Raw genomic sequence first — 72,089 nt, 5'->3', positions numbered from 1 at the left:
AACAACTAAAAAAGAAAAAAATCCATTGAAAGAAATATAAATGCTTTTAATATCTATAGGAATGAACCATGATTATTTATTTCTAAGTTTTATACATATTTGCATATAATGTGTTTCCGGTACATAGAAAAAAAAATTGTCTACTCAGTACTAATTCCATTTGGAAACTTAACCACTTTCTCAATTTTCAAAGACTTCTTAGCTGAAAAGCTTTAACACTGATGTGCTACATTGAATTTTATGTTCTTTATTCCCAAGTATTGTGATCATCTGCTAGGATTTCAGAGAGTGGGGGGCTCGTTATGATGCATGACAAGATATGCTGAAAGCAAATGACTCAGATGTTGAAAAATAAGATTAGCGCAAGCCTATTCCACTTTTAGTAAATTATGTATATTTTTTGCCCACTGGCATAACTACCTCTTTTTCATACCTGATTTGACACATACAGAGAGCATATTATTCATCGAGCTTCAGTATCTGTCATCTCCAATTATGTGAAATTGACTGGTGCGTTTGCAGCCAAGTTTCTAAGCATTTTCTTGATCTTTACATTCTTGTAATTCTAGCACAAATTATAGACAGAATTCCCCAAAAAAGAAATGGCAAGGTATTTAAATAGATACTGGAGATTCTTAAAAATATAAGCGCGGGCATGATTAAGCAATAGCTTTTTTTAAATATATTAAATAGGTATCTCCTTAGTCTATGGTAGGTTTTTTTTGTGTGTGTGTTTTTACTTATTAACATTATTAATAATGGTTTATACTTCCAAAGTATATTCCACTAGTACTGATTCCTGTAGTTAGAACAGTGCAGAATTTCTACTGAAGAGATATTATTTAACGGGTGAGGACAAATCATTGTCTTTGTCTACATCTGTGATAACTGTTGGCTTCAGAATATGTGACACTGATATTAAAAAATGCTAAGACTTGGCAAATTGGTTCATTATTATCCTCTGTGCTTTTCTGTGTGCTAGACATATTTTGTTTAGCGATCCTATTTAGAGATTTGTAATGTGGTCATAAAATTTGTTCTCAACTGGAGTTTAGACACCATTTACTATGTACAAATAATGAAATATATGTATTTTCCTTAAGTGTCTCATGTTATTAATTCAGCTCAATTAGTGATTATAATGCATTCCAAAGCACTACAAATATAGAAATCAATATTTCTGTAACGAGGTAAGACATGTTACGTTTAATGTGGCTCAATGAGATCTACTCAGACAACAATAAAGTCAGAAATCTCAAAGCTCATGCTGTAACATCATTGGTCTTCTTGTTCTAAATGTCTCCTCTATCACAGAGATGCTGAGAACACCTGACTACACAGGACTTTACAGACATAGATCTGGCTGTAGTCGTCCTTCCCACAAAGCTTAAATTAAATTAGACAAACACAAATTATTTATTGCCTTAACTAAGTACCAAGCACTGTATTAGGAACAGATCGGAATGGCAACATCAGAACAAAACAAACTCCAACAATGCCACAAGGGGTGAGTGGAACACTGGTAAAGAAAGAAATGCAGAAATAAACAATACAAGCCAAGACCAATTGTAATTGCCAAGTGGGAGACACGAGATGCTGTCGATTTTCAGTGGTGTGATAGTGGATATGCATTTGGGACAGTCAGAACATACATTCTGTATGATAGCTGTCCTTTGGAATTTGTTGAAATGTGCTTTCTAGCCCAGTAGATGGTCAATATTGATTAATATTGATTAATATTGATTAATATCAAGTGTGTGCTTGAAAAGAACATATATCCCCCCCAAGGTTGGAGAAAGCATTTGGTACATGTCTATTAGATGAAGGTTGGTAATTGTGTTCAAATATTGCACACCCTTCCCCCCTCAGTGCTTTCTCGTTTTCTTCTTGGCTGCTCTCTTGATCCGTCATTGAGAGGGCTGGATTCATTCATTTATCATTAAAGGTTTGTGGATTTTTGCTTTAAAGAGTTTGAATCCCTGGCATGAATGGAGTAAGACTGAAAATGGAGAGACACAGGAGGAAGGTTTGCGAGATTGAAGGGAGGCCTGAGTCAAGGCGTTACGGGGGACAATGTAATGGAGGGGATTCCTGAAGGAAGGGGGGTTGGAGCAGCTTGGCTTCTCTAGAGGAATTTAATCAATGAAAACACTTGATCAGTGCTGGTTTGGTTTTGGTTTTGGTTTTGGTTTTTTTTGGCTTGTTTGTTTTGTTTTGTTTTCGTTTGTTTTTTTCTTCTTCTTCTTTTGTGTGCTAGGGAAGAATTCTGCGAAAAGTACCAATCATTTAGAGAGACACTTGCTCAGACTCTTAACCCTCAGAAAAAATCTTGTATAGCTAACGATGCCATTTATATGTCTGAGACCTGAAAGCCTCTGTATATTAACATATTTCTAAGAAAAACAAAGTTTTTTTTCCAGGTAAGAATTAAATAGTGGAGTGCAGGTACTGAATTTATATGTTGTGATTGTAATGCTAGATTTAAGCTATGAAAAAGATTTCCAAAGATACATTGCTATTACCTACTTTACAACATATAGTTTGTGATTTGTGAGCCAGAGATCTGTGTGTGTTAATTCATATACAGAGCTGTACATATATTTAAATGGCATTCATGTGTATAGATTTTCTATATACACAGTAAAGGTAAGCCTCTCATCTACAGCAAATCCTAACCACTTGAAGTATACAATCATTTCCTTTTTCTGGAAAATGGTCCATTAGGAGAACCGGCCTATTACTGGGTATGTGTTTAATGATCCTTTAATATAGTTTGAAATAAAATACAGAGTTTAGAGACGTGGTCTTTGCCCTCAAGAGATTTGTAGGTTACAGAAAGTAAGCTTCATGCCAGCTTTCCATGTAGATATTTATACTAAATCGCTTAATAGGATTTTTATTCTCAAGTGATTACGTTTGTCCCATAGAAATTGGGCCGTATTTTGCTTTTTACTTTTTAAGGATTATTCACTGTTTGATATTCATGGTAGACAAGGAGATCCGCCTCCAATATTCACTCCAGAGAAGGACTGCTGCTGTTGCTTGTGATGCTGACCATAAATAGCCTCTTCAGGTCCTCCTCAGTCACAGAGAGCCTCTGCTTGACAGAACGCCTTTCCAGGGGTGGCCCATATCCAGGGACTGACCTCTGGGGGGTGCCAAAGCCCAGACATTTTGACTCATTGAGGGACAAGTCTGACAGACTTGTCTCCTGTTCTCCTGAGCTCTCCACGTGCTTGGCCAAGGCTTTGCTGGGCTTGCCAGGAAGTCTGACTTCTCTCCCTTAGCCCAACCTTCCTGCTGGTCCCTCCATTTCTCAGGTGTTGATGCCTGACAAACACCCTTCACACCAAACTCTGCTCACCTTCTGTGTCTAAAAATCACTATATGCAACAGTCTAAAAATCATGAGTGGAAAATGTTTATAAAATGGGAAAAGAAGTGTTTTCTTTTTGACATTCGGTTTTCTGTGTCTAATGTTATGAGGCTGTAAGTAATTGTCTAAAGTCTCTATCATGCTTCCAGATGTTGATTTCTTTGAAGCTACACGATTTAATGCAACCTCAATTGGCTTTTGCAACCCCAGGTTCAAATTTGAACGTGATATTTCAGCCCCTGGTGCTACTGTTGTAACCTCTTCTCCAGTGAATCAGAATAATGGGAGTTAGGTAGGTACATCCTCTATAACTGTCAAGTTGGCTCTGCTGGTATTATCTTCTTTGAAATTCTTGTAAGAAGAAGATCAAAGGTAGCTCAGATCTTCATCTTAAACCATAGATTATGAGTCAACCAGGGTTGGCCTCAGACAAATATCTGGTGTGTATTTAGTCATGCGGTCATATAGTGAGTCAGTGTTCTAATCGGGGGCAGAGTAAATCAGTTGAGGTTCCTTGCCCACCATGTCAAATTTACAAGTACTCTTTTCAGAGAGAGTATATATGCATTTTTGGGGCATATTTGGTTTTGTTTGTACATTATTATGCTTTTCTTCCCACAACCACAAGACAAAGATATTAATTGCAGTAAAAAATAAAGTTATAAGCCTCTGGCAAGCTAAAATTGAGAGCAAGACATCAAAGGGATGTCTGTCTCTGCACTTTTAGAGGTAAAAATGGATATTTCATAGCCAGAGAAGGAGAGAAACAGGGAGATGAAGTGATTCACCTCAGATTACGAACCAAGGAGGTGGCCAAACTTGGGCTTGAATCCAATTGTAGTGGCTAACGTTTAACCACATTATCCAGCATTCCACTCAGACTTCTTTGGTTGACTCGTATTGATGTAACCAAAAGGACATTCTTCAAAATTCAACATGCCACTGATACTTATCAAGAACCTACTATACGCCAGGTACTGTTTCAGGCATAGCATATAAGACAGTTAACCAGATGGGCAAGTTTTGGGGAGTTAACTTTCTAGCAAAGATTAATTTTCTTTTCTGCAAAAAAAACCACTTACAACATATCAATACAAATAAATAAGTGCTTAAACCCAAAGATGATGAAAAAGACAACCTTGGCTATTCTTCCTGAGATTTAATCCAGAATGATCTTTTTCTCTTGGCACTGGCTCCATCAGGTTAGCATAAGGACCGCCACTGAATACGGTTGCAAAAAAAAAAATTAATGATTATTTAGTTTTGAGAGAGAGAGAGAGAGATAAGGGGAGGGGAAGAGAGACAGGGAGACAGAGGATCCGAAGCATATAGGTACAGAGCCAAGAGCGGGGCTCAAACTCACCAAGCAAACCATAAGATCTTGACCTGAGTTGTAGTCAGACGGACTGAGTCACCCAGGTATCCCTATTAAATGAGATTTTGAGTTAGAAGAAGGGCAGTGGACTGGGCCATGTTTTTCTAAATTAAAGTAGCATTTGCATTGTAATACTTATAAGTAACTTCTTGAGCCATTTTATCTTTCTTTGCAGAAGACCTCACAGGTCAGTTGTCAGAGCAGCTAATGTTCTGTTCCAGTGCATAATGAATTCTCAATGGTGAGCAGTGTGTAATAAGGAGGCTCAAGGAATCATAGAGTCCGTGGAATATAGTGGGTAATGGGTCTTCAAAAAGTCACCTGTTGGCAGATTTTGCTATTCTGATTTTATAGTATCCTGTGCACCTCCTTCCTATCACGTATTATGATAAAAATTTAATCAGAGGCGTCTAGGTGGCTCAGTCAGTTGAGCATCTGACTTCTTTAGCTCAGGTTATGATCTTGTGCTGCATGAGTTTGAGCCCCGTGTCAGGCTCTATGCTGACTGCTCAGAGCCTGGAATCTGCTTTGGATTCTGTGTCTCCCTCTCTTTTTACCCCTGCCCCACTCATGCTCGCTCTCTCTCTCTCTCTCTCTCTCTCTCTCTCTCTCACACACACACACACACACACAAATAAATTTAAAAAATTTTTAAATTAATTGTATTCAATGACTTATTTCTAAATATTTTTCTTCGTGGAGAAGCAGCACAGTTACATGGTGAACAGCAAGGACTCAGAGCCAGTCTATTAGGGCTCATTTCCTGCTTGGGCTAATGACCAGCCGTGCAGCCTTGGACGCATCACTAACCCCCTGTGGGTCAGTTCTCAAGTGTAAAATAAGAACACCACCCTACTCATAAAGTTATTTGAGATTCAGATGAGTTAATATTTGTAAAGTACTTAAAACAGTGCTTAGTGTACAATAAATATCATATAACTGCTTGTAAAATGAATAAAAATAGAATCTTTCTTCTCTGCCGGTAAAAGGAAGAGGAAAGATATTTGCCTTAATGACTGCTAATATTCTCCTTTCCTCTAACTATGGTTGCATGTTGAGTGTTTCAAAAATGTATTATCTAATGAATGAATGAATGAATGAATGAAGTTTTTGAGGCCCAGAATGGTAAAAGGATCTTCTCAAGATCATGCATCTTAGTGCTGTCGGTTCTCCAGTGGTATCATAGGGCCAGTGGTACTGCTGATTCCCTGTTGTCTCCCTTGGCACAAGTATTTCATTTGCCATGACAGCAGCCCTCAACTTTAGGAATCGAATCTCTATCTCACAGATTAGGCAATTGGAAGAGGTTAAATAACTTATTCAAAGTCACGGAGATGGTTTGAACAGGGTCTCGGGTCAAAAGCGAGTCATTGTGATGGCAAGTTCACATCGGCACCGTGCTAAACAGCTGTACATTGAGAGAGGGTTTGGTGAAATCAGGGAGGGAAGACTGAAATCCACAGGAGAAAGCCACAGAGGCATAAGAACAAACAATATAACAGGACAGGTGCTATAAGGATTTGCTTTTCAAAAGACTTCTCATCTCCTGGATTCCTCTCTAAGCCAAATCAAACCCAACATTTTTAGCGATATTCCACTGAATATTGCTGTCTGTAAAATAGACTTAAGCACACTATTAGTGCTTTTAATGTTTGGGATGAACAAAAAAATGCACAGAAGGTATTTTCTCAGTGAGAAATTGAAGACAGAATAGCTTTCATTGGATGTTGCACAAATGTAATAAAATCAAGGAAGAAATCATTCCATCCATAGCCGTAAATCGTGGTGTGCGAAGCACAGTTCATAACTAGGTGCTCACATCTACGATTTAGGAAAAGAAGGTAGAATGGGGAAAAGAGCTCAGGCAATTGTTGCCAATGATGCAAAGCTACCCGAGGAATCCTACGCTAGGGCTAAGACTTCTCTGTGCCTGGAGAACGCAAGTAGGAAAATCTGCAGAAGGATAGAATTGACTCACACGAGCACATCTTGTCTATTCTCCCCGAATTGAGCCTGAGTCCTGTTAGATTCCATTTTACTGCGATGTCTTATAATTGGATTATTGCAGGGCATATGGAGCAATAAGTGTGACGCAACAGGATCCTAACAAATTGTTCCTGAAAAGCACAAGAAAGTTGCTCTTATTTCTAAGCATGATCCAGGGCACAGGGACACAAAAACATTTGAGAAGGGTCAATGTGACAGTTATGGCGGCCACCTGAGCTACATATCATCTCCTTGAATAGCTCGAATCTACTCTTTATTATTCCATAAGGTATCTCCAAGCAAATAATCTGTGTTGAGCTGATCACACCTGGAGGTTGAATGCATTCTCCTCTGTTTAAAAACATTGGGATTCTTTTCACAGGAGGACCGCTCCCTAAAACCTGAAACAAACCCAGAGGCTGTACCAGGGGCAAACCCCAAACCCTTGTCGCTTGCCTTATTTACAGCTGAATCCACTTCTTTGTCTTGTTTGTGATTCAAGTTGCTTTGCTTAGCTTCCGTCCTGAAGGGGTCAATTTAAGCTCAATGACTGTTGTGTCAAAACACATTTCAGATTATCCCTGTATAAAATCAACCCTTCACAGTGACTGGACTGCATGAAGCAAATTTCAAGTTTAGTTACGGCAACCAACCAAGGATTTTTTTCGGTTCCAGGAACCCTTATTTATTCATAAGGGCCTTGATAGATCTTTGAAATAAAAACATGGTTATATAGAGAAATGATAGGTGATATAGCAAAAGGCTTAAGACTGGGTCTGGCCTAGAGAATGGGATTTTGGTCTCAACTGTTTCACTAACTGCTCCTGAAAATTAATTGGAAGGCTGAGAAATTTGATTAAATGTCCATTCCTTCAGCCATAGAAAAGGGGAGTTTGAACTAGATGACCCTAAAGGATGTTTTCCAGGTTTTGTCTTTTATGAAAACACAGCAAGCGATGAAATTATGTGGTTAGAGCTGATAAATGTAAGATCCACTCCATTTGTGAATGACCTAGAACTTGCTGTAAAAACAGAGAAGATAAACAGACTGAGGGCAGAAAGGCAGTAGAAATGGCAGCTGTAATTGAGATATTTTAATAAGGAAACCATCCAGGATGAACCTTTATGGAGTTTCTTTTATCCAGAGAGCATTTTGTCGGAGTACTTAAAACTCTTGAACAACAGCCCGAGGAGGTAGGTGCTGGCCCATTTCACATATTCGTTAACGTGTCAAAGTTACTGGAAACGTGTTACTGGAAAAGACAGATTTAACCGAGGGTCTGTCAAGTCTCAAAGCAAACAAGGTGCCTACAAATCAGATACCGTATTCTGAATCAAACAAGCCAACAAAGTCAAACAGCAAAACAATAACAACAAAAATCCAGACCCTAACTCACATTTGATCAAACAGCAGGAACCCCTCTTTTCACGGTAAGAAGTGCACATACTTAAGCCTTTTGGAAACTCTTCTGAGCAAACAAAAGTACGTGCGAGCTCCCTGGGGCTGAATAGTGCGGCCACGGTGGAATGTTGTGGCAATATAAATTACAGAGAGGATGCATGGCTTTTCATCTCGTGCCCTCACCCGCAGATGTCTGTGGGATGAAAGCAGAAATCCCTGCCAGCCACCCGGGTCCTGTAGTTCTGACACCCTGTAATCCTCCTCTGGCCATAACCTCCCTCTTGATCCACGAAACCTCCTTCTCCGGCCACTTTATTGTACACATTTCAGTTGAAAAGCCTAAGTCACATCGCAATTAATTTTGCCTTGAGAATTTCACAACATCCTTTGAGATCACAACAACCCCGAGAATATTGTGCAATTGGGACTGGAATCTCTTGCCTAAGTTATAACTTTGTGAAAGAAAGCGGGTAAAAGTGGGGAAGCGATCTTGCTTAAAACGATCAAGTCGGGGTTACGCGTGCAGGAGGAAGTTTCAAAGTGGCCAGTAACCCTGGTAAAAATGCGCCTCGTCCGAGTTATCATGTTGAAGGTTCCTTTCTTCTTACAGTGTTTTTCCAGGCAGTGTGCTTGTGCTTGCCCTAAAAAAATATCACGCTATTTTGTGTGTGTTTTTTTTTCCTCTGGGACATGCCTTTTGTATGCTATCCTGACTCATCACTGTTCATTTAAAATAATATAAATAAGCAAATACATGACTCAATAAATGTGATGAGTAAGGAGAAAAGGGTGGTTGACTAGCCAACTCAGTCCCACATTTTAATTAAAAAGCGTGTCTCACACACCATCAATAAGTTTTCGAGTGACCTGTCGTGACCAGTTCTAACAGCAAAGCATGCCATTCACCCTTCCCTAATAAATTGGCAGATTATGCTAATATAAGAAAGGGAAGCTATCAATTTTGTGTGCCAGCCAAGCCGTGCCATTGATTTCATAATTTATGATACGCGCTTGGAAGAGGGAGATGGCTAAGGACAGGGTTTCACAAACAGAATAAAATGTTACAGGAAGGTAATCAATTAGATGTAGTTGACAAATAGGGGGGGAAAACATTGCAAAATATTATGCTTTCCTAATGGCCAAACACTCATATATTCAGTATCACGTTATATCTGTATTCACCTTTCAGCAGAGAGTCTGTGATAATAGCACATGCATGTCAATTATTAAGATTAGGTAATTGACATTTTCTCAGAAGTATTTGACTTAAAAAGCCATAAAGACTCAATTAATCGGGAGCCAAAATTTCTTCCTTTCAGAAATAAAGGAAACTGCATAAAATAAGGTAATATTGGGCGCCTGGGTGGCTCAGTCGGTTGCATGTCTGACTTCAGCTCAGTCATGATCTCGCGGTCAGTGAGTTCGAGCCCCACATCGGGCGCTGTGCTGACAGCTCAGAGCCTGGAGCCTGTTTCGAATTCTGTGTCTCCCTCTCTGCTCCTCCTCTGCTCACACTCTGTCTCTCTCTGTCTCTCAGAAATCAATAAACATTAATTTTTTTTTAAAAAAAAGTAATATTAACCCCACCAATAAAGTTTTAAAAATCACTCTATGGCTTCTTGTATTTTGTTCCTATACATGATCTTCTTTTACAGAAAAACCATTTTGGTTATTACACATTCTTATAAAAATGAGAATTTGCAATAGCAGTGGGAATGTAGGGGCTCATAGGGAAATCTGGGACACATTTATGGTCAGATAGGACAAGATGATAGTTTAATATACACAAATTGCACGTTGTATGTTACATGTATAGCCAAATTAGTCGCTTGTCATTAGTTAATAGATTCGATTTTGTCCTTAAATACACTTTCAAAAACACAGGAAAATCTTTTCATGTATATTTATGCTATATTATTTATAAGCATGAGCTGAAATCATCAATTTGTCTATATGTTTTGCTCATCAGTCTCAAAATAGAAATATATAGCTGGCCAAACAAAGCAAAGTAGACATTTAAACCTTATACTTGCATTTAACCATTTTTATCCTATGTAGCATTACTGCATGCCACACCCACACCCACACCCACACCCACACGTACACATAAGCATACCCATAACACATAAACACAAGTCAATATTTACCCAAAATACATCAGATCATCAGTTACTTCTGAACATTCCTGGAAATCTTTATTGCACTTATTTTTACATATTTGATAAATGCTTACATTTTGACATTAACAGATTTTTGTATGAAATTGTCATATAGTCTGTTACGATTCCAACATGGTGAAAAGATACATTTATTTATCACAAATGGTCTTACTTGGGTAATTACAAGAACGTTAAATGTGATTTGCTCGCAATTGTTAGTGAGCTTATACGATTTTATGGGCTATAAAATGATTTGATAATTAAGTTTTTCTTGTAAGTATAATGTCTAGATAATTGTTAAAATAGGCAAATAATTAGTTTCTTTCTATGTAAAATTTACATATACTTTAAACATTTTAAAATAAGACCATTTGGGAATTATTCCGATTATTTTAACAAATCTTTTCCTGAACATTTGTGAAACTTGGGGATTAAAGACCTTTCGGAAGTATGGTATCTAGTCATCTTTCAGGGAATTATTTTTCACTGTGATTTTAATCTCCCTGTAATCCCTCCAAAGATTAGTTTCGGATTTGAAATAATATTTGCTTTGCAGACACCAACCGATGGGATTCGGGTGGTGGGTGAGGACCAGGAGAGTTGCTCCATCCATTGTCAAGTTGATTTTCTCTCCCTTTTTTTTCCATAAGCAAAACAACAGCTTAAAATAAAATGCGAGTCACCAATACCTTATCTGTAACAATTACAAAGTCGATTCACATCCCCAAAAGCCACCTCTTATTGGCACCACTGGTTTCCTAGTGGGGTCACATTTGCAATTCTGGATCAAAGGACCTTTTATGGAAGAGTCATTCTTCAGTGTTTTACAAAAGCAGTTTTCCCGTTCAGAGTTAGTTCATCGAAATGCATCCAGTCCGCGTAACACCCTTTAATGCTCTCTTCTGTTTTGAAGCTTCAAACAACCCCCTTCAGGTGCACTAGAGCCTAAAATTGAGTTTCTTTCGCTCTCTCTCTCTTTTTTTTAACCTCTAGAAGAGTAAGTAATATTACTAATTGACTGAGATAGGATCCTTTATAAAATATGCGGCATTAACGTAGTTCTACAGAGGAAAAGGACAAAGAAGACGGAAAGGACAAGGGCACAGGAGAGCAATCACATTTGCTCAGGTCTGGCGTTGCGTTGAACTTTGGTGAAATGAGTCCAGGATCGAATTAAATCCAAACGTTTCCTGCTTTCTTCCGTCTTAATAGCTTCATATTTCCTCCATTTTGTATCTTCCAGCTTTTGCATTTCAAATTGTCATCTTTGAAAACACTGAACGTATTTATGGCCTGTCTGTTTCCTGCTATGTAGTCCGGCCTCTTGCATTGTAGCAGTTACTGGACAACAAAAGAGACTGTGAATTTATGTATAACAGAGACATTTAAATTAGGGGGGAAAGGGGACTAGATCATGCCAGCTTCAAAATAAATCTTCCCTCTTACACTGAAAGATATGACCATAGGTGTAAAGATTCGTCCACACCTTCATAACACGCTTACACATCGAACTGCACGGTAAGTAGTCCAAGTTTGTGCCACAGAGGCAATGAAAATACAGGACAAAATGGCAAAAGCAGAAGAGAAGAAAATATTATGAGTATGATGATTGCTGATGTTTCCACGGCTAAGAATCACACGGAGAGCTTTCCTTTATACCACACCCTTTCAATCTTTCATAATATGATGACACAGGTATTCTCGACCGCTACAGGTTACGTACGTTAAGCAGCTGGCCCAACATTTCACACCTAGTAAGTACTAGAGTCAGAACTAAGTCCACGCAATTGGATTCCCAGAAGAACAGTTTTCCTTCCTCCTTTGGGTCATCTCTGCAAATGTGGTACCTCAGGGCTGTTGCAAAAGATGTAGAAGGGAAGAAGCAAACGAGGAGGGAGAAGAGACGAGTTGGCACTTACTGACATTCGTGTGCAGCTTCTCTCTGGAATCCGATCCGACTGGCGTTCTCTGATTCAACCACTGTTGTTTTGACTACAGAGCTTCCCAGCAGGTTTCTGTACCAAGATGAGGGGGAAGAAAAAGTGGAATGAAGAAGAAGGAGAAGGAAGAGCAGAAGAGTGAGAAATGACCATTTTATCTAAATAAACACATCTACCTAAATCATCCATTAGTGGAAAGATGGATATAACCTTGTCTGTTTCTTTTACTGCTCCGTAGAGACACTTCCTTGGCCCTTCTCTCTCAAATTCAAATGTCAGTGTAATGGCTAACTGACTCGAACTGTCTTTGTTTCCCAGGGATGAGCCCGCCAAGCCATCAAATTACAATGAAAAAAGCTTGATGATGCGCCTTTGTGGTACTTTAAGCGGCGCCAATGGCTCTAGCAGATGAATTACAGAGAGTAGTCAGAGCAAGAAATCAATGGATTGGGTACATGATTCTCATGCTCTTTCTTTTTGAGAAATATTGTTTTGCCTTCCTGTGAGCTGCCTCCTTCACCTGGACTCATTTTGTTAATCCCCTTATTTCTTCTCAAACCTATCAAGAGGAGAGCAGGGACTGTCTATGACCTGGAGTTAAGTTTTTCTGCGACGAGAGTGGCAATGACTTTGGTCCTTGCCGCATCAGTGGTGGAATTCTCGAGGGCTTTTGGATGACTCCTGTGGTACATGGAGAAGGGCTCTTTCTGCCAAAAGTTAAACCCTAATCCAAGACAGGTCAAATGGCTAGAGACCAGATTCCGCAGAACAAGCTCCTCTATCCGGGCTGTAAAATATTCCTCCTCATCAGTCAGACGTTGGCTCGGAGCGGATGCTCGGACCTCAGAAGCACTTTTTCCTGCCTAATTTTGTCATAATAGTGTATGTGTTCAAATACTTGGTGAAACTATATCCAAATAAATACTTTCTTTTACAAGTCAATGATCACATTTTACATTACTTCTGAAGATTACTCACTAAGGATAATACTGAGTCAATTGCTAAGTTATCATAAAGAAAAATTATACAAATGGCAACGGAAGCATAGGTTTCTCTGAGGAATAAAACATGTCCGTCTAGAAATGAGACAAGGCTTTTCATCTTTAGAATGCCCTTTCCTTTATTGACAGAGCATTTTCTCAGCTACTAAGTTTACTCCACACGGTCTCTCTCTCAACACTACTACTTTTGTTATTAACAGGAACATACAAACTTGTATTTGAATCTTAATCTGCACTTTGGAATGGAATTAGATCTATAGCAGACCTTATGAGAACTACATGTTTTGAGAATAACTAAACAAGTAAAATGATGTGTTTACATCACTAATTGTCTTCATGGCTATCTCCACCTGTATCCGAGCTTTGCCGGTGCTGAGAAAAATGCAGTCGATATTTCTTGTTTGCGACTGAGTGGCGCTTCTTCGCTCTTACCGCTTCTCTATCCCATCTTGTGGCTCGTGACAGAATTTTCCCTGAGCCCTGAAGTTACTTAACTTCAAAGATCCAGTGGAAATCTCACCACTTCCTGAAATATCCAGGAAACCCCTCTGAGTCCTAGTAGCCCCTTCATTGTGGAAAAGGCAGGGGGTGAATGGCATTCAGATGAAATTTAAAGAAACCTGCTAAGTCCCACAGACCTCGTCACAGATGTTGGATGGGGGCCGTGTGCTGAATCCATCAGCCCTCACATTCTTCTTTCCCTTCTTAAAAAGGATGTTCCAGATGGTATGGATTAATGTGCATTTGCAATACTTTTGGCACAGGGTAGTGGCGAGATAAGACAACGTGAAGTAAACAGAGACGGAAAAGAAAGTTACCAATGGAACAAACCTGGGAGCATTTAGGTTCCTAAGTAAGAATTTCGGAGAATTAGATCCAAAAACGAAAACAAACAAACAAACAAAAAACCTAATTAATCGAGTGATGGTATTGTCCCCCAGCTAAAAACCAAAGTGAAATCACATAAGGCTCAGGTTTCTGCTTTCCATTGTGTAGGTGTTTAATAAATTTAATTTGGGAAATCTTGCAAGTACATATTTCTTCTGCTGTTGGTCTGAATCACTTCTGATTCTGCCCTGTTATTCATCATTTTATTTCAAAAATGTGCATGATGTTGGGGCGCCTGGGTGGCTTGGTCGGTTAAGCGTCCGACTTCGGCTCAGGTCATGATCTCACGGTCCGTGGGTTCGAGCACCGTGTCGGGCTCTGTGCTGACAGCTCAGAGCCTGGAGCCTGTTTCAGATTCTGTGTCTCCCTCTCTCTCTGCTCCTCCCCTGTTCATGCTCTGTTGCTCTCTCTCTCAAAAATAAAGAAAGATTATGTATGTGTAGCCAACAGCCCAGGAAGACACAGATACTGTCTCCTGAAGCAAGCTCCGAGGTTTTCTGTAACATAACCCACTACCTGTGGAGGCATCACATGGCTCTCTTTGTATCACCCTACACAAATTGGAGCTTCAGGAACTGGCAGAAGAAAATTCTGACCCTTTCGCTATTGCTATCGCTGTGAGTGATAAACTTGGCTCTTTTTTTCTGGGCAAGTTGTCTCATGTTTTCCGCCAGCACCCAAGAAACTGGGAAGGTTAACTTGTTAGCTTGCAAGTAGGATGCAATCATAGTCCTTGACAAAGTTTCCATTCTTTTTCCTTATGAAAAACTCTCTTTGATCCATTTTGGTGCACATGTTAAAAGGATAATTCAGTGTTTCCCAATTTTTCTCTGAAAACAAAGCTTCGCTAAAGCTGTATCTATGTTAAATAATAGACTATTGGGTCTCTCCCAGAAAATTGGGTTCTGATGTCTGAACTGGAACATGGATATCTGTTTTTTGGCTTTGTTTTGTTTAGAATAGTTTTAAAATTTTTTTAATGGTTACTTATTTTTGAGAGACAGAGCGACAGAGCATGAGCAGGGAAGGAGCAGAAAGAGAGAGGGAGACACAGAACCCAAAGCAGACTCTAGGCTCCTAGCTGTCAGCACAGAGCTGGACGCTGGGCTCGAACTCATGGACCGCGAGATCATGACTTGAGCCGAAGTCGGACGCTTAACTGACTGAGCCACCCAGACACCCCTGTATTTTTTTTAAACAGTGCTTCAGGTGTGGAGTTTGGTGAGTTGTTTATAGATTTTGGATACTAGCCCTTTGTCTGATATGTCATTTGCAAATATCTTTTCCCATTTGGTCGTTTGCCTTTTAGTTTTGTTGATTGTTTCCTTTGCTGTGCAGAAGCTTTTTATCTTCATGAGGTCCCAGGAGTTCATTTTTGCTTTTAATTCCCTTGCCTTTGGAGATGTGTCAACTAAGAAATTGCTTTGGCTGAGGTCAGAGAGGTTTTTTTTTCCTGCTTTCTCCTCTAGGGCTTTGATGGTGTCCTGTCTCACATTCAGGTCCTTCAACCATCTTGAGTTTATTTTTGTGAATGGTGTAAGAAAGTGGTCTAGTTTCATTATTCTGCATGTTGCTGTCCAGTTCTCCCAGCACCATTTGTTAAAGAGACTGTCTTTTTTCTATTGGATATTCTTTCCTGCTTTGTCAAAGATTAGTTGGCCATACTTTTGTGGATCCAATTCTGGAGTCTCTATTTTATTCCATTGGTCTATGTGTCTGTTTTTGTGCCAATATCATGCTGTCCTGATGATTATAGCTTTGTAATAGAGGATAAAGTCTGGGATTGTGGTGCTTCCCGCTTTGGTCTTCTTCTTCAATATTACATTGGCTATTCGGGGTCTTCTGTGGTTCCATACCAATTTTAGGATTGCTTATTCTAGCTTCACGAAGAATCCTGGTGCAATTTTGATTCGGATTGCATTGAATGTGTAGATTGCTTTGGGTAGTATTGACATTTTAACAATATTTATTCTTCCAATCCATGAGCATGGAATGTTTTCCCTTTTCTTTGTATCTTCTTCAATTTCCTTCATAAGCTTTCTATAGTTCTCAGCATACAGATCTTTTACATCTTTGGTTAGGTTTATTCCCAGGTATTTTATGATTCTTGGTGCGATTGTGAATGGGATCAGTTTCTTTATTTCTCTTTCTGTTGCTTCATTATTAGTGTATAAGAATGCAGCTGATTTCTGTACATTAATTTTGAATCCTGAGACTTTGCTGAATTCACATATCAATTCCACCAGACTTTTGGTGGAGTCTATCAGGTTTTCCATGTATAAAACTCCGCACCCAAAAAAAACCAAATAATCCATTGAAGAAATGGGCAGAAGACATGAATAGACACTTCTCTAAAGAGGACATCCAGATGGCCAACAGGCACATGAAAAGATGCTCAGTGTCACTCCTCATCAGGGAACTACAAATCAAAACCACACTCAGATATCACCTCACGCCGGTCAGAGTGGCTAAAATGAACAAATCAGGAGATTATAGATGCTGGAGAGGATGTGGAGAAACGGGAACCCTCTTGCACTGTTGGTGGGAATGCAAACTGGTGCAGCCCCTCTGGACAACAGTGTGGGGGTTCCTCAAAAAATTAAAAATAGATCTATCGTATGACCCAGCAATAGCACTGCTAGGAATTTACCCAAGGGATACAGGAGTGCCGATGCATAGGGGCACTTGTACCCTAATGTTTATAGTAGCACTTTCAACAATAGCCAAATTATGGAAAAAGCCTAAAGGTCCATCAATTGAGGAATAGATAAAGAAGTTGTGGTTTATGTATACAATAGAAAACTACTTGGCAATGAGAAAGAATGAAATATGGCCTTTTGTAGCAACATGGATGGAACTGGAGAGTGTTATGCTAAGTGAAATAGGTCATACAGAGAAAGACAGGTACCATATGTTTTCACTCTTATGTGGATCCTGAGAAACTTAACAGAAGACCATGGGGGAGGGGAAGGAAAAAAAAAAGAGGTTAGAGAGGGAGGGAGCCAAACCATAAGACTCTTAACAACTGAGAATAAACAGAGTTGCTGGGGAGGGGTGGGAGGGAGGGCAAAGTGGGTGATGGGCCCTGAGGAAGGCACCTGTTGTGATGAACACTGGGTGTTGTATGGAAACCAATTGGACAATAAATTTCATATTAAAATAAATAAATAAATAAATAAATAAATAAATAAAAGTAAACAGTGCTTCAATAATTATTATTTATGGGAAGGTGATATATCTAAAACATGTTATCACCAATCCATGAAAATAGTAAACACTCAGTAAATGACGTCTCTTGTTGGGGTTTTCAAAGTCTTTAACCCATACTAGTACTTTTCTTCACCTCCTATCTGAAAAAGTCAAAAAGAAATAAAAAGTATCCAAAATATCACTTTCTTTACAGACAAAGATCAGATTAGAGGACATAGCTTTGGTCTATTGCTTAGGAAAGTCTGCCAGTCAAACTTGAAAAGTAGACAGATTTCTATATTTGGTTTCAGGCACGGCTGCAAAAAGACAGAGCTCTTCCCAAGTTGAAAAATCCCACTTAGATGAGACTACAGACTTTGAGAGTTTTGGAAGTTTTATCATGAACTTTGACACGGAAATGGAGAATGGTAGAAAAAACTTAGATGAGTGTTTAGAAGTCTCTAAAGTAAGAAATGGAATAATCTGATCACATAGCCAATATTTCTTTATCTTTCACTCTGATAAGTACTTAGGTTTTAAGATCTGCTCTCCAAATGATCTTATGACTCAGAGAGGTAAAGGGATTTTCTAACAATCACATAGTAAATCAATGTCATGACTGAAATTCAAACTTTCAACTATAAAGCTCTACTGCATTGTGCAATAACACTAAGGAGCAATGAGGGGTGGCTAGGCTGGGGGAGGAAGAGCCAGGGAAAACAGGTAGAAAGTTGCTGCAGTAATGGAGCTAAGAAAGAACAGAGTATATTGTGACATTCAGTCAACAGAGTCAAAACAAGACAATTTGATTCTACAGAGAATTTGATTTTCATCCTTTTTCATTTTGATTTATTGAGACCTCAGCATATCCTGGCCCTATAGTAGCCACTGGAGGAAAAATACAATAAAACCTACATCTTGTATTGAAAGGCTTTATAATTTAGTGAGGGATACAATGCAATATAAGGCCACAATAAATGTGGTCGTTGTCACTCCAGAGTTGCACATTACATATACGATGCGGACTCCTAAGGGCAATCAATTATTCAGACAGGGAACAGAAGAAGTGGGGATCAGGAAAGTTTTTTTCAGAAGTAAATATCAGGGATTAGTGAGTCACTAGGTACACAAAATCCTATTCTAACACAGAATTGATATATTTTAAACTTTAATACATATGATACATTACAATTATATAAAATAAAAAGTGATAAAGTGAAATGGAATTCATATAAATCACCAACAACACCTTCTAACCCAGCAGTATCTATCATTAACATTTGGTTTGGGTTTTACCAAAAGATTTTTCTATGTAATAACATATCTTAAGTGGGAATCATTAAAGGAAAATAGCATAGCCATATCTTTGGGTTCTTACCTGTGGTTTGATGATACACTTTCCTAGCAGTGGACCACAGCAAACTGGATAAGCCTTCTCAGGGACTCTGAGTTTTCTACGAGCCATCAGTCATCACCAGATGGATAAAATCCCTAGGAGTTTTCATTCATTAATTTATTCAACCAACATTGAGCCTTTCAAATGTCCAGGTGTTAAGCTGGCTGCTCAGAGAACTAGACTCAATTCCATTAAGGGATAATCCAGTAAAGTAAAAGATAATCAGTCTAGTGAGGGATAATCCAGTAAATTCTAGTATCTGGAGGTGTGCATTCCAGTAGATATTAGAATTCTTACCAAGGGATCACTGTAAAAGGTTTACCATGGGTTCAAACTTCCCAGAACTGAATATTTAAAATAGAAAAAGTATGTGAGTGCACTCTCCTAGCAGTACAGTCTATAGTTTGTACTGTCTCTTTCTGTAATGATCTGTCCGTCACTCTTCCCATGGCTAGCTTCTTTTTAAAGTCCCAGCTCCAATGCTTCGCCTCCTCAGAAAAGTTAGCATGTGGCTTAAAGGAGAACCTGTTAACCAAATAAATCACTCTATCATGCCATTCTATTTATTTCTATCAGAGGATTAATTATAATGTAAATGCATTAACTGTTTCATTATTTATTACTTGTCTACATCACTGGAATATAAATTATTGAGGGTATATATGATTCATCTTTTTCACAACTGCCCAGTGCTTAGAACCTCACATGTAATAATCGCTTATCACATAGTTTATTAAATAAAGTAGTCACAGTCTCAATGTTTGTGCCAAAATGTAAGACGGTAGTTACATCGCTTAGAATTTATTCAGCTGCAAGAAAATTGAAACCCATAAGCCACGTAGCTCAGTTGCAAACTGTGTTATATCACACTAACAAGTTCAGAGGTAAGGAAAGACCAGAGTAACTTGGCAGTTCGATGACATCATTAAGAAGAAAGACAGGTCCCTTTGATCTTTCAGCTCCACAGGCCAGCTCATCCTATGTTTGCAAGATTCCACAGCATATCCATGCAGGAAAACATGAAGAGGAAGAAATGGGATTGTCTTATACCCTGTGATTCCTGTAGTCCAAGAGCAAACTTTTCTGGATGACACTTAGAAAACTTCCTCTCAAAGCTCAGTGTTCAAAATTTTGTTGCACATCCGTAATTAGCCAATCACAAGGGTAACGGAAGCCTGATGATTGGTTCACACCAATGGTTTCCAAACTTTCTGACTGAGACTCACAAGAGAAAATGTGTTTTTACATCACAGTATGTAAGTACACACAATTACTAAGAAGAAAAATGATGAAATTTTTCTTACCCTTAATCTACATGAAACGTTTTCATATTTCCTATTCTGTGGTATCTGGAAAAGAAAGGTAACGTGACACATTAATTTTATTTTATCATCTGTGGGTTGAGTATTTGCAGCACACAGTTGGAATAATACCGTGGTAGACCAATTGAGATCTACTTTTAAAGCCAGACTTTAAATCGAATGAAGGAAAAGTGGATCCCAAACTAAATGGTGACTAGGGGAAAAAAGGAAAAGGGCCTAGACACAGGCAAATAGCGCCTGCTAAATATTTACTGAGTTATTTTTTAATATGCACAGTTCATTGCAATTTTTATGTTACATTGTTATAAATAGTATATGATATAATTATATCAGTCTAGTGAGGGATAATCCAGTAATTAATTAATTAATATCAACTGTAAGAAAGACTCTAACTACATACAGCGAGACAATATGTCAAGAATCAGATTAGTACTGAGAGCCATATCAAAAGGGAAAGTATGTAAGGATTTGTTTTATATTTATTTGTTTAGAAAAGGTCACTTATAAATGATAAAAAGTACAACTTGTATATCAGATCAACCTAAAACACCAGGTAAGCGGGAACTTTTCCAATTCCTGGAAGGTTATCATAAACCATCCCAACTTTTTCAGGATTTCTCTGAAATCCCTCCAGTTGGAAGTGCCCTCCACTGACGTTCGCTGTCCAAGGTATTCTCATCATAATGCTACACAGAATGGCCACCTCCCTTGCAACTCTGCAATATACAAACTCAAGTTTTATTGTCTGCTTCTCTGAACTAGAAGCTGTGTCCTTCTATACACTCTCTCAGTCTTGTCTTGACGTTTACTTCCTGAATATGTATCTCTATTTTCTTCTAATGGCATATTTTTTTTAAATCCTATGATTTTAAACTGACAGTAGACATTTAAATTCGATTATAGTATTGTCTCATCTATCTGTCATGGAATAGAATCAAAATGTGCTACAAAATTGGATTTTCTAGATAACTGAATGTGATGACTTTAAACCCCAACACTTTATTTAATTTTTATCAGTTCGGTGAAAAATATCCTAAGCTGTCTTATAAAACAACCTGTCCTAAGAGAATCACTGAGGATTTAAACTTCTGTTGCTGATTCAAGATGATTACTAGGACCAAAATTCATTCTCTATAACACAATACAGAGAAGACCTTAGATGTGTTTTACCTATAAGAAGGGAGGAAAAAAAGATAACTAAAATAAGAGATAACTCAGTCCAAACCTGTGAGGCTTGGAGAGGGAGGAAACAAAAGGAAGGACAAAGAAGCTACGGGGAAACTTAGAGGATTGGCCCTGTCTCCAAGGAGAACTAGGACTTTCTAATCTTCAAATTGTGCCTCATCTCCATCAACAGACATGTATGTTGTGTGCAAGGTACAGTGAGTACATAATTACACTATATATAATAATACTGTAACATAGTATCTTTCCATGTTCTTGAAGCCTTCACTATAAAATGGATAAGCTGAGGCATAACACGTCTAAATGATAATGTCCTAGAGCCAATGACAGATTTGGCATTCAAACAAGTATCCTGTATCCCAAACTACTTTTTGTGTCCTTGTATATTCCCTTGAAACAGCCCTAAGAATAGTCTGGAAATCATAGAGAACACCCTCTCTGCCCATGTGATAATTGGAAGAGGGGAAAACCGGGCTCACCTTGAGAGCAATGTGGCTCTGCACCAGCCAGTCAGGGTCACATAGCAGGATTATTTTTGCTATTCCTCTGGCTTTCCTCCCTGGCCATGGCCCAGAGTGCTCTGGGCTCTCTCATTGCTCTGCCTGCACAGCCCGTTGGTGTTAATACCCAAAGCCATAGCTGAACTGTACAATCTTCCATGATCAACCTAAGGCTTTATAGGCATCAATTTTTTTGTTTCTGTTTTTGTCTTTTTTTTTTTTCTACCATTTATATAAGGTTACAGAAGGCATTCTTGTGTTACCTTCTGCTTTGGAGGTCAGTTTGGTGAGCGATGTAACAATCTCTATCAGAGCTCAGGAAAGTAACTGGCTAAAAAGTCAGAAATGGACCGCCCATTTTCTAGAAGGAAAATCTAGAAAGGATTTATTTTAGGAAAGCTGGCCCTGGGGAGGTAAAGGGTCTTGGCATTCTTTCTTCTGAGAAGAAAGAGGATAATGCAAAACTCAAATTTCTGTAGAATGAAGGGAATAAACACTAGTAAACGCAGATGAATATTACAACAGTTCATATTTAGGATAATATGAAACACTATGATAATATGAATAAGAATATAAGATTCATAAGCTGATGGTGCCAAAGCTCCACCATATTACATGAAGATGGAGACATTTTCAAAGCAGGAATTGCAAATCTTCAAATTACAACATTTCTCTGTATTATTATGCACCTTCTATAGAAATGTATCTTGTATAATTGAAACGAAAATTGAGCTGAGATCAGAAAATGTGAATTTTAATACTGGATTTGCCACTAGACAGCTATGTGGCCTTTGGCAAGTCATTTATCTGTCTTGGTCCTTCAGTGGCTTTGCTACAAAATGGGAAAAAGAATTCTCACAGAGTGATCCAGGAGGTCCCTTCTGGCTCTGGAGTTCTCTGATCTGTATGTAACCCTTCAAGGCTTCACCACTCTGCACGGATAAATGAGAGCATATTTACACTAAGACTGTAGTCATATGGCTACTAGTCCTTGCCTGTAGGTTTATAGACCTCAGGCCCCATATTATTTTCTCCTAGGTCAGCCCCAGCTGTTTCTGGGTAAGACAGTATAGCAAACACAAGTACGGCTCTATATGGATCTTCTCAAGTCCCTCTCACCATTTCTGTATGCACACCCCCCACTGCTCCCCTGGCTTCTGAGGGCTTTGCTTCTAAGGAGTACCATCCACAATTCTCCTTCAGTGGACTCTCCTTAGCCCAACCAAGCTGCCCTGCCTGCTTACCAAGCACCAGGAGGCCCCGAGACAATGGCTGATTTGACAGACAAGTGAGCGTGTCTCTGACCTCCAGTCCTTGGCCTCAAGGCAGTTTCCTGCCTCTTTAGACCTCCTCAGGTCCAAGGAGTGGTCTGTGAAGGTCATTGCCTGAGATCTCACCTTGCCTGCCCTGGCCCTCCCACTCTCTGGGTGTTTGGCAAATGCTTAAGAGACAGCCTGATCCTGCTCCTCTGAGCTGGCCCTCTTTTGGACACCCACATCCTACCAACTATTTGAGAGATGCACCTTGCCAGGCCGTGGCTGGAGGTGACCTCACTGGGCACATTCTTCCCCTCTAGGGTTCCATCTCCTGGGGCATCCTCTAACTGCAAACGTACAAAATGCCAAGAGGCCCCTGTCTCCTCTCTAGTCCTCTGGGTACCACCTGCACCCCAGTGGGTTTTCAGAGGCATGAAGATGTGTTTCTCACATCTATACCTATTCCCCGGAGCTGAGCTGCGGGCACCCTGCGCTTCGTAAAACCTAACGGGCCATCCAGGCCTTCCTCTTCACTCTGATTCTTGCAGTGGTCAGCCTCAGTCACGGACACCATGCAGAGAAAAGAAACATCAGCCTGGTTTCTCCATGTGCCCACTTCTCCTCCGCATGTCCAATTTCACAGGTTGATTCTTAGCAAACCATTGGCACAGTACTCAACCTGAATTCGCATTGCTAGCATCTGGAATTGTGCATGAGACAGAGAGACATGTGACCTCCAAATCACATTAGTCTTTCCCATCTCCAAGCTAATCAGTGTGATAAAACTGGTCCTCCCTACATAAGCAAGGGGCAGAATTGCTTATTATAAAACAGCTATTTAAAAGACTTCCACTAATAGAAAATGATTAGCAAATAATTTGTTCTCAGAGGTTTTAACTAAAAGTCCCATCCAGGTGTGCCTTTTCCTTTTTGTTAGCTTTGTCAAGAAACTTGAAGCAGTAATATTGGTTAATTTTCATATTTTTTATCGGATAATCACCAGCAAATGTTTTGTTTAATCACTCCAGGAGACAGGAGGCTTTAATCTGGTAGTGAAATCATACCAACAGTTCTGTTTATACTGGGATTCTTCAGGTGAATTTGGACATAGGAGAAGATGTCCAAGGCAGGGGAGTAAAATGTAGATTAAGAACAGTCTCCTTGGGGCACCTGGGTGGCTCAGTTGGTTAAGCGTCCAACTTTGGCTCAGGTCATTCATGGGATCAAACCCTGGCTTGGGCTCTATGCTGACAGCTCAAAGCCTGGAGCCTGCCTCAGATTCTGTATCTCCCTCTCTCTCTCTGCCCCTCTCCCACTCATGTCCTGTCTCTCTCTCTCTCAAAGATAAAATAAACCTTAAAAAAAAGACGAGTCTCATTAACACGTAATATGCACAAGAGACATGTCTTAAATCACCATACTTGACCCTCCTTTTAAACAGGCCACCCTACATAGGGATAAAAGAATTATCATAGTTGCCTCTTGGTCCTCTGTGCAATACATCCATCACATAAAATTGGCTTCCTTATTTAAGTCAATAACATCTTATCAGTTGCTTCCTCTCATCCATCGTTTTGTCTTCCTGCCTCTAAAGTAATTACACATGTCTGTCAAAGTTTATTAACCAGGCAGTGGCATAGAAAATGCAATTTTTATTTCTAGTATTTCTATTGACTTCTGAGTGAACTTGATTAGACACTTCATCACCAGAAACCAATCACATTTTTTTTTTAATTTTATATTTTATTCTCCATCCAGTCTGGGAACTTGTTTGGGGTATTCTGAGAAAAGAAGGTTTCCAAGAGAGAGAGACATGGTTTCTGTGTTAATCAAGTTTATAATCTAAGAAAGCAACAGAGAGGCAGACAGAACTAGCCTTGTTCAAACACACGTTTAAAAACACATTCTTCATCTGGCTTTTATAAAATCTCCCTTTGGTAATAAGTTTTAAGGAAGACTTTTAAGGAGGTGGAAAAAAAAAGGTTGACAGGAGCAAGATTAAATCAAAATGTCCCAAATAATATGACCAAAGTAACTTTCCAGAAATAGTTTGTAAACTTTTGAGGGGTCGTGAATCCCAGAAAGATACGCGTGGGTGTAAGCACTGAAATTTTGTGGAAAATGTTAAGGAATTCAAAACCTCTTGAAGCTCCTTTCTGAACTCCAAGTAAAGAGCTTCCATTTTCAGGTTTTTCAGAAATAGTTTATGAAATGTCCCATCCTGCAAAAATAGAGCCATATTTACCCAAGCTGCGTGACCCTTCCCTTCCCTTTCTCTACCCCCGCCCCCCACCATCTTGATCCCACCCCTTTTTGGATCTTCTGTGAGTCCGTTCGAAAGCCTAAACCACCCACATTCCCCTACTTAAGAAGAATTCTGTAGTGAGGAAATAAAGACCAGAACTTCACAAGGCTTTTCCTCCCCCCCTCCCTCCCTCCCGATGATACGACAGCACCAGACTTAGTGAGGGTCCCAGCTCAAACCCATGGCATTTCATCCTCTCTCTTTGCCTTCGCCAGTGGCTGCACCTAGCTGGGGTAGCCTGGGTATCGCTCTGAAATAGAGACGCTTTTGATTTTGGCCTGAAGATTTTACTGAAGATGTGGACGGTCTCCATATGGAGCGCGTCTCATCTCAGTCTTTTGAACTCTGCTCCTGTATCGCTGCATTATTTAGAGTAACGCTAGCTGCTGTAACAAAAATTGCAAACCCCAGCATTTTAGGGGCTTAACCCATTAAAAGTTCATTTCGTGTCCAGAACAGATGCTGTGTTTATAATAATTGAGAACAAGTGTTTCTGGCCTCTGAGCCAGTCAGCACTGCACTCTATACTCATTAGGGAATTCAGCCTGGCAGGTACGGAGAGACGGGACGGAGGGCACATCTGTGTCCACCCCACGGCCTGCAAGAGCCACGCACGTTCCCGCACACGTCTCGGTGGTGAGAACTGGCCGCGGGTCCCCACATCTATGTGCGGGAGGGGAGGTGGCTCTGGAAAATGTAGGCTCAGGTTTGGCAGCTGCTTCCAGAAACAATCTTCCACTAGAGGGAGTGGCCGTGGATTTGCGTGGTGCACCAGCCATCTCTGCTTTAGCACCTGTGATAAACAGAGTTTTTTGCCCTACCCTCCTTGAGAATTACTGATGTGCACTATCTGGGTGTGTTTTAGTAACACGTCGCCATGAAGAAAAATGTCCCCAAACTTGGTGGTTAAAACACCAAACTCAAACTCTCTTCTTCTTCTTCTTCTTCTTCTTCTCCTTCTCCTTCTCCTTCTCCTTCTCCTTCTCCTCCTCCTCCTCCTCCTCCTCCTTCTTCTTCTTCTGGTTTTAATTCTTTCAATGTTTATTTATCTTTGAGACAGACAGAGACAGACAGGCACAATGTGAGCCGGGAAGGGGCAGAGAGAGAGGGAATCACAGAATCTGAAGCAGGCTCCAGGCTTTGAGCTGTCAGCACAAAGCCTGATGTGGGGCTTGAACTCACGAACCATACTGAAGTCGCCCCCCAATGCCAAGCACTTCTAGCTCACAGTTTCTCTGGGGCAGGACCCAGGTGTGGCTGAACGGGGGCAGGAGTCCTCAAGAGCCTAAGGCTTCCTATCGAAGGTGTGAACAGAGAAGGGGAAATGAGGCCAAGTGTGTTTCCTTTTTGTCCCTTCATCGGTAGTCTCTAGCATGTAGAAACACATAAACGTGGGGTGCCTGGGCGACCCGGTCGGTTGAGCGTCTGATTTCCACTCAGGTCATGATCTCACGGCTCATGAGTTCAAGCCCGGCCTCGGGCTCTGGTGCTGACAGCTCAGAGCCTGGAACCTGCTTTGTATTCTGTCTCCCTCTCTCCCTCCCCCTAACCCACTCACACTCTGTCTCTGTCTCTCTCAAAAAAATAAATAAACATTAAAAAAAACCACATAAATGAACATCTCCATGCTTGCTTTGGTAGCAAGAGTATAAGAAGATGGCTCTATATCTAATTTCTGTCCCAAGCCAGAGCAGTAAAAGAACACATGGTAGGAGTTAGCAGGTGGTCCGGGCGGCCAGTCGCACGGTTTGTGCGGAACAGATCCACTACCACTCTCTGTGTCCAGCACATTTTCATCTTGCCGAACTGAAACTCGTACCCATCACTGATTTTTATAACAGGCCCTCAGCGCTTACTGTCACATTTTTCTCTCTCCTTAGAAACCTTGTTTTAAATTATTTTTTATTAAGGCTTTATGTTCACAACAGTTTTAGGTCCACAGGAAAAGTGAGGGGAAGGAACAGAGATTTCCCACGTGCCTCCTGTCCCCCCACATGTATAGTCTCCCCCGTCAACTTCCTCTCCAAAGTGTTCAATGGGATACCGTTGGTGAGCCTACAGTGATACAACATAATCACCCAAAGGCCATAGTTCATAATACCGTTCACGATTGGTTTTGTACATTATATGAGTCTGGACCAATGTATGAGTGTTTATCTACTGTTATGGTATCATACTGGGTACTTTTACACCCTTGAAAATCCTCTGAGCTTTCCCTATTCCTTTCTCCCTTCCCCCAGTCCCAGGCAATGCCTGATCACTTTACTGTCTCTATAGTTTTACCTTTTCTAGAATGTCACGTAAATGGAATCATACAGAACGTAGCCTTTCCAGATTGGTCTCTTTCATTAGTAAAATGCATGTAAGTTTCTTTCATGTCTTTTCCTGGCTTGATAGCTCATTTTTCTTAGCACTGAACAATATTCTGCTGAGTGCATGTAGCACTGTTTATTTACCTGCTCACCTACTGAAGGATCACTTGGCTGCTTCCAAGATTTGTCAATTACGAAAAAAAAGGCGGCTATAAACAAGCATTCTCATGCAGGTTTTTGTGTGGACATAGGTTTTCATTGCACTTGGGTAAATACCAAAGGGCATAACTGCTGAATCATATGGTAAGAGTATGCTTAGTTTTTTTAAGAAACCCTCCAACTGTCTTCCAAAGTGGACTTGCCATTTTGGGTTCCCACCAGCAATGAATGAGAGAGTCTCATTTTCCACACCCTCAGTAGCATTGGTATTAATAGTGTTTCTTTGTTTTTTTTTTTAATGTTTATTTATTGTTGCAGGAGCACAGCCGGGGAAAAAGGCAGAGAAAGAGGTCCAGAGGATCCGAAGTGAGCTCCTTCTGACAGCAACGAGCCAGATGTGCGGCTCGAACTCACGAACTATGAGGTGAGTTAAAGTCTAATCTGAGCTAACCTGAGCTAATCTAATCTAATCTAGTCTAACCTGAGCTAAATTCTAATGATCAGCCAACTGAGCCACCTGGTATTGTCAGTGCTAGATTTTGGCCATTCTAATGGGTTTGTAGTGGTGTCTCATCTTTGTTTTAGTTTTTATTTCCCTGATGACATATGATGTAGAGTATTTTTTCATATGCTTATTTTCCATCTATATATCTTCTTTGGTGAGATGTCATTTAAGGTCTTTGGTCCATTAAAAAATGTTTATTTATTTATTTTGAAACAAAGCACAAGCAGGGGAGGGGCAGAGAGAGAGAGACAGGTGAGAGAGAGAGGGGCAGAGAGAGAGAGAGAGAGAGCACAAGCAGGGGAGGGGCAGAGAGAGAGAGACAGGAGAGAGAAGAGCCCAAGGAGGCTCCATGCTATCAAGGCAGAGCCCCATGCAGGGCTTAATCTCACAAACTGTGAGATTATGACCTGAGCCAAAATCAAGAGTCAGATGCTTAACCAACTGGCTTCCCTATTCCATTTTTTTAAATCAGGTTTTAAATTTTCTTGGTGAGGTTTAAGAATTTTGTAGATTTTGGATAACAGTCCTTTATCAGACATGTTTTTGCAAATATTTTGCCCAAGTCTGTGGCTTGACTTCTCGTTCTCTTGAGATTATCTTTCCCAGAGCAGGGTTTTTCATTTATCAATTATCCAGTTTGTCAATTATTTCTTTCATGGACCATGCCTTTGTTGTCATATCCAAAAAGGAATCGCCATACCCAAGGTTATATGTGTTACCCTATGTTATTTTCTAGGCGTTTTATGGTTTTACTTTTTAAATTTGGGTCCATGATCCATTTTGACTTAGTTTTTTGTAAAGAGTGTAAGGTGTATGTCTAGAGTCACTTTTATTTTATTTATTTTATTTTATTTTATTATTTAAATTTTTTGCATGTGAATGTCCAATTGTTCTACTAACACTTGTGGCTTGGAAATGGTTTTCACTTTGATTCTTTTCTTAGCTTATACCCTTTGCCTTCCTGTCTGAAAAACAGTGATCCATTCTCCAATATAACCCAGAGATGAGGGTTTTATTCAAGAAGCTAAGGTGAGTTAGTTCCTTGGCCCCTCACAATTCCTTCAACCTGTGGCTAGGTTTATTATTATTATAATCACAATTCCTTAAACCTGTGGCTAGGTTTATTATTATTTCAATGACACCTGCCAATGACACCTGCCGGTTTAACTTGCCTTAGCCTGTGGGACTTTATTAAGCCCCCCCGAGAATAAAAACTAGTAAGAACCTATGTGTTTAGCTGGGCCACACTGTAGTGATCTCCTTTGTGGCTGATCTAGGTCTTTCTTTTCATCCTGACTATAAATGGACTCTGGGAACTCATGTATCAGGCTTCTAGAAGTCAAGCATGATTTTCCAGAACTAGGTTTCTGCCTGTTGCTCTGGTTCTCAGCTCCAGTTCCCTGCCTTCCCTTCACAGATTTTATAGGAGCTACAGGGATGTGCACTTAGCCCTGGGCTCCAGGCCTGTGTTCCTCTTGTTCGCTGTCAGAGGCCTCTTTTACCCTCTCTACTGCCTCGTGCCTGGACCTTCCATGACCGTCTAACTTGTCCAAATGGGGCTGACTTATCTCTGGGTCCTCATCCTTCCCTTTTGTCTATCCTGCTGAAACCCAACCCTATGTTCCGTTCATTTCTTTAAGTGGCTTTCACGTTCTTCTCAGACAATGAGGCTATTTTGAACTTACAGTACTCAAGACTACTGAATGCCTCCAGAAGGAAGAGAAACAAAGAATCCATTCCTCAGGTCCCCAAAGCAGTCGGTTTTGCCCAATTTGGATGCGTGTGTCTAAATCCTAATTCTACACATCCAACAGAGATTTTTACTTCTCAAACAACATCTTTTCTGCTCTTTTCGAATAATAGGGTGTATCTGGGTGCAGAGCTGCTCAGGAGTACTGCATCGTCCTGGGTTTTGGTAGCTAGGAATAGCCATGTCGCTAAGTTCTCAAGAATGGAGTATGAGCAGAAGAATAATGTGCAACCCTTGTCTCGCTCGCTTGGAAAATACTCTGGAATCGTTCCTCACTATTCTAGCTGCTGGTGGGAGATGAGAAAGAGAAAGCCTTGGGAACTACATGTTGATGATGTCAGGCCTTCGTTACTCTCAAGGGCACGACTTCCTGAAACAGAAAGTTTCTCATGGTCTGTGCCATTAGGAGACATAGAGTAAACGTCTCTTTTGCTGAACCGTTGTCTTCTGGGTCTGCTTCTCAGCCTTCCCTCTAACTAATACAACATCATTAATAGAAGTCTTGTATTTGATCATTTTTTAAAAAGATCCAAAATTGTCTCATTCTTTTGTAGGTTTAAGTAGCTGACAAAAGATCAAAAGCACTTAAATGGCAAATAATTAAAATACTGCATATTCTACAAATCAGTCACACTTCTATCTTGCTACTTGATTCACTTTGGCCCTTTCTTAAGAGGGGAGGTCGGGGAGAGGGAAGACCTTAGATGACATCTATGCTTCATGAGTCAGGCAAATAATGGGTTACAGTCAATTTGATTTTTGTAGATGTAATAATGATTGATTACCTCTCAATTGACAAGACTGATGATATGCTGAAATGAGAACCAAATAATTCGTTAAAGGAATCTCATTGACCTCACTGTAGACTCATGGGAAGATATTGCATATGCAGTGTTCAAAGGAAGTGCTTGCGTTTCTCGGAGAAGCAGATATTGGACAAAATAGAAGAATCAGGGATAAGAGGAAGTCAATGCCTAAGGCATATGTAATCTGGGGCCATTATCACTTTAAAGGATTAATGATTTTTATGAAAATTGTGTTGAGGGAAAAAACAGAAGGAGATTCTATATTAATGATTTCCAAACTATTTACGGCCGCAGGCTGCCCCGGAAAGTTGATGAGACTATGGACACCTTTCCTGAGAACATCCACAGTTATCCTTCATTTTGCATACGACGTGAGATGATTCACAAACACGCACCAGCTCAGACACATTCACAGATTAGAGATTAAGAACATGCTTTCGTGGGGAAAATTCAAAGAAAAAATACTTTTCTTCCATTCAATAATAACTATGTCAAGCCAGTATTTATTGCTTATTCATTTGCCAATAAAGCCCGGGCCCAATATTGAGAGAGCTAAAAGAATACATCGTTTTTTGGCATCGCATAGCTGATAGTCCAGGGGAGAAAATAAGCCTTGACAACTGATATTTTACAATGCAATGTGATGGAATGGGTGTAGGAATAACATGCAGGGAAAACATAAGAGGATCAAATCTCCAGCTGTAGGAGCTAGAGCAAAGGTCTGTCGCTGCTGCTCCTGCTGTTGTGGTCGTTGTTTTGCCTGGGTAATATTTGATAGAGACCCAAATAAACAGAAAGTGACCAGTCCTATGGAAGGAGTATTTGTAAGTCTGCATTCATACATGACGATCCTGATACTCATTACGGATTACGTTTTACGTGTCAAATATTATTTTAATACACATTCAATTCTCGCAACGGCCAACAGCCACGAGGTACATGTAGTTCTCATTCCCATGGCAGGCTCAATTTCAGTGCCTTGTTCTCATTACCAAGCTAGCGGGGACAGATGTAGTCAAGTGTCTGCCACACTGTTGGCCACTGTGCTCTGTTAACAGTGAAACCATCGAATTGTCTTAGGTCTTTACTTGAAACACTGTACTGGAGGACAGTAGAGGATGTTTAGTTGGATGCCAACTAATCATAAAGGTTCAAGTAAGAAAGTTTGCGGGCAGGGCATTTTCAGGCACAATGAGCCAAGGGAATAAATATGACTTCGCAGATTTTATAGGTGAGGCACAGGGTTTAAATCAGTGGTGCAGAGCCACACAGCCACAGGAAGAATGGTGACGTGTGAACGCCAGCCTTCTGACACCTGTAATACAACATGTCTGCTGCCTCCCACTGGTCTCCTACACCTGGGGAACAGATGCCATCTGAGGTTCAGAACTAGTGCAAGAACAGCAATGGCCACACCAAATGCAGACCCAGAATTCGGATCCAGGTCTGCATTGTGCAGCTCAAACCCAGACACAAGCCACTTGACCAAAGAAGGCAGCAAACTTCCCATTCCTATCCTCCCCCAGAAAACAGAAGTGGGATGAAGAGGTGGGGAAGAGGTACGGCATAAGAAATGCGCATCCTAGCTGATTGACTAAAATGGGGTGTTGAATATTGGATGATTCAGAGCCAAGTTACAAGTTCTCAATCTGCAAAATCGGTTCCTGGCATCCAGTAATAAAATGGCAAATTAAAAAGTACGCACAAAACTTTTCTGCACAAACTGACATTTTCCGGCAGGTCTCCATAATATGTACACCAACATTGGAAGGATATTGTCAAGTTCTATAAAAATAATGGTGTAACTATAAATTTTAGAAATGGTACCAGATATAGGAGACACAATCCTTTCCCTTGAATTTGCTCTCTCAGACCTACTGGGATGTTCCTGCCAGAGTCAATGAACAGTGGAAGAAGTTCTCATGAAAATGACACAGATTTCTGTTTGTCAAACCAACCACCTCATGACAAATACTTGTAGATTTCCATTCGCTTAACTCACAGTTTTGGTGTCAGGCCAAACACACTATGCCCACACTGTTAAATGTACATTAACACTTTCAATGAAGAAACAAACATTAGTTGCTTCATCCTCTCCCATTGACAGACCGTCATCATTCATGCTGCACAGAAGCATGCATCTCAGAAGCTCATGGCACATGGCACATTTCCCCCTCGATTCAGGTTTCTTGTTTATTACCACATGCACATTTCCCTGGGATATTTTTAGTACGACGTGTTATCCTAGACTGATCATATGTTCACAGATTGTGGGGAGCCTGTGAAAGACTTTCCACTGTACTTGCTACCTGGTACTCAGGCAGAGTAAACTGTAATGTGGAGACAGATGGTATGACCGAGTGGGAGAGAGACTCTGTCTGCAAAATCAGGAGAGCTTTGCTCTAGCAGGGGACGAAAGAGGAACGAACGAGTCCACCCCAGCGTGAAAACAAGATGAAAATATAAAAGAATGTCCGTGTTGAAGGTCATTACGTTTCATTTTGCCAAGATCTCAGCACCAAGTGAGCCTGTGAACATTCCAAGGAAGCCGATAACTCTGGGTGCTCCACATGGTGAATGGGGCCTGGCTGTTCAAGCCACGGGGGTTTAATATAGGGTTCCACGCGTGATACGTTGCATGAGATAATTTGACACAGTCACTCAAGGACATGTGGCCTAATACTCCCTGTTCTGCGTTAGACAATAAAAAGAAGTAATGTTTTTGGCTGGGGGTTGTTTGTCAAACTGTAAACGAGACCTCACTAGTTTTATATACCGTGTGCTGTTCATTTTCATCCGCTCGCTAAAACCAAGATCAAATTGGTTTTCTTCTTTCAAATGAGAAAAAATCAAACCTGTTTTTCCTCACAGTCTCATCTTACTGTGGTTTAAGTACCTTCTATGGAGTAAGAGGAGACTAGCCAAATTGGATTTTGTTTACCTTTCCCACAGAAACTGCGGCAGGGCACTTTTCCCCAAGATGCTTACTTATTTTTACAGTCTTAATGCACCTGCTTGTGCTCATAAAGAAGCATACCGATTGGATTGTTAAAACACAAGACATCTATCTGATACAAACCGGCCCAATTCCAAGGAAGTGTCTGACATATTCATGCATTTTCCATTCCCCCAGTTACAGACCCAGGTCACTAATTTGATGAAATACGGGTCACTGACCTGTCAAGAGGTGCAAAACAAATCAAGGACGAGCAAGAACTGTTTGTTTTGGTTATGGGGCATTTTAAATGAATGCTTATTGCTGAAACAATTTACACTGAATTAAGTGTTGTTTCTTACACTCTCCAAAGACATATATTACATTATGCTTGGCAACAAGAGGCTCCAACAATTCCAGATTGAGCCGGTGGGCTGATGCTTCTAGAGCAGGAATGGCTGAAAGCAGCTCCAGGGGCTTCTGGAGCACGTCAACCTGGTCATTCTGGAAGCAGCTCTACTTGTTGCTGGTTCTACCGGTGCCAACTTCACCCATGAACCCCAAGGATCTTACCTCCCAGCTCATATACAGTAGAGGTGAAATCAATGCATGCCTTCTGATGCAACAGGATCCCAAACACTGTGAAATTATCACATTAAGCTGAATCGAATTTGTAGGTACAGGGTGACATTAACTTGTGCTATCCTGTTCAGTCAAATAGAATATCAGAGGGTTTTAATTTTTGATTTTGTATTACTTTAAGTTTATTTAGTAATTAATTAATTGAATTTTTTTACTTTTATTTCAATCCAAGTTAGTTGACATATAGTTGAATAATGATTTCAGGAGTAGAACCCAGTGATTCATCACTTAGATATAATACCCAGTGGTCATCCCAACAAGAACCCTCCTTAATGCCCATCCCCCATTTAGCCCATCCCTCACCCACCTCCCCTCCAGCACCCCTCAGTTTGTTCTGTGTATTTAAGAGTCTCTTATGGTCTGCCTCCCTCTCTGCTTTTATCTTATTTTTCCTTCCCTTCCGCTATGTTCATCTGTTGTGTTTCTTAAATTCCACATATGAGTGAAATCTTATGATATTTGTCTTTTCTCTGACTAAATTATTTTGCTTAGCATAATGCGTTCTCGTTCCATCCACATTGCTACAAATGGCAAGATTTCATTCTTTTTGATCACCAATATTCCACTGTTTATATGTGTGTATATATATATACAGTATATATACATATGTACATATATATACAGTATATATACATATGTACATATATATACAAATATATATAAATACATACATATATAAAGAAGATATACATATGCATATATGTATATCTTCTTTATATATCTTCTTTATATAGGCATACATATATATACATATATATCTTCTTTATATATTATACATATATATATTCTATACATATCATATCTTCTTTATCCATTCATCAGCCGACGGACATCTGGGCTCTTTCCATAATTTGGCTACTGTTGATAGTGCTTAGAATAGCACTGTTATTTGTTAGAACCATCCTGGTTGGTTGAATGGATTGGTTATTTGGGAATTATCTAAAGACGCATTGTTGAGGATTAGAAGAGCCCAGACAAAGAGGCAAGCCCCCATGTACCTAATTGAGTTTCTCCTTGCATAGCTCTCTAGTGCTGGATATATTTCCAATGCACCCAATAGCTTCATCAGTAAGTAATGACTTGTTCTATTTTGCAGAGGTGTTATGATGGTGTGTGTTTGAAAAGCACTTTGCTACTTCTTAAACCAATTAATTTTAAAAGAATACTTATTAAACTGCTTGGTTATAAAGATAAATACCCATTGTAGAATATACAGGGACAGAAAAACATAAAGCAAATAATCAAACTCGTCCTGAATCTTATTGTCTCAAAGTACCAGATATTAAATAACTAATCTTTAAATTCTTAAAATATTTCTTTCCAGTACATTTTGTTGCCCTACATGTATAAGTGTTTTACTTTAGGAAATTAAGATTCCATTTCTCATATTGAGCATTTCCTTATATCTATGAACATTTCTCAAAAGCCTGATTTTTTTAAATGTCAGAATGATACCTGACGTTAGTTGATGTACAGCTTCTGAAGTAACCATTCCTCTATTTAAAATGGTTACATTCCTTCTTCTTTTCCAAAATCAGGAAAATTTCGTAAGTATTGGGGCATGTGAATTGCTATCCAATAAAAAATGAGAAGATTTAAACATATGCTCCACAAAAGGGAATATATAATTGTAGACTGAGGACGCGAATAAGCACTGAATAGCATTAAACATCAAGAAAATTCAGGGACACCTGGGTGGCTCAGTCAGTAAAGTGTCTGACCCGACTTCAGCTCAAGTCATGATCTCACGGTTTGTGGGTTCGAGACCCACTTTGGGCTCTGTGCTGATGGCACATAGTCTGCTTGGGATTCTGTCTTCCTCTCTCTCTGCTCCTCCCCCACTTGCTCTCTATCTCTAAATAAATAAATAAATAAATAAGTAAAATAAACTTAGAAAAAAAATTCAAACTTAAGTGACAATGCAATGCCACCATATATCCACTAAAATATTTAAAACCAAGATAGATACTGTTGAATGTCGGTAAGGATGTGGAGTAATTAAAGCCTTCATATACTGTGGAGAGCAGTGTAAAATGCTGCAATTTAGAAAATCTTCACCTACTTTCTTAGAAAAGTGGAAAAATACCTCGCCTGTCACCCACTGATTAAAAAAAAGATGGGCCTCCCCCCAAAAACCTTGCTCAAAATGGTTCATTGCAGCCTTATTCATAATAATTCATAAAAGGAAACAGCTTACATGTTCAGCCGTAGGAGAATGGATAAATCACCCACGTTATATTTTAACGGTGGGAATTCTGTTCAGCAATAAAAAGAACAAACTACTGACATATATGTTAACATGGATGGATCTCAAAAACTGTACGCTGAGTGAAAGAAGTCTGACAAAAAAAGGACATACTCTAAGATTCCATTTATGCAAAGTTCTAAATCAGGCAAAACTAATTTATGGTGAGCTGGAGGGTGAGTCTTTAGTGGAAAGAAACATTAGCAAACTCTCTGGAGTGACGGTCATGCTCCGTTTATTAATAGGAGCTTAGTTTCCTCGGGACACGAAATGATCACTTACTGTGGGTGCATTTCATGGTATGTAAATATCACCCGAAAAGAAGAAACCAGAACTGTAAACAAGCATTGAACCCTAGCTAATGATATGCACACTAATGATATGTGTACAATGACATGTGAGTCTGCCACTTAGTCTGAAATTCACTTTAAAAGTCAGAACGTGCAAACACGTGTGTAATAAAACATGAGTCTAGTAACATGCTCACGGTAGAATTCAGTTAGTGGACCTATGGGTATTCGTTCTGAAATTCTTTCAGTGCTTCTGTGTGTTTACAAGCTTTCACTACAAAATGCTGCGGGAGAAGGAGGCAGTCCCAGAATGGGACAGAGGATTCATCCCTCTCTTGTGTTTCCGTGGACCCTTTAACAGATTGGAATCAAAGACATGAACCAAATGTGAAGGACCGTTTTTAGATATTCAAAACTTCGTGATTCTCTGAAGATGTATAGTATTTTGCTGCTTTAAGGAATAAACTGTATTTTTAGAGTGGTTTTAGGCTCATAGCAAAATTGAACCAAAAGTGAGGAAAAGTCCCATTTACTGCCTGCCGTCAAGCAAGCATAACCTCCCGCAATATCAACAAGCATCTCAAACCAGAGCGGTACCCTTGTTACAACTGGTGAACCTCATCATGATCGCCAGGATCCATAGTTTACATTATTACGGTTCGCCATTGGTGTTATACATCCTATGACCTTTGGCAAATGTCTAATAACACGGATCCACCATTGCAATGTTGTACAGAACAGATTCACTGCCCTACAAATCCTCTGTGCTCTTATGCAAACCTCCCACACCCACCCCTGACGAGCATTGATTTTTTTCATGAATCCACAGCCTTGCCTCTTCAAGAATGTCGTAGACATGGAATTATATAATGTATAGCCTTTTCAGATTGGCTTTTTTTCACTTAGGAACAGCACTTCAGTTTCCCCTGTGTCTTTTCACAGCTTGAGAGTTCATTTCTTTTTAGCGCTTAATAATACTCTATTGTTTGGATACACCATTGTTTATTTATCCACTCCCTTCCTGAAGGTTTCAAGGAATTCCGGTCTGTGAATAGTTGTGAGTGCCAGCTATTATTTCTGGTAATATGTACTTGAAGAAGCCCAAAGGGTAAGCCCTTGTCTTTCTAGTCTATATATGGAGAGGGGAGGGGATGTGTCCCAGGGCAGAAAGACCCAGGTCCCACAGAATTATGTTACCTGTTCTATGTCTTCTAGGCAGAGATTCACTTTTTTTTTAAAGTTTATTTATTTATTTTGAGAGAGATAGACAGAGAGAGAATCCCAATCAGGCTCCACACTGTCAGCACAGAACCTGTCCCAGGGCTCGAACCCATGAACTGTGAGATGATTGAAAGGGCGGGCCTACGCCGGCCGACTCCATCTTGTTCTGTGTTCTCCACCTTGAGTGACTATGTCCCCGACATGACCCCTTTTCCGGGAAAATCACAGACACCTCAGACCGTGCCTCCTCCCCTTGAGTAACCTCCCGCTAACCCGTTCAAACTTCCCGATCAAAACACGCCCGGCGACCTGCGTAACAGGACTCCGACCCTTCCCCAGCCAATCGGCCGAGGCCACGACCCTTCCCCAGCCAATCGGCTGAGGCCACAGCCATTACCTCACCAACTGCCCCTAGACCCCTATAAAACCTTTGTGCTTTTGAAACTCTCTCTCTCTCCCTGGTATCTCACCGCTGCGTCGGTGCAGGTAGGGGATTGAGCTCGAGCTAGCTCGAATAAAGGCTCTTTGCTTTTGCATCGGACTTGGCTCCCTAGTGGTCTTTGGGGATCACGAATTCTGGGCATAACATTTGGGGGCTCGTCCGGGATCCCCAAGACCCCCGAGGGACCCCCGACCCGGAGAGCCTGACTGGCCACGGTTAGTGTCTGTCTGTTTGTTCTGTCTTTTCTGTGTGAGCTCACTTCTGGAGTTCTGGTAGTGCCCGACGCGGTCTAAGTGGACGCACTGGAGGACCACGGGCCGGGAGTTTCGGAAGACGTTCCGACTCTCCCTTCTGGAGGGACGTGGAATCCCCTCAAAGGTCTGAGACGAGGCGGGTCACTCCCGCTGGTCGGCGTGAGGCCGTCGTCTTTGGAGGGACGTGGAATCCCCTCATCGGTTTTGGAGGGACGTGGAATCCCCTCATCGGTTTTGGAGGGACGTGGAATCCCCTCAAATGTCTAAGCTAGCTTTCAGTTTTGCTTCCATGGAGTTGGAAGATTTTCTAGGGGCCCTCTGTTTGTCTGTTTTTGTGTTTCTCTGTTTTGTTCTGTGGACTTATTGGACGGACGTTATGGGACAGACTCAGACTACTCCTCTAAGTATTATGATTGATCACTTTAAGGATGTGAGGGGAAGAGCTAACAACCTCAGTGTGGAAGTCCGAAAGGGTCCGTGGCAGTTTTTTTGTTCTAGCAAGTGGCCAACTTTCAATGTCGGATGGCCACCAGAGGGGACCTTCGACCTCCCTACCATCCACCGAGTCAGGAGTATCATCTCTCAGCCTAAGATGGGCCATCTTGCTCAGCTCCCTTACATTATCACTTGGCAGGACCTTGTGGAAGACCCACCCTCTTGGCTTAAGCCCTTCCTAGCCCCGCTCCCTCCGGAGTCAAAACCCATTCTTGCTTTGCAGGGGACAAAGAAGAAGAAAAGTCTTATCCAGCCTTCAGCACCCCTCTACCCTGTCTTACAGGGGGGTACTGAAGAAGAATTAATTTTTCCTCCCTCGTATAACCCCTCTAGGATGCTGGAAGAACACCATCCTCCCCCTCCGGGGGAGGCAGACGCTGTTCCGAGAGCAGGAGGCGGAAACGCTCCAGTGGGAAGCCCGCCCTTCACCAGACAAAGGGCTCAGAGGGAGCAATCCGCCTCCGCCGCCGACTCCACTATTCTGCCCCTGCGAGCAACCGGACCCCCAGACGTGGAGGGGAATCAGCCCCATCACTATTGGCCTTTCGCCACTAGTGACCTCTACAATTGGAAAGCTCAGAATCCTAAGTTTTCCGAGAAACCGGCAGGGCTTATTGATTTATTAGACTCTGTTCTTTTTACCCATCAGCCCACGTGGGACGATTGCCAGCAGCTTTTGCAGGTCCTGTTCACGACTGAAGAAAGAGAAAGAATCGTCAACGAGGCCCGAAAACTAGTTCCGGGTGCAGACGGGAGTCCCACCACCAACCAGGCTCAGATAGATGCCTCCTTCCCCTTAACTCGGCCCCAGTGGGATTTCAACACGGCAGAAGGTAAGGAGAGGCTCCGGGTCTACCGCCAGACTCTAATGAGGGGTCTCCGAATGGCTGCTAGAAAGCCAACCAATTTGGCCAAGGTAGGAAATGTACAACAGGGAAAAGATGAATCTCCGGCTGCCTTTTTAGAACGGATCATGGAGGCATTCCGTACCTATACCCCCATGGATCCAGAGGCTCCGGAAAGCAAGGCAGCTGTTATCATGGCCTTTGTAAACCAATCGGCCATAGACATTAGGAGAAAATTACAGAAAATAGATAGACTAGGAGAAAAAAGTCTGCAGGACTTACTGGTGGTAGCCGAAAAGGCATATAATAACCGGGAGCTTCCTGAGGACAAGCAGGCTCGCGCCATGGCGGCTGCCAGCAGTAAGCAGACTCGAGACCTGGCCAGAATACTACTAGCTACCACTGCTGACTCCCCTGAGGAACGAGACCGCCGTCTCCGGCAGCTGGCAGACGACGCAAGAAAAGGTAAAAGAACCACCAAGGGGGGGAAGCAGAGGCTGCAGAAGGATCAGTGCGCATACTGCAAGGAGATAGGGCATTGGGCCCGAGATTGTCTGAAAAGGGCCGGCGGGAAAGGAAGCAAGACTGACCGAGTAAAAGTCCTAGAGCTAGATGAACTAAGTGATTAGGGGAGTCGGGGTTCGGACCCTCTCCCCGAACCCAGGGTAACTCTTAAAGTGGAGGGGACCCCTGTTGACTTCCTTGTCGACACCGGAGCACAACATTCGGTCCTCCGCACCCCACAAGGAAAACTAGCCAGCAAGAAGTCCTGGGTACAAGGGGCAACTGGTATGAGCCAGTATTCATGGACTACCCAAAGAACAGTAGATTTGGGAACGGGCCGGGTATCCCACTCCTTTATGGTAATACCAGAATGTCCCTACCCGCTGTTAGGACGGGACTTACTGACCAAGATTGGAGCTCAGATAACTTTCAGACAAGGGGGGCCTCAGGTCACCGATGGCAAGGGCCACCCCATCCAGGTACTGACCATGAAACTGGAGGATGAATACCTCCTCCACCAGGAGGCGCTCCCGAGAGAGGATAATATAGACAGATGGCTACAAGAATTCCCCTCGGTTTGGGCAGAGACTGGTGGGGGGATGGGACTAGCCGCTCATAGGACCCCAGTCCTGGTAGAGCTCAAGCCAGGAGAGAGTCCGGTAAGGATCAAACAATACCCCATGTCACAGGAGGCCCGGAAGGGGATCCAGCCACACATCCGGAGACTACGAAGCCTAGGGGTACTAGTTCCTTGCCAGTCTGCCTGGAACACCCCCTTACTGCCGGTCAAAAAGCCTCACACAAATGACTACCGACCGGTACAAGACCTCCGGGAAGTAAATAAGAGGGTCGCGGACATACACCCAACTGTTCCCAACCCATATACTCTCTTGAGCTCCTTGGCGCCCTCCAGGGTCTGGTATACTGTACTAGATTTAAAGGACGCCTTCTTCAGTCTGCCGCTGGCACCCCAGAGCCAACCCCTGTTCGCCTTCGAGTGGCATGATCCGGAGGAGGGCTACAGTGGGCAACTCACCTGGACACGGCTACCTCAGGGATTCAAAAATTCACCCACTATCTTCGACGAGGCACTACACGAGGACCTGGGTGAGTACAGAAGGGAGCACCCTGGCCTCACCCTCCTACAGTACGTAGATGACATCCTGATTGCTGCCGACACGGCCAAAGACTGTGAGCGAGGGACCCAGGACCTGCTGGCTACCCTGGGGGCTTTAGGGTACCGGGCATCCACGAAGAAGGCTCAGATATGCAGGGAGAGGGTAAGTTACCTGGGATATATCCTGGAGGGTGGACAGCGGCGGTTATCAGATGCCAGAAAAGAAACTGTCCTAAAGATCCCTACTCCCACCTCCCGAAGAGAAGTGAGGGAATTCCTAGGATCAGCCGGCTACTGCCGCCTCTGGGTTCCAGGTTTTGCTGAGATCGCCAGGCCCCTATATGAAGCTACCAAAGAGGGGAAAACATTTAAATGGACTGAAAAAGAAGAAATTGCCTTTAATCGGTTAAAAAAAGCCCTCCTAAGTGCCCCAGCCCTGGGCCTACCAGACATTACGAAACCCTTCCACCTCTTTGTAGACGAACATAAGGGAATAGCAAAAGGGGTTCTAACTCAAGCCTTAGGCTCCTGGGACCGCCCAGTGGCTTACCTGTCTAAGAAACTAGACCCAGTGGCTGCCGGCTGGCCGCCATGCCTAAGAATTATTGCGGCGACAGCACTCCTAGTCAAGGATGCAGACAAACTGACCCTAGGACAGGAGATCTGGATCACGACCCCACACGCCATTGAAGGGGTCCTGAAACAGCCTCCTGATAGATGGATGAGCAATACACGTATGACTCATTACCAGAGCCTCCTACTCAACCCTCCACGAGTGCGGTTCCACCCCAGTGCAGCCCTCAATCCTGCAACCCTGCTGCCCGACCCTGACCTAGGTGCTCCACTACATGACTGTGCGGGAATCCTGGAACAAGTACATGGATTCCGGATGGACCTGACCGACCGGCCCCTCCCCGATGCCGAGGCTACTTGGTTCACTGATGGCAGCAGCTTTGTGCGAGACGGACACAGGTATGCGGGTGCAGCGGTGGTCACCGAAACGGACACCGTATGGGCGGAGGCTCTACCCTCCGGAACGTCAGCCCAGCGAGTGGAGCTCATAGCCCTCACCAAGGCGCTGATGCTGGGAGCTGGAAAACGGCTTAACATCTACACAGACAGCCGTTATGCATTTGCCACAGCTCATATTCATGGGGCAATTTATCAGGAGAGGGGGTTACTGACGGCAGAAGGACGGACTATAAAAAATAAGCAGGAGATACTTAACCTGCTTACGGCCTTATGGCTTCCTGCCAAGCTAGCCATTATCCACTGCCAAGGGCACCAAAAAGCTGATAACCCAGTAGCTAGAGGTAATCAAAAGGCTGACCAGGCAGCCAAGGCAGTAGCCCTTACTCCAGTCCCCACCATGACCATACAACTACCAGACCCGGGAGACCCAGTTTTACCAGACCAGCCCAAATACTCCCAGGAGGAGTTACAGCGGATCAAGAAACTCCCCATGGCCCAGGAGATAAAGGGATGGTGGTATACACCTAACAAGGAGCTCGTGCTGCCAGACCGGCTCCGAGTCTCAATATTAGAGCACATGCATCGGTCTACTCACATGGGGGCCCGAAAATTAAAAGACTTAATCCGACATGCCGGAATCAAGATTCACCAACAGGACACCAAAATAGAGCAAGTTGTATCTGCCTGCAAGACCTGCCAACTCACCAACACGAGAGCCACATCAAATAAAAAAGGAACCAGGCTCAGAGGCACCAGACCAGGAGCCCAATGGGAAGTCGACTTCACTGAAGTCAAACCAGGAAAGTATGGTTATAAATATCTTTTAGTATTTACAGACACCTTCTCTGGCTGGGTGGAGGCATACCCAACCAAGCATGAAACGGCTCAGACGGTGGCTAAGAAGCTACTAGAAGACATCTTACCCAGGTATGGTTTTCCTGCCATGGTAGGATCAGACAATGGACCAGCTTTTATCTCTCAGGTAACACAGGCAGTAGCCAAGGCGGTGGGGGCAAACTGGAAATTACATTGTGCTTATAGGCCCCAGAGCTCAGGACAGGTAGAAAGAATGAATAGAACCCTAAAAGAGACCCTTACCAAATTAACCATGGAGACTGGCGGGGACTGGGTGACTCTCCTACCGTACGCCCTTTACCGGGTTAGAAACACTCCTTACACTCTGGGTTTTACTCCCTACGAGATCATGTTTGGCAGGCCACCCCCTGTTATTCCCAGCCTTCGAGCTGAACTTCTTGCAGAGTTTAAAGATCAAGAACTTTTTCTTTCCTTGAGAGGGCTCCAGAGGGCGCACGAGGACATTTGGCCGCGCCTCCGTGCCATCTACGAGGCTGGCCCGACCCCGACACCTCATCAGTACAAGCCGGGAGACTGGGTCTATGTCAAGAGGCACCACCGAGAGACTCTCGAGCCGCGCTGGAAGGGACCCTACATTGTAGTGCTGACAACCCCCACCGCTCTCAAAGTAGGCGGCATCGCGACCTGGGTCCATCACACCCACGTTCGGCCAGTGGGACTTCGTCACGCGATGGGCCATCAGTTGGGACCAACACAACCCGCTCAAGCTCAAGCTCAAGCTACAGCACATTCGACCCACCTAATATTGGTAACTCTGTTAACTCTGCTTGTCATTGCTCATGCTACCGGGAGTCCCCACACCCCCCAAAACATCACCTGGCAGATCATAGATACCAGCTCAGGGACAATACTTAATTAGACCTCCCAGAGCCACCCCAGGGACACATGCTTCCCAGAACTTAGCGTAAACCTCCAAACTCTGTTCCCCTTGTCACCATAAATGCAGCCGGTCCCATGATTGGGTCCGTAAGTTACATGACAAGGGGGGAATGAAAGGGCGGGCCTACGCCGGCCGACTCCATCTTGTTCTGTGTCCTCCACCTTGAGTGACTATGTCCCCGACATGACCCCTTTTCCGGGAAAATCACAGAAACCTCCGACCGCGCCTCCTCCCCTTGAGTAACCTCCCGCTCACCCGTTCAAACTTCCCGATCAAAACACGCCCGGCGACCTGCGTAACAGGACTCCGACCCTTCCCCAGCCAATCGGCTGAGGCCACAGCCATTACCTCACCAGCTGCCCCTAGACCCCTATAAAACCTTTGTGCTTTTGAAACTCGCGCTCTCTCCCTGGTATCTCACCGCTGCGTCGGTGCAGGTAGGGGATTGAGCTCGAGCTAGCTCGAATAAAGGTTCTTTTGCTTTTGCATCGGACTCGGCTCCCTGGTGGTCTTTGGGGATCACGAATTCTGGGCATAACAATGATGACCTGAGCCGAAATCAAAAGTCGGACGCTTAACCAACTGAGCCACCCACACGCCCCTCAGAGATTCACTTTTAAGCTATTTTAAATAAGAAAAAAGAAAGTTTGGGAAGAGGCCTCCTATTTAGTTTATAAATCCGGTCTGGGGGTTCTGAGGAAGAGGACCAAAGAAGTGAATGTCCAAGGGCAGCAGCAAGCCAGACCCTCCAACGGCAATCCCGCTGCTCAGCAGCAAGAGGGGCCCCCGCCTGTGCCGACATCTCTCAGGGCAAAGGGCCAGACGAAGATCCTGATAAGGAAATGCATACAAAAGTCAAAGCAGAACTGAAAGGCTTTCCTCCAACTTATTCTCCCTGACCTGCCTTCCAGCGCCCTGTGCCCTGACCGCAAAAGGAGCGAAAGGATCGAGACCCTGCCCCCACAGGCATTAGTTCTTGGTGATTTGCACTCTCTACATGTTTGTGTGGTTTGTTTTCTTAATTTGTGTTCGTTTCCCTCACTCAGGCCTCTTCCGGGAGTCTCTGTAGTTTCTCTAGGATTGATTGTTTCAGGAGAATACAGCCAGCAGCCAGCCATGTCCACTGTTGTAACAGGCCCTAGATGCTTAATTAGAGCATTCTATGTCTGGTGATATACATTAGGTCTTTTTTTTAACTTCTAACCGATTTTTTGAACTTAAATTTAAGGCATTTGCCCAAATTTTCGTAAACAAATAATTCTAGGATTTATTAAATCCAGTATTTCTCTGCGGTGAAATGTATTTATTTTTACTTTGATCCTTATCGTCAGTTTCTCTTGTCACTTTTAAGACTTTGGATCAGCGGGGCGCCTGGGTGGCTCAGTCGGTCAAGTGTCCAACGTCAGCTCAGGTCATGACCTCACGGTTTGTGGGTTTCAGCCCTGTGTCGGGCTCTGTGCCGACAGCTCAGAGCCTGGAGCCTGCTTCCGAGTCTGTGTCTCCCTCTCTCTCTGCCCCTCTCCCGCTTGCACTCTCTCTCTCTTTCTCTTAAAAATAAATAAATATTAAAAAATAAATAAGTAAAAATAAAAACTAAAAGACTTGGGAAAAATTCTTAGGTTCCAGGCTTATGTCACTACTTTCAGTTTTCTGTATGGCCAGTTTAATTTGTAAAGAGTTTTACACAGTGAATTTCCTTTTAATATCTCCTTGAACAGATTTCCTGGATGTTACTATGTGCGGTTTCTTTTATCATAAAAAAACTATCTTTATTATAGATTTTATTCATTCAAAAAAATACTCAAATATTTTGCTAATTAAAAAAAAATCCCCAAACGCTGATGGCTGGGTGCCAGCTCTTAACATAAAAATTGGGAAACTACCAGTATTTTAAACATAACTAGGAAAAGGAAGTAACTACCATAGAGTTGAAATCCCATGAACGCACAACTTGCTGGACGGTTGGGTTTCATTCTAAATGACTTTTCCTATTTTAGTAAGATAAGAAGTTTTTCCCAAAGGACCTGTGGCATTGTATTCAAACAAGAAAACACGTAGGTAACTCTACTGTTCCGATAGCAACATGTCAATCATTTTATGTAATTAATTTCCTAATGATCCCAAAACATCTGCTTTATACCTGGATGATCTTACTCTAGCACGAGGCAGTTTTCTGGAACATTTTAAATGTGAAATTTATCAGGAAGCCCGAGCAAATACGTTGCAGTGTGGAGAGGAAAAACTCAGGATCAAACCTTTTGCCAATGAAGTGTATAATATTTTCTTTGACAGAAGCAAAGTGATATATTGCATGTCACAGCTAAGCTGTAAAAATACCATGACCTTTCATCAGTCTCAATTATTAGAAGTAATAGCTTCAGGCTGAAACTGCGCGGGAATCCCTGACCGTATTTAACACAGAAAAACTATAGAATTGAATGCAAAGTGCACGACCAAACCGTGTCGTGATAAGGTTGTCCAGTGGTCCATTTATCATTTTTTCCTGCTTACTCTGTGGCTGACATCTACTTATTAAGTCTTTCCCTGGGTCATTTCACACTGCTGAAGAGGCAAAGTAGAAATCCCATCAGGAAGCCTGCGCTTCCAGAGAGAAGGGAAGCGTTTTATTTGTGATGCCATCATCATCTTATTAGGGGAAAGGAAAACTGTTGATCCCAATAGTACCTTCCTGCTGTTCAACGGTCACAACCAGTGTGGACGATGCCCCGTTGAGCAGGAAATTTCCAAGAAAAAGTCAACTTCTGCTCCGCGAAATGGCAATATTTTTCAATAGCCAGGGATCACGCCTTGCTGGTGGACCGAGCCCTGTAAGCAGCCTGTGGCAACCTCCCAGAGGAGCCGGGGTGGGGGGAATCAATAGGAGGGGTGATTGAAGGAAAGGGTAAATCTTTCATTGAACTCCATGGGCTAATCTGCCTCAAAAAAGCCATTGACAATATTTCATTGAAAGGAGTAGCGACAATATGCAAATAGATTGCTTTTGACCAGGGGTGGAATGCAGAAACCTTTATTTTTCGTATTCTTTAACTGAGATTTAGCACTTTACTAAACTAGGAATTGAGGACACAGACCACAGCCATATTCGCAACACCGCTGCTGTCACCAGCAGAAATCACAAATCTCACATCTCAGCTGTAGAGATATTGTGACCTACAGTTCACGCCCACCACTGTTTCAAAAATATAATATTCTTGGGCCTGCCACTAGTTCTTGTTATGTTAAAAGGAAATGCGTACCTTATTATATCACTTTTTAATAATTTGATAGCAAACTGAAGTTCAGTAGCATTGATGTTTTGAGGAATCCTTTGGATTTTATTTTGGACATTGAAAACCCTGTTTTGAGAAGAGGTTCTATATGCTTCATCATAGCACAACAATCTTAACAACTTTTGTCCTACATCAGGTTGAATCTATTAAGGATTTTTTTTTTTTAACGTTTATTTATTTTTGAGACAGAGCATGAATGGGGGAGGGGCAGAGAGAGAGAGACACACAGAATCAGAAGCAGGCTCCAGGCTCTGAGCCATCAGCCCAGAGCCCGACTCGGGGCTCGAACTCACGGACCGTGAGATCGTGACCTGGGCCGAAGTCGGACGTCTAACCGACTGAGCCACTCAGGCGCCCCTATTAAGGATTTTAAATGTTTTTCCAGGGTGTGTGTGTGTGTGTGTGTGTGTGTGTGTGTGATCTTAATGCACAGGCATAGACTCATTCAGACCACCATGATGAACCCAGTCAATTTCCAAGAATTGTTTTTCTCACTCTCAAAGGTCTAGACGCAGCAATGAAATATAAAAACAATGACATTTAAAATAAGATGTGCTTTTGGAGCACCTAGGTGGTTTAGTTGGCTAAGCGTCCAACTTCGGCTCAGGTCACGGTCTCATGGTTCGTGAGTTTGAACTCCACATCAGGCTCTCTGTTGTCAGCACAGAGCTCGCTTTGGCTTTGGATTCTCTGCCCCCTCCCTCTGTTTCTTCCCTGCTAGCACTCTGTCTCGTGCTATCAAAAATAAACATTGAAAATATTTTTAAAAAATAAATTATGATGTGCTTTTAAATATGTCAGATATTATGACACATTCTAAATATATAACTTACTTAAGGGTTGGAGGCTTAACATAGACCTATGACTTCCTGAGGACCCTTTTGGGCTGTAGGAACCTGCCCAGGATGGAGAAAGGTTAAGGATACAATTGTATTTCCTCTAAACCTCTGAGTTACTTTTGGTGACTCCCTTAAAATGAGCGTCCTGCAGCACGAGCAACTGGAACGAGACCAAACCAAGAGAGTCTGTGAGGGGTAGACAGTCACCAGGGCGAGGTGAAATTGATGGGCTCCATCAGTGCAGCGGGGTGGACAGTCACCAGGGCGAAGTGAAACTGGTAGGCTGCATCACTGAAGCAGAACCCCTGGTTTGCTGTGCGGGCCTCCAAACAACCTGGTTAGGTCCTTCCAAGGTAAGAGGCAGCTTGAATCACCTGCCAGGCCCAGAGGGCACAGAGCCATCTTGCAACAATGAAAGTCAGGTGAGACCTGCCTCTTCTTATCCCTTCCCCGGATCCTACCCCACCTCAATGCTGGAGCAGGGTTTGGAATCAGAAGCCCCTCTTGGTAAGACGGGGGAAGAGAGACAGAGAGGGGTGGGGGGAGACAACAAAGACCTTCCCCCTAAACACATGCTGCCTTGACTTCCTATCTGCAGCAGTTGCCAGCTGGGGGAGGTGAGAGAAGTCAACTTTAAATCAAGTCTGGAGTTTTACTTACCAAACACATCTGGACATTCTAATTTCTAAATCAATATTCTGTTTGGTGGCTTAGGGATCTATCAAATTTCTTATTAGCTTCGTCATCTCACAGCTCAAGACACAGCCCCGGGCAGAGGAAAAAAAAAAACAAACAAACCGTATAGAATGGAAACAGGACAGTGGAATGAAAAATTAGGAGGAGGTATGGTCACACCCCATGAGACCTTACGTTGAACATAACATTTACACTGATTTTTGTCTCTTTCTGCAGGTCCATAAAACTGCCACACCAGCTAGTTTTCTTTAGTCACAGACCACCCCCCCGTCAGGTCCTGCTTCACAGGTTTGTTCTTGCCTGGAAAGCCTTTTCAAAATTTCATCCCAGGGCCCTCTACACTCCACCCACCCAACCAGCCTGCCTGAATACATTGCTTCAGTGATATCTTATTTAACAGCCCACACTGATTCTTTCCTCCGAATTTCTATTGTCCTTTGCAGTACCATGTATTTGACTTATCGTCACCATATTCTATGTTTGCGTAATTGTACACTTTTATATCTGTGCTGATCGATGAACTGAGGGCCACCATGAAGTTATATATCCCTGAGTTATACATACATTTACTACCTGATTAAATCAAATCTTTTTAATTTTTTTTAAACGTTTATTCACTTTTGAAAGACGCAGAGAGACAGACAGTGAATGGGGGAATGGCAGAGAGAGAGAGAAGAACACAGAATCTGAAGCAGGATCCAGGCTCTGAGCTGTCAGCACAGAGCCAGACATGGGGCTTGAACTCATGAACCGTGAGATCATGACCTGAGCCGAAGTCGGACGCTTAACCGACTGAGCCACCCAGGCGCCCCAAAATCGAATTTTAATATATTCCACAGATACCTTAAATTTGAGTGTCATTCTATAAGGCAATTATTATTCACTTTTTCGCTTAAACCTTTTTAATATATAATGCTTTTTTCCCCCTTTTTATGTGCTTGCCCTTCAGCACCTACAGAATTTTGCAATCTTTTCCTAAAGTAAACAATAAATCATATTGTTGATTTCTTTTTGGAGATTGGGGGCATTTCTGGTCTTAGAAAATCTGGAGGTTCATTTCTTCTCATTTCAAATATAAATGTAAATAAAAATTTATTCCTAATTACATATGCATATACATCACATAGATCTGGGAATATTATGTTTACATATAAATATTCTAAGGATGTGCTTTAAAGGTATCTCTGGGTTTTATTTAAAACCCATGATAGTTTGGAGGCAGCAAAATGATGTCTCAAGGGTCTTGTGTATCTAGAGAAGAATTCCAAGAATGTGAGCTTCCCAGCTTCTGAAACAATAACTTCTTTCATTGGATGTTCAGTTGCTCTTTCCCTGGCATTTTCTGTTTTTAAATCCAAAGGTAAATTTAACAAGTATCTCCTCTTGTTAAATTTACATTTAACAAGAGGAGATACTTCTGTTTGTCAGTTTCAAAAATGGTTCCTTTCATTGTGGGTTTTTTTGTTTTGTTTAGTTCTGTTTTCATTTTTTTTGTTTTTTGGCTTTTTTTAACCAGTAAATCTTCTGAAATTTGAACTCTACCCTTATTTAACACTGTGATTTTTTACTTTAGAGGTTAAAGTTTGTAATACATCCCCTTCTCTGTCCCTGAAAAGTGGGAGACAGGAAAGACCACTTGGGAAATTCCGCTGTTAAAACTATTCCCAATGATCCTATTTAAGGCAGAAGATACTTTAGAAAGGTATAATCTGCTACTAATCTGTATTTTTTTGATATTGTACTAAAGTAACGGCCACCAATAAAATAGTCTCTTGCCATTTGATCCAACATCTACCAAAATAATATTTCACTTTTGAACTCACACGAGAAAATTGTTTTTCATGGTTTTGTGCCTTTCTCAAATGCTTACCAACCAAAAATAATAATTCATAGTCTCTTGACATTTTCCCTATTTGTGTCCATTTGTCAACACATCTTTCGATATTTGGGTTAATTCCCCTCTGAGTCACACTTCTAAAACATTGAAACACAGCTGAGAATTCATAGTATCTGCGTGTAGACTGATTCTATTCTTCCCTAACAACAATATCTAATGTTCCTTCCAGCTTATAAAGTTCACCAATTTTTACTTCTCTCTTATTCTCTCGTAGTGCAATTAAAAACAAACGAGTAATACTGTCTGTGGGCCAAAGTGTCCCACTGCCGGGGTCTTGTGGGTAAGCCAATATTTTCTACGTTGTTAGGTGACAAAGAAAAAAAAGTCAAAAGAAAAAGAGCACTTCATGCAATGTGAGTAATATATAAAATTAAATTTCCAGTGTCCATAAAGAAAGTTCTTTTGGAACACAGCCATCCCATTCATTTTCAAAGTGTCTGTATGTACATAGTGTCTTTGCTCATCACTTACATATTGCCATTTCTGTAGTCTATGGTTCCATTCATGCCACAGAGGCACAATTGTATCATGGCAACAGAGGCTGTGTAGCCCACAAAGGCTCACATATTTACTCTTTGGTCCTTTACAAGAAAAGTTCAAGATTATGTCTGGTATCTGGAACAATTCCACCAATGGACTATGGGCCACTAAGTTGTGATTGAACTTGATTGCCGTAGAGTAAGTCTTGAAATATCACCTGTCTCTCCACTAACGATGCTTAATAGCTCTTTGGCACTGTAGATGGTGATTCTTCCTCATTTTCTTCAGTTTTTGTTTGACCGATCGCATATTTCTTTTCAAAGCAGGCAAGACGATGAAATACATATACACTTGAGCAAGGTAAAGGAAACTCCTGACACGGCATCATCAGCTCCATGCACTGACATACCCACTGACATGTATTTTGGTCAGAATGTACACCAAAGTCTGATAGGATGCCTACCAAAATTTAGTATATATCTAAACATGAACTCCAGAGAAGTTTTATTATTACTTCACCTAATTTCTCCCTCCAAAAATGCCTACTAAAAAAGTTCCTGGTAAATTTCATAAATGCATGCTTTTAGAATTTCAAGAACTTCACTGCGGTGCTATATATATATATTAATTGTTTTTTTTTTTTTCAAAATGAGGGACATTGAATATTTATTCACCCCTTCATCAATTGCAGGAACATAAACTCAAACTGAAAAAAAAAAGACCACTTATTGACTAAGGTAATTGGAAAACCTAGGGTTAAAAATCATGCTGATTGGGATGAAGTTTGGTTCAGGTTGTGTCTGCTCTCCTCCAAGCGTCATGCTCATCCTTGGGCAGGAAGAAGCAAACAGTGGCTCCCTAATACCCATTCTCCTAAATTCAACTCCAACAGAATAAGAGAGCATCAATTCATAGTTGCTGTAGAACAAAAACACAGATTCACTATGATTAGAACAACTTGGGAAATACGAAATACTTAATGTGACGACGGGGGAATGGGAGGACAAACCTGGAGGACAGACCCTACCCTAGTCAGTATTTGCATCCCAGCCAACAGCTGATGCTAAGAAATGGAAAGGATGGTGTCCCCAAAGGAGAGCTGAGCTTTTTCTGGTTAGAAGGTCAAAGAAATACGAGATTAGCAAAACTGTTAGAATTAACTGATTCTCACTGCATTTAGAAATTTCAGCGAAATTGTAAATGATAGTGTCTATTGCCAAGTCCCAGTGTTCATGAAGAAAGTTCTAAGATGTTTGTTGGGCAGTAAGTCCTCAAATAATACTGTCTCATTTAATATTTTTAAAAAATCGTTATTTGAAAAAGTAAATCAGGAATGACTACAAGGTGGCCATCCATGTTCAGGGTTTCATGAGGCACCATCTACCCAGGTCTATCACAGTAGACTTGTATTAGAAGGCTATTCCACATTTCACTGATCTACTTACCAAACAGTCATTGGAGAAATGTGAAGGCATGAAATGTGTATTATTATAAATTATCAAATAAACCCCGAGTATTTACTAATGAGTTTGTTAAAATATTTCAGGAGTCAGAAAATCACAACGTTATAAACAACGTCCAGAAAGATTATTCAGCACATTTTATCTTAAGGTTTCCACACCATCCTTTTGATTTTCATCCCACTGAAATTTTGTTTCCATCTGGACCGCAACTTTAAAAAACTGACAGATAAGATACCAATGATCTCCAATGTGCTAAACAGATAATCCTGAACTCATATATAACTTGATCTTCCTGGTCTTTTGGTCCTTCTCTATCCTACTTTTTGTTCCTAAGTCAGCTGAACTTAATACACATTGACCACCAGTTCTGTCAGTTACCCTGGGCCTTAAACTTTTTAATTGGTATCTATCCTAATTTCCTCCCTTCTTTTCTGCTTATAGCTCTCCAGTCTTCTTTACAGATGCCTCTTCCTTTGACTGCTTTTCAGATAAATTTCCCTGATTTGGAAACTATTAATATCTGCTTCTCTCTAGATGCCTTTCTCTAGATGCCTGTTCACTCTAGATGCCTTTTACTGAACAACATGATTTATTAAAGACCATTTCCCAAGGAGTCTCCAATATACCTAACTACCCAGCTCTTTTTGTTGAACTTATTCTATATATTTTCTTGAATATCCACCTGCAAAGTTATTTTGAATCACAATTTCAACATATCTCAACCTGAATTGTCTTTCCTCCAGTTTAGTGCCTCTGTTATGTCTTTAGTTAGTTAACATAGAGTTAATATACAGAGTTATATTAATTTCAGGTGTACAATGTAGTGATTCAAAAATTCTATGCATTACTCAGTGCTCATCGTGGTGAGTGTACTCTTAATCCCCTTCACCTATTTCACCCATCCCCCCATGCACCTTCCCCCGGTTAACCATCAATTTGTTCTCCATAGTTAAAAACCTGTTTTTGGTTTTTTCTCTTTTTTTGTTTGTTTGTTTTGTTTCTTAAATTCCACATATGAGTGAAATCATATGGTATTTGTCTTTATTTGACTGACTTAATCACTAGGCATTGTACCCTCTAGATCCATCCATGTTGTTGCAAATGGCAAGATTTCATTCTTTTTTATGGCTGAGTAATATTCCCTTCTATATATGCTTATATACCACATCTTCTTTATCTTATCTATCAATGGACATGGGTTGCTTCCATAATTTGGCTATTGTAAATAGTGCAATGAACATAGGGTTGCATATATCCTTCCAAATTAGCATTTTCATATTCTATAGGTAAATACTCAGTACTAGAATTTCCAGATCATACGGTAATTCTATTTTGATTTATTTTTTAATGTTTACTTATTTTTAAGAGACTGGGAGAGAGATAGAAAGAGGGTGTGAGCAGGAGAGGGGCAGTGAGAGAGAGACACACAGAATCTGATGCAGGCTCCAGGCTCTGAACTGTCAGCACAGAGCCAGATGTGGGGCTCGAACTCACGAACCGCGAGATCATGACCTGAGCTGAAGCTGGATGTTTAACTGACTGAGCCACCCAGGCGCCCTTCTATTTTTAATTTTTTGAGGAACTTCCATACTGTTTTCTACAGTGACTGTTTTTTACATTCCTACCAATGGTGCACAAAGATTCCTTTTTCTCTACAACCGTGCCAACACATTTCTTGTGTTTTTCAGCCATTCTAACAGGTGTGAAGAGATCTGTCACTGTGGTTTTATTTGCATTTCCCTGATGATGAGTGATGTGGAGCATCTTTTCATGTGTCTGCCATCTGTATGTCTTCTTTGGAAAAATGTCTGTTCATGACCTCTGCCCATTTTTTTTTGGATTGCTTTTTTTCGTTTGTTTGTCTGCTTTTTGGTGTTGAGTTGTATAACCATCTATGAGATATATCATTTGCAAATATCTTCTCCCATTCAATAAGTTGTCTTTTTGTTTTCTCAATGGCATCCTTTGCTGTGCACAAGTTTTTCCTTTGATGTAGTCCTAATAGTTTATTTTTACTTTTTTCTCCCTCAGGAGACATACCGAGAAGAATGTTGCTACAGCCAGTATCAGAGAAATTACTGCCTGTGTTTCTTCTAGGATTTTTATGGTTTCAAGTCTCATATTTAGGTCTTGTATTCATTTTGAGTTTATTTTTGTATATCGTGTAAGAAAGTGGTCCAATTTCATTCTTTTGCATGTAGCTGTCCAATTTTCCCAACACAATTTATTAAAGAGATGGTCTTTTCCCCATTGCATATTCTCATCTCCTTTATCCCCTAAAATCAGGAGCAAGACAAGATGTTCATTCTCACCATTTTTATTCAACATAGTCCTGAAAGTCCTAGCCATAGTAAGCCGACAAGAAAAATAAATGAAAGGCATCTGAATTAGTAAATAAGGAGCAAAGTATTCACTATTTGCAGATGACAGGATACTATATACAGAAAATTCTAAAGATTTCTTCAAGAAACTACTAGAACTGATAAATGAATTCAGTAAGGTTGCAGAATACAAAATCAATATACAGAAATCCATTGAATTTATATATACTAATAATGAAATTGCAGTCTAGAGAAATTAAGAAAAAAGTCCTTTTTATAATTGCATCAAAAATAATAAAATATCTAAGAGTAAATTTAACCAAGGTGAACCTGTACTCTGAAAACCACAAAACTTTGATGAAAGAAATTGAAGATGATACACACAAATAGAAATATATTCCCTGCTCATGGATTGGAAAAATAAATATTGTCAAAATGTCCACACTACACAAACCAACTTATAGTTTTAATGCAATTTCTATAAAAACACCAACAGTATTTTTCACAAAACTACAACAAATAATCCCAAAATTTATATGGAACCACAAAAGAACAAAGCTGGAGATATCACAATCCCAGATATTAGGATAAATTACAAAGCTCTAATCAAAACAGTATATTTGGGGTGCAAAAATAGACACACAGATCAATGGAACAGAATACAGAGCCCATGATTATATGGTCTATGTGTCTGTTTTATGTCAATATCATAGCGTTTTGATTACTGTAGCTTTGTAATATAGTTTGAAATCAGGTAGTGTGATACCTCCAGCTTTACTCTTTTTCAAGATTGCCTTGGCTATTTGAGGTCTTTTGTTGTTCTGTACAAGTTTTAGGAGTGTTTGTTCTATTTCTATGAAAAATGCCATTGGAATTTTGATACGGATTGCATTGAATCTGTAGGTTGCTTTGGGTGGTGTGAACATTTCAACAATTTCAATTCTTTCAACACATGAGCACAGACTATCTCTCCATTTATTTGTGTGTTCTTCCATTTCTTTCATCAATGTCTTATAGATTTCAGTGTACAGGTCTTTCACTTCCTTAGTTAAATTTATTCCCAGGAACTTTATGACTTTTGTAACATTGCAAGTGGGATTGTTTTCTTACTTTCTCTTCCTATAGATTGTTATTAAAACTTCTTTTTATCATACTTGGATCTTCTCTGCTTTATCATCCATACTTCTCACAGCCCAAGCTTCTTACAAGAGTTATAAATTACAATCCACTTTTTCTAGTTCTTTACTTTCTACTCTAATAAATTCACCATAAAATCTGGTTAGTCTCCCCAAGATCATAAACGAGTCAATTGTCAATTTCAGTAGTGACTCCTAAATGTTTGCGTTGCTTGATTTAGTGGTATCTGTGCTGTTGGCCACTCTTGTTTCTTGAAAACCTCAAGACCCATAGTTTCAGGGACATTTCTCTGTTTTTTGTTTGTTTGTTTTGTTTTTGTTTATTGGTTCTGCTTGTGTTTATTCTCCTACATCTTGCAGTGATATGTCTCAATATCCTTTCTAAGTCCCTCTTTGTGGGACAACTCTTAAAATTGTTGTGTTTTCCGGGATTCTTTGCTTGGTCACCATGCATCATTCCCAACCCAATGGTTCTCGTGCATGTTTCAAGCCCAGCATACCAAGGACCCCAATACGCAGTAGCAAGATCACATTTCTAAAATTAAGTTGGAGAAGGGAGATTGTGTCTAATTTGAAAAAGCCCCACAGGTGACTCTGACATGTTGTTCTTCATGAGTCAAGGTTTTTACTCTTTCTGGCTGACCTCATCCTTGCCCAGCACTTCATTACCATCTATGTGCAGATGACTCACAAATTTTTACCTTCAGTTCTTATCTATTTTCTCAGTTCCAACTTCATATATTTAACTGCCTCTTGCCACTTCAAACTACACATCCCACCAGCACTTTCAACTCAGACCGTTCAAGTTGAAACCATTATTTTCTTCTCTCGAAACTGTTTACCACCCGGCACACCTGTACCTATAATTATCTAAGGAAAAATCCTGGGCTTCATTTTGCCTTCTTTCCTCTCCGTTATTCACCACATCCATAAGTCCTTCAGTCATATTGTTTCTCCTTTCTCAGCCACTCTCATTACATCCCACTCATTCCTTTTCTCACTGATATTCCCATTGTTTAATCTTTTGTCTGGGCTATTATTATCATCTCCTAACTAATGACCGTGCCTCCAGCTCTGCTTTCTGCAATCTGTCTTCCATTCAGCTCCCAGAGTAAAATTTTAAAATGCAGCTCTTATCATGTCACTCTGTGGATTACAACTCTTTTAAACTCCCACCATCTGCGGGATAAAGTCCAAATTCCTCAGCCTGATGTTAGATCTCCACTGTCAGCTGGGTAGGAACAAAGTTCACTGACATAGTTTCATATATTTATTCAACAAATATTTATTGAGTATCAGCGGGAAATATTCTAGACACCAGAGATACTGAAAAGAACAAATAGGGAAGCTCTTACACTAATGAAATTTGCATTCTAGGTGACAGACAGCAATAAACACGCACAAGCGCGCGCGCACACACACATACACACACACACACACAGCAGTAAATTCCACGTGGAAAATTAAAATAGAATGATGTAATTGATATAAACTAAATGGCTCCTCTGTAATAAGGTGGGAAGGCATCAAACAGAAGATAGCTTTTAATTTGACACCTGAGTAAATGAAAAGAGCCAAAAGCCCTGAGAAGTGCATTCTTAGTGAGGGAGTGATAATTGCCAAGGTCCTAAGGGATAGACAAACTTGGCAAGTGTGAGGAACACAGAGAAAGGCAGTGAGGTTGGAGTGCGGATACTGAGTTGAAGACTATTATGTCAGAGAGATAAACAGAGAGTTATACAGATTAGTATAGCAATAGTTATTGTTATGGACAAAGAAGTTTGGATTTCAAATTTGTTTTTAATATGGAGTAGCTAAATCTTGTTAATGGCTGGGTATGGGGAAGGAGAAAATAAGAATCAAGCAAAGCTTCTAGATTTGGGAGGTATTAACTGAATATACAAGGAAGAGTTCCTGGGAAGTTAGAGTGATTTCTTTGTATTATGGATTATATGTATGTAGATGCCATTCAAAGCAAAAGGAATGAATGTGACGACCTAGGAAGGGTAAATAAATAAAGAGAAGGATCTACGATTAAGTCTAATAATAGATGATAAAATCTAAACAGGGTCACTAGGAAATGAAAATCTGAGAGAGGTGGTGGATAAAATGACAAAAAGAGGGAACATTGGAATTAAGGTCAGAATGAAGTTGATGAATTGCTGGGGTCAGAGCACTTGAGTAGGGGGAACTGGAGAGATTAGAGGTGATAAGGAGACAGTGAATGGCTTACAGTAGAGGCCAGAAATGGCACATTGCTTGTGATGACAAACTTGAAGTAGAAGCATGGAAATGTTTGGCTAAGAGAAGTTGAAGGCTATGGTCACTGGAAGTAAGGAACTCAAAGAAAAAAAGAGACCAACGCTTCCCTGCTTTCTATCATATTTGCACCTTAAGCTCTAGCCTTACAAAACATCTTTCATTTCCTACAAAAGGCCATCACATTTCCCATCTTGGTCCCTTAGTCCACGTTATTCCCTCTCTCTCATGTCATTCCCTTCCAGGCCCCAGGGACACATGCACATTTTTTTTTTCTCACCTTGGCCAAATCGTTCTTATTCTTTGCAACCCCAGCCCATGCCACCTCCTCAAAGAAACTAATCAGGTTCTTGGGTTTTTTTTTTGCCTTGTATGTATCTCCATTCTAGCACTTATGTTGGTGTTGTTTAAACATCTGTATCTCATGCTTCCTTCCTAATGCTTTGAAGGCAGAGAACAAATCTTCCTGAGGTTTGCAGCCTCCGCGCGGAGCAGTGCCAACTCATAGGAGAGGTTTCAGCGACGCAAGTTGAACGTACTCAGGAGCATTTGCAAATATCAGTGTTGACTGGCGTTGGAAGGAAAGAGAGTAGAGAGAGATAGTTCACCACGCAATTCCATAAAATATATAGGGTTACAGAAGCAGATTTTCAATGTGAGAATATATATTCCTAACTTCAGGAAACAAAGAGCAAAGGGGCAATTGACATAGTACTTCGTTGTCCCATAGGATCTGCTCATCTGCAAAAAGTAAGCTTCGATCTTTCATGTGTTTCATTTTCCATCTAGCCCTCTAGTTACCTTTGACTACCTAATTCTTACTTTATATACTTATTAGGTTATATAACATTAGTTGCTGTAATATATCACTCTCTAAATCTCAATGGTTGAATAAATCCCAGCTTTATTTCTTGTGCATATCAAGTCCAATGTGTATTAGCAAGGGACATAGCTTTATACAGTCATTCTAAGACAAGGATCTTTCCATTATATGGCTCCTTTACCTTTTAAGACATTAGAATTTTCCACTTGATCCCACACAATCAGCAGACAATGAGGAGAGGTAGAACAATAGCCAAGAGTCTGTAGAAATCAGACCTAGAAATCGTGTATGACACTTCTGTCAATATTCTCTTGGCCAGAACTCAGTAACATGGCCACAAATAACCTCACAGATCCCGAGGACATCTGGTTGTGTGTCTAGAAAGAAGAGGGAATGCACGGCCATTGATGGCCGAAAGTTGAGAGGCAAGGACCAATTTGTCCAAGACGGACTCTTTCCAGATTAGCCACCCAGAAAAGGATCATGGTTACTATCTATGGTAGTTGTTAAAGACTCTCAATCGTGGAAGAATTTTTGAGGTGCTGAATTAAGTTATGCGTCCACTAGTTCACGTGAATTATATCCACAAGGGTTGCATCCAGCCCACTGATTACACCATGGTAGGAGCTGGGATCGCGGCAACCACACAGGCTGAACCTGTGGAATTAGGCTGGAACCAAAGTTGTGCCACATGCTGCCGATGTTGGTTCCAACCTCTGATCACATCAGAGAGAAGAAGCTGGTGCTTCACAACTTCAGGGGCCAAAGTTTAGTGTTCCTTTTTTAGAGTCTGATGCTAGTTCTGCTAATTGTAAGGTAGCAACCGGGGACCCACCCTCTTGCTAATGCTTTTGTTCCTTTTAATTTCTCCTAGTAAGTGCTGTGCCAGCAGACTTGCTGAATGCGGTCTAGGCTTTTGCCTTTGTTTACTCAACATTGGCATTCTCTGCCACAACATTTATGATGAATCCTTAGGCTTCCATCTAGTGTCTGGCTAAATCTGTCTCCTGCATCTGTATGTGTCCAGTCAGATCTGCTCAGCCTACACTTTTCTCCACAATCAGCTTCCAACCAGCCTCATTCAGACCCTGCATGGCCCCACGGGAGTATCAGAGACTCCTCTCATTGTATTCCATTGCTTCCCATCCAAAGATTCATCGGGATCTCAAATTTCAGGGAACCAGGCTTTGTGTGGACACGTCACCCAACTGACCGTTTGGGATTATCATTTTATGAAAGCTCTGATAGCATGTAACCTGTGTTTATATATATTTTAAAGTGAAAGCCTGGAATGCCTGGCAGTTGAAAAATCATTCAAAAAATTATACTTTTTACATATTTCTGACACTGGAATGTGTTAACTCCATTTCAGCATTATCGGAACAAGTTACATCACATATTTGTTGATTTTGACCATGTTTTCACATACTTAACAAATATGTACTGTGCATTTATAATGCACCAGGAATTGAGAAAGCACTTAGGATAACTCTAGCAGGGGAATTAGAATCTTAACAATGTTTTAAACAGTTTTTATAACTCTTAAATTTGTAATTAGAAGTGCCATCAAAAGGAAATTCAGGGCATTTTGGAAGAGGACACTATGGCACAGGTAGTTTAGGTGGATTGGTCAAGGCAGAACTTTTGGAAGAAGTTGCATGTACGTTCCAACATGAAAGATTAATGTGACTTAGCCGAAAAGCAGACAGACTACTATCCTACACAGAAAACAGCAGGTGCAGAGGTCTTTTGGGGAACTGGAAGAATCAAAAGATGACCAGTGTGGCTCAGCCAAGTGGGTGGGTATGGTGGAGGGTGAAGTACGAGTGGAGAAGGGGCAGGTCTTGAAACACGTTGTAAATCATATTTTCTAATTTGGATTTTATCTTAGAAAACGTTAAAGTTCTTTAAAGCGTTTCAAACAAGAACCTTTAAAGGGTTCTGGGTGACCAGAACAACATGGCTGCCATCTAGAGACTGAATCAGCTACAGAAAGTGTGGAAATAGCGTGTGAAGGCTGTTGCAGTGTTCTACTAAGTGATGGTGGGGTTTGGACTGAACCTGGGGCACTGAAGACGGTTAGCTGCACACTTACTTGGGATCCATTCTGGTTAGGAAACAGACTATACTTGAAGGCAATAAGTCATGTAAATCCTTGATATGAAAGGCACCATTACGAATCATGGAAACAATTGCATAAGACACATATAAAAGGTGTTATGATCCTATGTGGTCCTTTGATTATTGCTGTCCTTCTCTTTAACTAGAAATAGTAACCATTCTCATGAAAGTGCTCTTTCAAGAGCACTAAAAAAACCCCACAACACCTCCCCCCAAACCACCAAGATTTTTTTTTTTAATTGAAAAAAATCACATAGGTAAACCTGAATACAATCAAGTGTGACAAAGGGATCTCTGAGAATGGCATGCTTCTCTGAAAATGTCACAGTGGGGAATGTGAGAGAAAAGCTAATCGTGTGGGCTTGGGATTTGAACCTGTGTTCTCAGTGACGTGTGAAGGTGAAACTCTTCCCTGGGACTACAGATCTTTCGAGAGATACTTCCATGGTTCCATTCAGGGCTAATTGCAAAAGGTGTCCGGGTGAGTCCCATGATAGCTTCATGGGGTCCTTTGAAGAGCTGTCAGTCCATGTGATAAGAGGACACTTCTTTGTCTTGGGTATTTTCAGAATTTCAGAGACAGGAGGTAACATAGTGTCTTATTAGCTTAGTATAGGAGAATTGCAAACCCTTCAGGTCCTCATAATATGTTTCAGTACTTTTTGTGTGTGTTTGTTAGTGATGTGTTATTCCAGAGAAAACTTCTCCCTCCTAGGGTCCTACTTATATCCTCACTGAGGTTGGGTAAGGATCTGATTATAATAGGTTGGGGGTTTCCTGTTTTTGGAATCTCTGACTCCCTGTGGCTCCCTTTGCCCCCAAATTTGAGCCCTAGGTCCCGATGCCAGGAAAACAGGGAAAATCCTATCCACCATCCTATAAAGACGGAACAGGCTAGAAGATTTGTGAGGAAATACTGCTGTTAGATTTAAAAAAGAAAGAGGCTCTGAACCTAAGAGACTCTACAGTTGCAGGAAGCATCCTGGCAGGGCACTAAAGGCTTCCAAGAGTCCCGGCTCCTGTTAAATCAAGTGGTAGCTTACTAGCATTGTCTGAACATCTTCGACTTCTGTCCCTCAGGGAGCCAGTTCACAAGTGTATCTTGGCGGCCTGTTTTCCAAAAGTCCATGAAAGAGAGATGATATCCGTTTGAAGTGATTACTCTTTTGTGTAGCACTTTTATTTTAGCATTCCCACGGAGAGAGCAGGCAGGGCACCTTCCCAGTAGACAGTAAAAGCAAAGACGACAGAAGATGCTATTATCTCCGAGCTAGTGAAGGTTCCGTGTTGATCGGTTAGACACCAAGAAACCTGACCTTCAGATCGGGGTACCCTAAGGACTCATAGTTGTGTCTATTGTCTTATGAGCACAAAGACTTTACAAGAGCAAATTTCCTAAGTTATTGGAGGAAGATTTTATCTCCTTCTTATGATATGTAGTGCTGTTAGCCCAAATATGTTAGTAACAAAATTCTTTCATTGTAGAATGTTATAAATGTTATATTTCCCTTGCAACTGGTAAATTCTTAAAGCACCTGATTAGCATATTTCCATCTATTTGTCACATTTATAAAACTCTACCATGTTAGTATGTTGCTTACCTTTTTTTCTAAAAATATCCAAACATACATTGTGATCTACCGTAGATATATATATATATATATATGTATCAGAATATATCAGATATATATATATATATATATATATATATATCAGAATTTTTTCTGTGCAAGGGAAAATTTCACGCTATGGAATTATGCAGTTAAGAGACAGAAAAAGGCAGTGTGTTGGCCATACACATACATATCTAAACGTTCATGTTTCTAGGACGGTGTTATCACTTAACCGGTTAGACTCAGTGGTGCCTCATTAATTATTAAGTGCAACTCCTTCCCTTTCGGAACTTTGGTGAGTTGTTTTATCCACCCATAAACATTTATTTTTATCCAACTGTGTTCCAGAGACAACACAAATTTGAGGAAGGCATAATTCTTCTTGCCCTTTGGTGTCCATATTCTAGAGCTGGGTCTCCCAACCTTGCAATTTTTTATATTTTTTGGCTAGATAATTCCTTGTTGTGAGGAACTCTCCTGTTCATTTTAAGATGTTTGACAACATCTCTGACTTCTACCCACTAACTGATAGTAGCATCCTCAAGTCGTGGCAACCAAAAAAATGTCTCCAGACTTGCTAACATTTAAAAACCACTCTTCTAGGAGTAGGAACAAACATACACATAAATACATAAACTATCAGCAGGAAGTGAAATGGAAAGGGGTAGACACAACCTCTGGAGTGAGTTGGCCTGAAATTGAATTCTATGTTTACCAAGCAAGTTCCTTAATCTTTTCATTCTTTTGTTCTTCCTCTGTAAAACTAGGTTGTGTCTCGGGTTCTAGTGAGGATTAAATGACATATGTGTGTGAGAGAGAGAGAGGAAAACAGATAAGAACAGGTGTCTTCACCAGATGATCAACACTAAATAAATGTTAGTTCTGATTATTCCAAGAGAGATATTTCACAATTTGAATTTAAAAGAGGTGTGTTGGAAGTGCCAATGGAGAATCTCTCAGTACAGCTGCATATTCAATTAAAAGACAGTGGATTAGGGGCTCTCTGTAACTCAATGTCCATGTGAATAAATGAGTGACTCCAATCAATCTCCTTTTACAAATGTGAATGGAAACTGCTTTAAAGTGATCTCAGTTTTCTAAAGATTAATCCCCAAGCTGCTCTTCAAATGTTCATTCCATTCCTGCTGCTTATGGATGATGAAAAGAAAGGTCATTCTCCAACATTGTGAAAATCTTCAGATCTGCTTTATTGAACAAGGTAGATCGTTCAACTGTGTTCTCAGCGGAGAAATCACTTTTCAGTTGTGTGTGTTCCTTCTTGCCTTCTTCCCTCATTTCCTCTTCTCTCTCATTCCTTCTCATTCTTTTCTCCCTACCTCTCTTCCTTCTTCCATTTAACAGACACTTATTGAGCATCTACTATGGCTACTATGCCAAGGTCCAAGGCTATAATGGTGACCAGGAAAGACAGGCTGCCCACCAGCCTCTTGCCATCTGTTATCACATGTAACTTAAATAACAACAAGAAACAACAACAACAAACTACAAAAATCAATTCACATAATCCATGGGTTTATTTTCTTCTCGTATTTCTATAACTCTACCTTCTGATTTGTTTCTGCCACCCTTTCCTATAACAACCAAATTCATCGGTTTTTGATTCTTAGATCAAATAGATTTCTTTCTGGACTGCCTTCCCTGCTCCTGTCTGAGTTTTGGGTTCTATTTGAATAGATATTTCATTGAAGGAGACCTAAATCCCACTTCTGGGTATATATCCAAAAGAATTGAACACAGAATCTAGAAGAGATGTTTACACACTTGCATGTGCATGTCCGTAGCAGCACTATTGACGATTCACGATAGCCAAGAGGTTGTAGCAACACACGGCCCATCAATGGACGAATGGATAAACAAAATGTGGTGTTTATATACAGTGAAATACTGTTTAGCCATAAAAAGAAATGTAATTATGACACATGCTACAATATGGATAATCTTTGAGTACATAATACTAAGTGAAATAAGGCAGTCACAAAAAGGTAAATATTGTATGATTCCAATGATGTGAAGTACCTAGTGTATTCAATTTCAAAGAAACGAAAATTAGAATGGTGGTCGGTAGGGGCTAGAGGAAGAGGAAAGTGCAGAGTTGTTGTTCAATGGGTATAGAGTTTCAGTCGTGCAAGATGAAAAAGTTCTTGAGACTGGTTATGTAATAATGTGAACTGCACACTTAAAATGGTTAAGATGATTAAATTTTATCCTATGCGGTTTTTTTTTTGTCTGTTTGTTTTGTTTAGCATGATCAAAATTATCAGCTACATTCAAAACTTTAAAAAAGCATTTAAGGGGCGCCTGGGTGGCTCAGTTGGTTGAGCGTCCAACTTCGGCTCAAGTCATGATCTCACGGTTCGTGAGTTCGAGCCCTGCGTCGGGCTCTGTGCTGACGGCTCAGAGTCTGGAGCATGCAAAGTCTGTGTCTCCTCCTCCTCTCTCTCTGTGCCTCCCATGCTCATACTCTGTCTCTTTCTCTCAATAATAAATAAACATTTTAAAAAAACATACTAAAGAAGCATTTAAAGTGGGGCGCCCGGGTGGCTCAGTCGGTGAAGCATCCAACTTCGGCTCAGGCCATGATCTCACAGTTTGTGAGTTCGAACCTGGCACCGAACCCTGTGCTAACTGCTCAGAATCTGTGTTTCCCTCTTTTTCTCTGCCCCTCCCCCACTTGTGTGTGTTCACTCTCTGTCTCTCTCTCTCTCTCAAAAATAAATATTTTAATAAAATAAAAAAGCATATAAAGAGACAATTATAAATATATTAAAAATACATTTATTGAAATGGGAAAAAATTATAGTAAAGGTTTAAATTCCTAAACAGATAACAGATTTACAAAAGATGATCATGACAACATATGCAAGTTTTTTGATATCATCTTTACCTTTCTATATTGTCCTTCTAGAAAATAGCTATGCCTATTCAAAAATATTCCTAGGTAATATCCTGGATTCTGAATTCTTGATCGACACATCTCCATTTTGAGCACCATTCTATATCAAATATTCAGAGAAGGTGTTTCATCCAATCCAATGTTCTACTTATTACATCGATTTTTAGTTTCATATTTTTTAATTTGGAAAATCATTGTCTGCAAAACTTAGGAATTCTGGCCTGTATGCAATAGAAAAAAATTAACAGGCTATTTGGTGCCAGCAGCTAAGGAAAGCTAAATTAGGGTCAGAGATAGGGAATCTGCTTTCACTCTTGACTCATCTCTGACAACTATTTTGCCATAGAAGTCTGTTAAAAATATAGAATATTATATTTTGTATATATTATAGTATAGTATAGTATAGTATATTAATACATATTTTATATAAACGGTATAAAATCTAAATTGACTTTCAAGTCTTTACAGCCAATCTTGCCTCTTGCTTTCAGTTCCTTCTGCCCATTTTCTGATCACTGAGTCTTGCTGAGAAGGATCCAAAGTTTTCATTCATTACAAGATGTGTATTGGTAGTTAGCAAGACAAAGCGTCATCCTCTATAGATCCATCATGAAATATCCATTGAGGGTCCCCTTTGGTTCCGTAGGCTAGTATTGATTTTCGTTTCCCTACAGACAGAGATGTGTTCAGATGGCAACAAACCGGAATCCAGAATTGAGATGAGGCGAATGATATACCCACTTCAGATGAAAAGTAAGGAGCCCTCAAAAAATTCAGTCATCAAGATAAATAACACTTTATTGCAATATTTTTGAAAATCCATGTTGAGCCCAATATCAGAATTTTAAATTAAGACAGGCTGTTGTTGTTTGTTTTCTGATCCTGCATTATTGGGCAATGGGAACAGTTGTTTCCAATCAGCCCCTGATTCCGGTTGCTGGCTTCTACTACCAGCTGGTTTATGAGGATTGACAATGATGAACAAAGAGATTGGGCAGCGCAGAGCCTTATATATAGTCATCGTTTTGGTTGTAGTGTTTTTGTTAACTTCCTCCACTTGGTTCAAATTGTGGGGAATATTTTGATAAGAATACATAAGGCGCACTTGGACCATTGCCACCGGCTCCAATGTGGTTCAGGAGGTCATTGAAGGACAGATCCTTTCTTGGCAGCCTATGTTTTACCAGCTTGTGGTAGGAAAGCAGTGTGAGGAGGGGAGAGTTCATCCTGGGACTTTCTCTAGGGAGGGACCACATCACAGGGACCATATGAGATGGAGTTTTATCAATTTTTGGTCATTCTTGATTAATGTTTTTTCCAGGTCTTGACTTCTTGTCCCCAGTTCCGCAACACATAATGAGCTAATTTCTCAAAGTGGAAAATGGACTCAGCTAAAAAGAAATTTTATCTTACAAATTCAATGTGATATCTTTTCAGAAAAGAATGGTTAAATATTTAAATCCTCAGTCCTGATCTGTGTCGGCTAAGATGTGGTCCTGTTTAAAGGAATGGCACAAAATCTGTCCTTCACATAACCTCAGTCTTCGTATTGCACTGAGACTTTGCTGTGAGTGTGTCCAAGTGCCAACGTGAGACTCAGATGTGTTTTTTAAGTTGGGGGGGTGGGGGATTGACTAGTGCTTATAATCACTCTATCAAAAAATCTGCATAGCTGGTTTTGCCATCATTCCTCAGCTGTTTATCTAGCCAAGTCCTTCAGGTTTAAGGACATTTTAGTTTTTTTAAAGCCTAAAATGCAAATGGTATCCTGGAAGGTTAAGAAAAACTAATGTCAACCATTAACCTTAAAATCAACAATTAGCACACCAATCCAAAGGAGTTTATAGTGTTTTTTTTTTTTAATAACGAATCAATCAGTGGTTGTTACATTTTCTGAGTTACTACCACTGGAATTTCAGATGATATTGAAGGGATTAAAAGGTGAGTACCGGGGCGCCTGGGTGGCTCAGTCGGTTGAGCGTCCGACTTCAGCTCAGGTCACGATCTCGCGGTCCGTGAGTTCGAGCCCCGCGTTGGGCTCTGGGCTGATGGCTCAGAGCCTGGAGCCTGCTTCCGATTCTGTGTCTCCCTCTCTCTCTGCCCCTCCCCCGTTCATGCTCTGTCTCTCTCTGTCTCAAAAATAAATAAACGTTAAAAATTAAAAAAAAAAAAAAAGGTGAGTACCAGTTCTTTAAGAGAGTCATGGTTAATATATTCCATTATGCATTGAGGAGGGCACCTGTTGGGATGAGCACTGGGTATTGTATGGAAACCAATCTGACAATAAATTCTATTTAATATATGATATTGTATATGATATTATATATTTATACATATATTCCATTACAACCCTAGTCACTCAGTACTCTTTCAGTACCATATAGGAGTTTGGGTAGAAATGTTTGTGTCCCTGATGTTGTCTTATGAAAGAAAATACAAATACAAAGGAGTTAATAATTCTCACGATTTGTAGTAAACAAGGATCTTTTCGGTGACACTGCCTTTCTTGTGACCAAAAGGAGCATGTTCTGCCATATTCCTTTCTGCATATTCTCCCTCAGTCCTTTGGCTCAGGTTTTCTGACCAACATCACGATATGCATATGGATCCCCAGCTCTTGCAAAAATAAATTTTCATTTGATCAAAACATATTGGCAAATCCATGCATTTCTTCATATCCTAATGAAAATAGCTAGAGTAAACCTTGCACTCTTCTTGTACAGGGACTTGGCTTTGTCACCTCTGCAGTAAGAACCCTACACAGTGCTTGGCATAAGATAGACACTCAAGAACTATCTCTTGGCCTGTGCAGTGCTGAGTTTTTAGGGTTAAGTGTCTTGTGATAAAGAACTTTAATGGAGATAAAGGTTTAGAAAGGCTATCGCCTGAGGTGATGGTGGTAATGGTGGTAGCATTGTCTTGTATTAGGCACCATAAGTTCTATATTTTCTGGTGAAAAGAACCAATCAAAATGAAAGGTGGATGGCCAATGAGCACACGGAAGGCCAAGGATGGGAGAACATAGAAACTCAACTTTCTTTTCTTTATAATTTTACTTACACACAATTTCTTTTACCAATTCAACAGATTAAAATGGGGGCTCTTTCTGACTGAACCTGAATGAAGTTCTAAGAATAGGAATGAATGTCATGTTCCTAAGGGCTGCAAAGCTTTAAAATCTACCATCATAATTAGAGAAGCATCTGCTCAGGTCAAGGGGACTGGGGGAGTGACGTCTTCTGCACACCCTTTGCAAGACTCGAGGGAGAAAAGTCAGCCTTAATCATCTGTTGAACCCAGAAAACTCGAAGCATGCTAAGGAGAAGCCTCGCTCAAGACTTTTCCTCTTGTTTTCCCTGCTGCTGTGACCTGGAGGACCCATGCTGGCTGATGAGCTGTTGGAGGAAGAGGAAGAATACGCTATGAAAAATAGAGAGGAAGCCTGATGCATCCCAAGCCCTACCTACACTGGCCTTTTCTTTTTGTGGATTTGCAGCCATGACCAGGCCCAAGCCGGGAAGAAAGAGGCTTTGCTATTTGTCATTTGGTAACCAGCTACAGATTTGATTAGTATTTTGTATAGGACATTCCATTTTCTAAATGGAGACTGTGATATAAAGTGACCAAAAAACGAACAAACAAGAACACCAAGAGTGAGTAGCAAATTCAAGGACCTCTTGACATTTTTCTAACACAAGTGAGCAGCTGAATAAATAGGGAAATACAGTAAAGTTGTATTGTGCTCACATTATGAGCTGCGTTCGAGTCAGTTCAAGTAGTCTCATAGAACTACGCTGGCTGGGGGCAATAACATTTAATATTGGTCTAATTACTCCTCGGTGTTAGGTCGTTATGACATCTGCCCCTCCACCTACTTCTCAAAGGTGAGTTGACACAGCTATTTTTGATGTTATATTAGAGTCATTATTTTGGAAAAGCCAAGCATGGTGTGGGCTTCTGATTTCGGGTGTGGCATGAGGGATGAACAGTCAAGTTCTGCAAAGGAAAACACAATCTCATCCACGCTCTTTTTCTCATGAGCAGAGAAAGCCCCAAAGCCAGGGCCGCCTTAACATATCGGGCCTGGCAGAGAATGTCATCTGGTAAACCAGCAGTGATGAGCCCGAGGTAGGACCCCCAGCAGCAGGGGCTGCTCACCCGGTGGCCTGAACGATTTCATTGCCTTCTCCCTGTCAGAGAAGCAAGTTGGATTTGTTTCCGTGGCATGGCATTTTCTGCACGTGGCTGATTTGTCTCTCCTGTAAAACCATTTTCCCAGCACCACTCTGGAATCCTGAAAACCGTTTACTCAGAAGCTTGCGCGGCTGACTCTCAGACCACAGGCCGCTGGGTGTCCTTGTGTGTACGTTCCTACCTCTCAGATGCCTGGCCGTTGTGAGAACAGAATGGAGTCCGCAGGGGAACGTGCACAAGGTTCCTGCTGTCAACTCTGTTCTCTGGCTCTGGTATTGCAGCTCTCCAATAGTCCTTAATCCCTGCACTACTGATGTCGGGGGTCCTGTCTTTTTGCTCAGCGTCCTGCACAAAATACAATTCTCATCTGACTCACCTGCCCTGCCGTGTTTGGAGTACAAGGCTGATCCTCGAATGATCTCAGTCAGGCCTTCCTGGACCCTCCGAAAGCAACTTGCCCTCAGAAGTAACCATTTCTTGGATGAGTAGTGGGCCTCTGATATTTTCTTCAAACGGTGCTCTGTGTTAAAAAATGTTGCCAGTAGGATGACTTGAAGATTGACCAAAGCTATGGGGTGCCTGGGTGGCTCAGTTAGTTAAGTGTCTGACTCTTGATTTCAGCTCAGGTCGTTATCTCATAGTCGTGAGATCAAGCCCTGCATCGGGCTCTGTGCTCAGCCTGGAGCCTGCTCAGGATTCTCTCTCTCTCCCTCTCTCACCCCACCCACTCATGCTTTCTCTCTCTTTCAAAATAAATACATAAACATTAAAAACAAAAACAAAAAACAATTGACCAAAGAGGTCCTTGTATCACAGGTTCAGCACTCACCTGAATGTGAGTCAGAAAATGAGTCACCAGACTGGACAAAAACAAGACTCTAAATGGATTAAGAGCCAGTCCTTAAAGAACAGCCGTGTGGATGATTTCATGCTCCAATATACTTTTTCTATAGCACCTGAAAAATATTTGTTTCGAGCGTGAACGAATTTTTGACATTCCATCTTTGGGGGTTTGAGAGTACTCTCAACCTGTAGAAATTCCAGACACGTGGATATAAACCCAAACTATGAAAACGTGTGTTTAGAGAAGAGGGGGTCGTGTTACAAGACGAGTAAGGTCTGAGGATCTGACGCATAATATGTTGACTAGAGTTGACAACGCCGTATTCCATTATTGAAACTTATAAAGAGATTACAACTTCAATATTCTCACACACACACAAAAGGTAAATATGTGAGGTAAATAGATGGGAGGGTTCCTTCCACAATGTCTACATACATCAAATCAGCATGACAAACACCTTAAATGTCTTACGGTTTTACTTGTAAGTTATACATCACGAAAGCAAAACAAAAGTAAAAAAAAAATAAACACCATTAAAAAGTAAAAAGTGAGTGAAAATCAAAGAAAAGCGGGGGAACCCAGACCCCTACCTTGGTCACAGCTGTGGTCTCTGGTGGATACGGCAACATTCTTCCCTGTCCTCTCTCTGCTTCTGTATTTTTCTACATTC

General features: G+C 41.0%; 1 protein-coding gene across 1 annotated transcript; it reads left to right on the top strand.

Moving 5' to 3' along the window:
* The first annotated feature begins 39,406 nt into the window (after positions 1-39,406).
* On the top strand, positions 39,407-44,300 carry LOC125911126 (uncharacterized). Its single transcript, XM_049614797.1, is given in 2 exon segments — positions 39,407-43,675; positions 43,678-44,300. Coding segments are annotated over 2 exon segments (4,380 nt in total). The 5' UTR covers positions 39,407-39,432; the 3' UTR covers positions 43,815-44,300.
* The last annotated feature ends 27,789 nt before the right edge of the window (positions 44,301-72,089 follow it).

The sequence above is a fragment of the Panthera uncia genome (assembly GCF_023721935.1).
Source record: "Panthera uncia isolate 11264 chromosome C1 unlocalized genomic scaffold, Puncia_PCG_1.0 HiC_scaffold_3, whole genome shotgun sequence".
NCBI lineage: Eukaryota > Metazoa > Chordata > Mammalia > Carnivora > Felidae > Panthera > Panthera uncia.
This window is presented reverse-complemented; position numbering and strand designations above follow the sequence as displayed.